The sequence below is a fragment of the Lagopus muta genome, chromosome 3 (genome assembly GCF_023343835.1).
Source record: "Lagopus muta isolate bLagMut1 chromosome 3, bLagMut1 primary, whole genome shotgun sequence".
NCBI classification, from domain to species: domain Eukaryota; kingdom Metazoa; phylum Chordata; class Aves; order Galliformes; family Phasianidae; genus Lagopus; species Lagopus muta.
In genome coordinates, this window is record NC_064435.1 from 31,901,876 (window position 1) to 31,973,964 (window position 72,089).

General features: G+C 37.6%; 1 protein-coding gene across 5 annotated transcripts; it reads left to right on the forward strand.

The window, feature by feature from the left end:
• Window positions 1-3,105: 3,105 nt before the first annotated feature.
• TRPA1 (transient receptor potential cation channel subfamily A member 1) lies at window positions 3,106-35,215 on the forward strand. 5 transcript variants are annotated; one of them, XR_007375932.1, is made up of 27 exons: window positions 3,106-3,293; window positions 5,514-5,676; window positions 6,984-7,159; window positions 7,866-7,973; window positions 8,880-8,988; window positions 9,347-9,492; window positions 10,906-11,042; window positions 12,773-12,821; window positions 17,005-17,104; window positions 18,239-18,339; window positions 19,589-19,758; window positions 19,838-20,002; window positions 21,986-22,100; window positions 22,842-23,008; window positions 24,087-24,180; window positions 24,863-24,922; window positions 26,251-26,349; window positions 26,965-27,035; window positions 27,482-27,629; window positions 29,041-29,130; window positions 29,352-29,521; window positions 30,751-30,880; window positions 31,010-31,192; window positions 31,869-31,937; window positions 33,038-33,381; window positions 33,633-33,730; window positions 34,186-34,197. XR_007375932.1 is itself a non-coding variant. In XM_048940140.1 (27 exons), the coding sequence occupies exons 1-27, from the start codon at window positions 3,174-3,176 to the stop codon at window positions 34,415-34,417; spliced, it is 3,381 nt and encodes a 1,126-aa protein (XP_048796097.1). In that variant the 5' UTR covers window positions 3,106-3,173; the 3' UTR covers window positions 34,418-35,215. The 5 variants fall into 5 exon arrangements, 2 of the variants coding, with proteins under 2 accessions (XP_048796097.1, XP_048796098.1); XR_007375934.1 differs by having other exon boundaries at window positions 33,327-33,381; XM_048940140.1 differs by having other exon boundaries at window positions 33,038-33,148; window positions 34,186-35,215.
• Window positions 35,216-72,089: the final 36,874 nt, after the last annotated feature.

Sequence of the window (72,089 nt, forward strand, 5' to 3'; positions counted from 1 at the left end):
ATTCTGTAGTCACCTTCAGTGAATTTTGCTTATGCTAATGGATCTGCTATTCAGCCATTAGCAAGATCATGTTTGAAATAAAATGGTATAAATGCATTTTAATCTACTCTTGGGAAAAAAACAGACTTAAGAAAGGTTACTCTCTGACTACTTAGGTGAATTAGTTCCTTATGTCAAATCATTATGTAGAAATAAAAGCTGTGGTCAGCCTACTTACAATTCCATTTGACTCCTCCTGGGAAAAGTGTTTCTATTAGTTTTCACAGTCTGAATGATCTTCTGAGCATTTACTAGAAGACTGAAAGCTAACAATAATTCTTGAAGAAGAGGACAGCATTCTCAGAAAATAAGTAAAAGATTGGTTGTTTGAGGATCATGACCTCTATTTTTTCACAGTGTTATTCTGACTGCAGTATAGGAGTTCATTAAGAAAAAATTGATGATAGATAAGAACTTAACAATGCTTACCGTATTTTCAGTGATCTCTCCTTTTATTTCCAATGATTCTTGCAGAAAATAGAATTTGTTTTCTTTATATGGTGTTTAGAATCTTACTTGTTGAGTTGAATTTTTCAAGACTTCAAGACGTCTGTGGGCAAGAGAAAACTCAAGTCTAGACAGGGAATTAAAGGGAGCTTCACCATGAAAAGGTGAGCAATCTCTCCAACTGAAGCTGCTGTTAATGGAAGTATCAGGAAAGGGGATAGATGTACAAAGGGCTTCTCTAGTGACTTAGTTTCAAGACATATGAAGGCAATAATGGACAACTTTCTTGAGTTTTGCCTGCTTACTATAGCACACATTATCCTATTTTGATCAGAGTTAATGGTGACGTAACAATAAAGATGTACCTTAAACATGCTAGTGTTGAATGCATGCAGTACAAAAATGTGGGGTGAATAAATCTTTTTTTTTTTCATTTTTAATGTTGCCTGTTGCCTGAAAATTAATATGATTGAGGCTCTACACCACAAGCTTTTAAAACAGCTGAGTTAGTTTTCGTACTGTATAACCTTATGATCCTAAGGCTATTTAGTTAATGTTGTGTGATTCAAAGCAACTTGCTGCACATTACTCTGGAGTTAGAGGCTGTAGGATCAAAGCAGTGAACTCAGCATTCATAGAGAGAAGCCTGGCATTAAATGCAGCTTTGGAATTATTTGAAGGCACTAGCAAGTGTAAAGGTACATATGACATCAATGGTAGGTGCATTTGAGAAAATTCTTCAGGACACCCCCTTATAATCTCTTAGCAAAGTCAAATTGTCACAGGACAAGAAGGATCTCCTGAATCCTATTGTAAAACATGGAATAGCAATACATGGACAGTGTTTACTAAGTAGCAAGGTTCCTTAGGACCCTATAAAGAGTGTAAAGACACTCTGGTGATCTGGAAGGTATTGTAGAATTTTTCAGAATGACCAAAAGATGAAGATAATTGTTGGGATTCCCACAAGATTTGGTGACACAGTAATGCAATAGCAGATAAAATTTAACACTGATAAATGCTAAGTGGGCACACAGGGGAAACATAACACTAAGTGCCCTTACACTACAATTAATGTTGTTTATACTACCATCACTCAGAAAAGGGTTTGTGGTGGAGTGGCAAAAATTCCCTGGAGTCTTAGCTCAGCGGCATTCCAAAAACCAAATATCATTGTGAACATTCAGAAGAATGAAGAAAAAAAAAATGAACAACTAACAAAAAGTATTGTGTGAATCTACTGTGACTTCTGTACCTAGGTCTTGTCATCCTATTTCAAAAGGAAGATAGGAATGATGCAGAGCAGCAGAATGAGGGTGTTAGTGATACAAAAAGGAAGGCTTCCCATAGGAATGAGCTGCTCAGGGAGACGGTGGAGTCACTGTCCCTGGAAGTGTTTAAGAAAAGAACAGATGTGGCATGGAGTGACAAGAGTTAGCAGGCATGGTATGGTGGTGATGGGTTGAGTGTTCGTCTTCATGATCTCAGTGTTTTTTTCCAATGTTAATGATTCTATGATTCCCTAAGATGCCTCATCAGCAAGTAGAGATGGAAAAAAGTTTTGAAATTATGAACACTATCAGGGCTAAAAATGGCAAACAATTCTATTTCTCAAAAAAAGAATGTGAAGAAATACTCAGTGAAATTAGTGATAAAACAAAGCTTCTTTTTTTCACAAATACATAATGAAATTATGGCACTTAGTGCCACAGGACATTGTGGAGCAAACAAAATAAAAAGGGCTGCCAAAAGGATTGAGTGAAGTAATGGAGAACTGCAAAGCGACGGCTGAGCTGGATACAACACCTGGTTCAGGAAGCTTGTAAGCTGCTGTATACTGTAAACACAGAACATTGCCAAAAAGCAATTCCACATGCTTCCTATTGTTTTCCAAGCATCTGCCCAGCCACTGCCTTGAGCTGGGACTGCAGGGCTGACCTTTGGCTTAGCTGTCCTTATCACAGTGAGTAAACCATCAGTTCCTCTGAGCTACAGTGATTCCATTAAATGCTCAGGATGACTCCGTTAACGTTTCTTTAGTAATTAACCCTTTGAAATATTTTGCAATGCTTCTCTTTACTCTTTTCACAAGCTGGCCTAGATTTACTGGTAAAAACAAACGCCTCTCAGGAGGACCAAGCAGAGGTTGAGACGTCAAGGCAGAAAGATGCGGCAGCTCAGGACAGCTCAGCCTGGTGGGACCGAGGGCTGCTGACCGATGGCCCTCCTTACCCAGCCCACGGTGAGGAGATTTTCTCCTCGTAAGATCGCACTATGTGCCCAGGAAGGCTCCCACTCGGCTGCTGAACTTTCTGGCGCCCCTTCTTTCTGCACATCGCCGCAGGTTTTGCATCGACAGCCACGCTGACACCCCAAGGCAGATCCCTAGGGCTGCCTCGCCGGCAGAAGTTGAGGCAGATGAAACAAAAAGCCGCGATCCCTCGGCCCCGTCCCGCACCAGCCCTAGCGGAGGCAGCACCTCCTCGCACAACTGCCCGCAGCCGCCTTCTCCTCCGCCCCGCCGGCAGCTGCCCGCCCCGCTGTGGGAGCGGCACTCCTCCCGGGGCAGCGGCCGGAGCTCCCGCCTGCTTTCCCCGCCTCCTCTACCGCTGCCTCCGAGCCGTCCCTCAGTCTGTCTCTCGCCTCGCAGGTATCCGGAGCGGGCGGGGCTGGCGCTGCTCGGAGCCATGAAGCGCTCTCTGTGGCGGCTGTGCCAGTCGCGGGAGAAGGCGGCCGCGTCCAGCGCCTACCAGGGCGTCGTCTGCGAGGCCGATGCCGCTTCCGTCGCCTCTCAGGATGTCTTCAAGGTGCGTGGGGACGGCGGTCCCTTGGGGAGGTGTGGAGACCGAGGGAGAAAAGCTGGCACCCAGGGCTGGGCTGTGTGTGCGGGACTCGGGCGAGATGGGCTGGCGGTGCTGGAGGGCTGTGAGGTGGTCAGGTGGGGCTCTGGGGCAGCTGTAGGGGGCTGCTGATGGTTACGTTCCTAACAAACGTTCCTCCAAGCGATCCTTTTCGTGGTCCTGTTGAGGGCTGTGCTCTCCCCTTGCTCATCTGAAGAGCTGTGCTGTGTTGACTGGAGGTTGATGTGGCAATAAGTACACTGTCTGTCTTGTAAAAGTGTCCCAGAAAGAAAGTTGAGATGAAGTCGTATAAAGGGAAAGGGAAACATCACAGCCTTCAAGCGTGAAATTGCTTCTGGGCAGGATGCAGTCAGTGCCCTCTTCCATAGAGAACAGAACCAGAAGTGATGTACTCCTGTGCTGTGATGGAGAGCTAGGCTGAGCATCTTTTAATAGTAGGAATAATTAAGTCAGTGAAGAGGTTGGTTATGATACAAATGATAACCCATTCATAAAAATCTCCAAAGTTCCCTAAGTATGTATGCCAAAGAGCATAGAAGGGTTTCGTGACCTCAAGAGATCGTTTCCAACTGTATTTTGTGTGCTGGCTGTTGTCTGGGGCAGCTGGACCACTACATGAGGTGGGATGGCGCTGCTCTGAGGGTCGTCTGTCCCTCTGGAGCTGGTCACAAGGAGCAGAAAGAGCTGCTGTTGGGTAAAAGCCTTGCTCTGCTTTTTTGTTTGGTTGTTTTTTTAACTACATGGCAAATCTAACTTTCTTCTTCCTTTCTTATTTTGTTCACGAAGCTCTGCAGTCTTATTTTTGGTATTAGAAATTCTCGATGTGCAGTATTTCAGCCCTATTTTGTCCTACATGCATAAGAAGTCCCAACTTAAAAAGCCATGAGATGTGATCTAAATTAGGGGAAAGATTTAAAATTCATTACAACTAAAATTGCATTATAAAATAAGGAGGATTACAAGATTGTTTCCTGGTTGCCTGTATATATGACTCTATAAAAAAGTTTTCTTAAATAGATTTTTAGAGTGTATAACGTGTAGATATTTGTGTATGCAATTGACCTCTGATTTTTATGACTGTTGAGTCATTCTAAACAATTCTTTCGTATTGGTATCACCTGCTTTCTATTAGCTTTTTCTAATTGCACTTTTGAAGCAAACGCTACCCCTGCATTTGGCCCCAATCTCCTATATCTTTAAATGAATTTGTAGCATCATTTGCATGACTAACTTTAATGAGGTCAATGGGACTATTAAGTTGAAGGAAGTTAAACATGCGCTAAAGTGTTTGAATGAGCAGTCCTATAAGGTATATTCAATCAAAGGCAGCAAAAAATTATTCAGTTGTTGTGGCTTGAGGGATCCTGTAGAAGTTCAGGAGGCAACAGTCATTCTTTATTTTCCTGGTTTGCTTGCTCACTCTTTTTGAGGAAGGTTACATTATTTTGGTATACATTTTTTTCTTTATTCTCCCATTTCTTAAAATTCCTTTTTAGTCTTTTTAATATCTTGTAATATTTTACTATCACTTTTCCTTATATACAAGTATAGTTTTTGAAACAATCTTAACTTTCTTGAGTGAGAATCAGTACGTTTTGCATAGCGGGCTTTGGGTGCAAAGTGTAGAACAAGCGTTGTGTAATGCTGCTAGACAGCTGATCTGTCAGAGGGTTTTTGTTGTAATCCAGTGTGAAGACACTGGATTGTTTCAGTCTGAGGAGCATCCCAATGGATGCTTTTAGGGTTGTGCTGTAAACTGAAGATTTTGTTGATTGCTCTGACATACAAAAAAACATAGAAACCCAAGGGCTAAGCTTGAAAGCCCAGCACATAAAGTCAGTCTTTGTAGAAACGTCCTGAAGAGAAGATTATTATTTTTAACTCTCTCTTAAATTCACTTATTTGGCCACAGCTGCAGAGAGGTGTAGGAGAAAGTGATGACTTTTTTTTTTGTTGTTAGTTTTCCTGTGGTAAAAGGATCATTTTCACTGCAGAAGATGAAATAAGGTATTCTAAATTACTTACATTTTCGTTTTTTGTTCTGTTTCTCATCTGGGTGTGATTTGCTATCAGTTAAGTCAATCTGAATTTTTCAGATTACTTGATCTGATCAGGATTTGTGTATTTCTTTATGAAAATAACAGAGAAAATTTGTGTCCAAAATAGGTGATTTCAGATGGAAGTGCCTGTAGGCTGCGAAGCTTCATTAAGAAGAACCGTTCCGGTCTCACCAAAGTGGATGAATTAAATGCAACCCCACTGCATCATGCTGCTGAAGGAGGCCAAATAGAATTAATGCAGTTGATTATAGAAGATTCTTCCTCTGAAGGTAATGCACATCTTACAAACTATTTTATTCAGCACAATTTAAAAATTCAAAGTGTTTGCTATCCAGCTAAAGCTGACTTGGTATTTGTTATGTTTCTACATTCAGAAAGAGTTCCAGCTATCATATTTCATGGTATATTGGGTATGATTTGGGTCACCCTTATTGTCTTGTTAGTATTTGATCTCTATTGCGGTGATTTGATGCATCTTACTTTGTTTGGGACTCAGATTTACAGTCTTCGGATATGGAAAAACTGTAATGCACCTACAGTAAGCCTGAGTATCTTCTTTATATGCATTATTTGTCTTTTTACATCTAAAACACTGGAAACTTCAAAGTAATTTTGTTTCTCATTCTTGTTGTTGAAGTTGTTAATACTTCCAAGTCAATTTAACACATAGTTGAATATTTTCTGATTGAATGGAAGTCATTTAGACCTGTTTTAGTGGAATTCTTATATCTTTTAATAAAACAGTCGTCTTAGATTGCAGTTACATTGGTTAAACTGCAGACACGTGGATGTTACTAGCCCTGAGGAAGCACAGATGCAGAAGTAAGGCTAAGTGCAGAGGTACCCTGAAGGAGGTGCTAGTTTGTTTCGTTGTTATAATTTCATTCTTGTTTACTTAACAGTGGGGAAAGAAAACCATTTAATGAGCTAGGTCATCTGAAGAAATGTGGGGAAGAAGTGAGAAGTGAAAGATCACAGGGCCTTCAACAGTGGGAAAAAAAAACACTTTCTGTGAAATGAAGTTGTTCAACAGTCATTAGTCAGCATTATGAAACTGCCTAGAACTTCCAGTGCTAGGCTGAGGGCTACTGAGCAAACCAAATGGTACAGAAAAGTTTTTTATTTTTCTCTAAATGATGACCAATATAATTTTAGATTATTTGGTCTGAAAAAATGTTCTTCTTTTCAGTATATAATTTTTTGCCACGGAGTATTTTTTTTGTAGTTTGTTTCCAAATGAAATCTATCTATATATAAAGACCAGTTTTGTAATTGACATGAACTGTTTTACATCTCAGTAGATACTTGAATCATCTCCTAAATTTGCAGGCAGTTTTTTATTATCTCATATTTTAATTATTTGTACTCACTTGTTCTGTGCAGCCTCTGAAGCAGTGGCTGCAACATCAAAGAAAACAGGAAAGAGGCAAGGGAAGAAGTAAACCAAGAACTCTGGGTGTAAAAAAGATGGCGTATAATACTGGGCAAGAAATAGATAGGTGTTTCCTTCTTCCCATCCTTCAGCTATTATGATGATTTTGCTATCTTTTGTTTTGTTTGCTCTCCTTTGATCTAGTATTAAATGTGATGGATGCTTCTGGAAATACCCCACTACACTGGGCTACAAGGAAAAACCAGGTTGAAAGTGTTAGTTTACTTCTCAGTAGAGGAGCCAACCCAAACATTCTCAACTCCAATATGATGGCACCTTTGCATATGGCTATACAGTCCCTGCATAATGAAATTGTCAAGGTAAGTTTAAAGTCCACATAAATATGCAGACTTGATAAGCAGCTCAGCAGCACCTGTGTGTAGAACACTAAGACCTTGTTTATATATGCTGTATCCTGGACGTAGCTCCTCATATGCTTTGTTAGGCAAACATATGTAACATACAGTGCTTGTAAAAAGGTTTGGGTATTCTCAGGACAGTGAATAAAAAAAATTTGCAGTGAATTAAAAAAATTTAAAAAAAATTCATAATACTGATATTTGTGTTACTGTAGTAGTTTCACAGAGAAGTCTTAAATTTTTCTGAACACAAGAACTCTTTCGAAAAAGGTTCTTTCAAACTTTTTTTGGTCATTTTACTATCTATAGTGAGAATGGTTTCATTCCATATGTGGTATTTGGATAAGAGCTTAGAATTTGTAAAGTTACTGAATTTACTAGATGAATACAGCTGTAAAACACACATAAAACTTTTAAGGCACTCTGGAGTTATTTGCAACATTTATCTTGGCTAGTCAGCTGTCTACCATAAACAATTTTGTTTTCAACAGCATTTTTCACCTGCGTATTTTCACATACATTCTCACTTTTGATTACCTCTGCTTTTGCATTTTTAGCTGTTTCCATGCAAAAAGAACAAGTCACAAGTAAACAACTCAAGTAATGGAATAGGCCTTTGTTGTTGGGTTTTGCTAATAGTTGATTTCATGTTTTCTTAAATGTCTAGATTTTGGTCCAGCATAGCAGTACAGATGTTAATTTGGAAGGTGAAGCAGGAAACACACCTATAATGGTAGCATGTCATAAGGACAATCCTGAAGCACTAATACTCCTGGTACGTATAATTATCACAGCTTTAGATGTGATTCAGTTTGTCTTGATACAGCGTCGCTCTAATCCGTTGTTCTTTGTATGATGGAGGGAAGGGTGATCATGGACTCAACACTCAGGTTACTTTGCATGCATATGTGTGCTTCTTTAATGGGATAGCCTCATGTCATTCTTATCCATTCAGTGAAGGCACTATCAGCTGGTAAAAAATTGGAATTCAGAATTCAAAAAGAATGTTTCTTTCTTTTTTTTTTTTTTTTTTTTTTTTTTCTGAGATGCCAAGTGTTTTATCTATCCCCGTGTCATTATTTTTTACAGTTTTCACTTATGTGCTTTTGGAGCATGAATAAAACTGTTCATGAAATACTTGAGAGCTCTTTGAAAGACGATGGGAGTAATTCTTAAGTATGTTCTGCAATCCCTGAGCTGTATATGCTTTGGAAAATATGAGATGTCATATTTTGCAGTTTAGAAAGCTAGAAAAAATGTTAGGCCTGCTTAACTTCCTTTACTTGTTTATATGTGAAATGTATAAATGTGTGGGACATATATGGAAAAAGCATTACCTGTTTTGTGGGGGGAAAAAAAAAGATGATGTTTATGATTCAAGTCGTTATTGGTAAGGCTACAAATGAACTTTAGTCTTTTTAGACCATACATAAGTGTATCTGAGTGTAAAACAGGAAAAAGATATCTCGAAGATAATAAAAAAGAAAACTAAACAAAAAGAAGCACATCCATGCTTACATGCATGGAGGTAAGATATAACATATGCCTATATATTAACTTCATAATGCGAATGCGGTGCAAAAAAGGAGACAGCTACTGCAAATGCTGCATCTGCAGCAATGTGTTCGTTATTGAGAATTTTCTTTATGTCATTAAACTGTATGTAGGTATTAATTTTCAGATTGAAAATGGAGGAAAAATATGTAAACCAAACAAAACGGGGTGCATGCCTATCCATGCTGCTGCATTTTCAGGAGCGAAAACATGTATGGAAATCCTTTTAAAAAAAGGTAAATACTTTTGTTCGAAAGTGGCCAGTATGATTCATTATTTAGACTAATTTTCTGCTTTACATTTCAAAGAACTGTGAACAAGAACTGAAAATGTGATTGAACTTAAAGCAACTTAATGCTGTTATTCCCATGGGCAGCACATGCTAGTAACTTTTGTAGAACTGTGGCTGTGTTCCTAAACGTGTGACCATCTGTTGTTTAATGAAAGGTTTGAAGGGGTACATGTTCTGAGTGGGAGAATGTATCACACTTAATTGTTAAGTTGCTTGTCATTAAAAAATAAATAAATAAATAAAAAATTGCTTCTGTTATTCCATCCTTGCTGTGAAAATTGAAATTTATTTTCATCTCTCAGGTGAAGAATTGGGTCACTCTGCTAAAACTCACATTAATTTTACCAATAATGGGAAGTGCAGTCCACTTCATTTGGCAGTTCAAAGTGGAGACTTGGAAATGATAAAAATGTGCATTGAATTTGGAGCCCAAATTGATCTTAAACAGGTAAACTTTGCAATAGAGTGGGATATACTTTTGATAGAAGTTAGATGTCTCTGAAACTCAGAATAGTATGATTTAAAGAATAACATAATCGTAGCCTGTTGTATTTTCCAATATAGTGCCTAGGGAGCAGCGAATGAGAAAAGGTCTCTAGTTCAAGGCAGATAAAATGGCTGGTTTCTTTACATAAGTTACATGGATAATGGGAAAACTTTACATGAATTCAAAATGCACTTGAACAAGTCCGCAGAAGAAAAGATCTGCTCGTAACTACTGAATGCATTCTCTCATCCTACATTCTGTCTGACTCAGGAAGTCCTTGAGTCATAAATAGATGGAATCTGGGAGAGCACTCTTGAGAACTGTCACAGTGGTACAGCCATCTTCACAAATTCTGTACCTTCTGTCATCCCTTGCCAGATACTGAGTCTCTGATTTGACCCATTCTCATCATTTTTTGTTTATTCTCAGCCTTGCCCTGGCCTTTATAGTTTTGTACTTGCATACTTAGACAAATCTGTAGTACTGCTGTTGTACTGTGATGCTGTTGGTGTAAAGACCTGCTCCAAGCTTCATGAGAGCAGAGGTACCACAGTATAACCTTTATGTATTTGTTTCTTTGAACACACAACTTTTGAGTGTTACGGTTCATGCTGACCGTTTTGCAATAGGTGAGAACCATTTTAAGAATGTTTATGGAGTTGTGAAAAAGCCCATTCCAATGTAGTGGCTGAAATTTCCAGTTCTCAAAAGAACAAAGACAAGATCTTCAGGCATGTATCAAAGCTAGTTGTCCTATTTAACTAAAAGAAATCATGTTTTGGCAAATCTCGTTCCAACCATTTACTTAACATTTAATAATTTTTATGGCTGTTCAGATTATAATAGTTTAATAGCTTACTAGCCCCAGTCATTTTTAATGAACCCTGCAGAAAATTGCATTTATGAAACTCTTCCAAAGAAGATAAGGAAGTCAAGACCATAAAGAACAATGCATTTTCTTTATTACACATTACAGAGTCGGTTTTGTTTGCTTATTCATTTGTACTGGTCTGCCTATTGTTTTTCTGTGGTTTTCCTTTGCTTCATCTCTTCCATTTAAGGATGCTGTGCTTGTTTCTTGATTAATCAGGTACAAAACACTGTTGAGGTTCAGGATCACGTATCCCAGAAGCTTGGTGTAGGATAGTAACAAGCTTTGTAGTAATCTTTAAACAATCTCTTTACTTTTTTTTTTTTTTTTTTTTTTTTTTTGGTCTTAAGTATCTTTAGAGTTTTGCTATTTTAGTTAAAGACTGAAGTTTTATCATGTGTCTCCTAAATTCCTGTGCATGAATCCTGGGCTAGATTGCTAGCATATTTAGTTGGTTGTACACTAAGCTGACTTGGGTTGTTACTTTATTTTCCTATTTACAGAATGAAAAATGCACTGCACTTCATTTTGCTGCCACTCAAGGAGCAACTGAAATTGTAAAGTTAATGATGTCATCCTATGCTGGTGATGAATCCATTATTGATGCTGTAGATGGGAATAAGGAAACATTGCTTCACAGGTAGGAGGCTGCTCTACTAGACTTCAGAGGCACAGTATTTTTGGTTAGTCTTCTACAGCATCCAATGACAATTTATAAAGTATACTTGGATACACCCTTCCACATGTATTGGAACTTCTCCATGGGATGGGAGATGATTATTGTACACTATGAAACTGTCTGCAATTTGATCAGAATGTTGAAGATTCTGGTTCTGATAGCAAAATTAAAACAAAAAGTCTGGCTACCGTGGAATCATGCCCAAGAATGGCCACTAACAGTTTGTACTGAAAATTCACTCCAGTAAAGAATAAGAAAGTGATAAATATATGGATTTGTTAACTGCTTCCAAAGTTGTGTAACAAATGTCCTCATTTAGTGAGGCTTGTGTTCTCCAGGAAGTAAGAGAAAAAGAACATAAACTGTTTAGAAAGAAAAAAACAAAAACTAAACTTACATTTTTTGGGAGAAAGAAAAAAATATTTTATACCTGTTCAGATACAAGTAGATAAACTTCTCTATGACTGCAAAGTTGGAGGTGGTGTTCCTGTATAGAATAACCCTCTAGACATCTGGTCTTCCTCAGTTCATTTGAAGTCAGAGCGTGAAATCATGGAGAAATATCCTCAGTTGCCTTCAGCAAGAAACTTCTTTAGATGTGCTGGCTACCAGCTATATGGAAGATACTATTTTTCTCCATTTACAAATTGATGTAGTTGCACTGTTTAAGTAAATCATCATAACTTTACAGTGTTTTTCTACAAGGAGTTTATTGACATTAAGGACGAGACATTTGGAAGCAGTAGAATCATAGAATTACAAAGCAGATAAAGGAAGCATATCTACTTATTTGGAATATTGAAAAAGCTTTTCAAATATGTCTTTTAATAATCAATTGTAACTGTAGTATGTTCTGTGTTACTACTTCCCTTAATACTAAAGGAACTGTTATCCTTGAGTTATACTACAGCATTGGAACTATCCTCTCTTACTCATTAAGTAGAAATACTTAATAGAGATCTGACTTTAGAATGTGTGAATTAACTGTGCTGCATTTCCTCCTTTAATCTTTCTTTTAAAAAAACGACAACACATAATTCAGTATCTTGTTGAAGAATAAAGCCTGAGATTGTTTTCATGCATACAATTAGCTTGAACTTTTTTTTTTGGTAAATTAATAAATGTCACCACCATTTACGTCAGGTGGTATATTACAATTTTTCTTAATTCTCAAGTAGGCTTGTCTGCTACAATCAGAATGGAGTTTTAGCTGAGTCTTTACTACTTTAACTCTTGTTCTCATATTCTTAAACTATCAATGAAATGGATACAGTGCTCAAGTTCTGGATGAAATGATTCAAGTCTGAAGTTTATGGAATTCTTTAGTGAATGTGTGTGGTACAGACAAAAATCTGACATACAAAATGTCTGGTTGGATTAAAAATCAGTGTATTGATTGAACTGAACTTAGTTTAAAAATAAAACTGATAAAAATAGAGATAACTTATTAAAATGAATTGTGCAGCACAGGTATTTCTCTGTCTCTTTTATATATATATATATATACGTATATATATATATATATAAAAAATATATATATATACGTATATATATATATATATATATAAAAAATATATATTTATATATATTTTTATATATATTAAATGCTACCAAATAGAGAAAAATTCTACCCTTTGGTTTGAAAATTTGTTGTCTAATATTACTGTAACTTTGCATTTTTTTCTTCACAGGACGGCCTTGTTTGATCATTATGAACTGGCAGACTACTTGATTTCAATGGTAAATATTTAATTAAGTGATATGTTTATACGGATTATTGGAATGTATTACTATAGGTCTGTATAGAGAAATTCATAAAGGAGAATGTTTTCTCAGGCATACATTATTTATTTGTATATATATTTCATAATACGTAAGTGACAGCTACAGTACAGCAATGTTAAGGCTCCATAATAGCGTCTGAAAGTTACAGAGGATGAAAGGTTGCATTTTTATTTCCATTTTACTCACTCAGAAAATTTTTGTAAACATTTCTTAGCAGATATGACAGACTGGTTCAGGCACCCTCACTTTCGTGGTTTTAAATATGAAATAAATCTGAATTTGTAGTGAATTTAATCTGCTTTCTCAAGAAACCCTTTGTCTAATGTACATACATATATTTGTTCTGGGATCACAAAATCATATAATGAAGTTTATGGATGATTCAGAAATATATCTTACTCTGTGTAGTGTGGTTATATTTCTGCACTAAGTAACTATGGGGGAGAAAAAGAAAAGAATTGGGATGCTTCTGGCCATGTTCCAAGTGTCCATTAACACCAATTAAACTAAGGCTCATGTAACCACTATAGGCATTGCTGTGTTTGTTGAGGAAACTTTCAGAAGTCAGCAGACTTTTCCATTTTAAGTCAGCTAATACTTTTTTTTTTTTTTTTTTTCTTAATTTCTTGAGAATTGCATTAAAAACAATTCTATGCAGAGTTTTGCACTTTCCAGGATTCTCCTGCAGGGATTTGGCTTAGTCAAAAATAGATGTGGTGCTTATTTTTATTCCAGATGTGAAATGGTGAGATTTGACTGCTTAAGCTTGGCTGACAAAACAACCTGTCTACAGAAGTTATTACTTGACAGCTTGTGCCTGTATTTCTTGTGCGTGTTGGTTTGTGTGACTAAGTACAAAAAGGGAATGTGTTTCCCATATAAGAACACATATTTTTTTCTTGAGAACAAAGTTAAATGCTTTGAGTGTCACTTTGACTATTTTGGCCTCTTTTCTTATAGTCCGTGATGAGGGCTTTGAGGCTTTAAGGCTGTTTTCATTTGCCCTGTATGGGAATGGATCAAAATATGTCAGTCAGTGTTAATGTGGTGCAGCACATGCAACTTGTGCTTCCTGGGCTCCTGGCAAGATAACTAGGTACCTCTTATGCTGTATATGTATGAGGGGAAAAAAAGAAAAGATAGTGATTTTTACTGCTCGGAAAGGATAGCAAAATGCAGCTCAGAATGGCTTTTGGCTTTGGCACAGAACACAGTGTATTGATTGACTTCATGTTATTTCTGGTACTTTTTATATTTTAAAATAAAAATCATTGTAAACATATACAGTGTTATGTGTAGCTCCTCTGGATAAAAAACCTAAGAGGAAGAAAATTGTTCAGGCATGCATTGTATGCTCTTTTCATACATCTTTTCTTTTAAATTACACCAATTCTATTTTGTAAGTTGTAGGTCAGTGTGCTGTACAAAAATCAGAGAATCCAACTGTATTTCTTGTGCAGACTTTCACTATTTTGCATTGGGCTTCAGCAAAGCATGGCAATAAGTAAATAGCCTTGTTTCACTGAGGTAGTTTGAGATAACTGAAGGCTAACTGAAGCCTTAAAGAAAGGAAAAGGCAGAAGCCTATGTTAGTATCCCTAACAGCTGAATATTACAAAACTTCATGACTTTCAGAAAAAAAAAAAAAGTGTATAGATTGATTTGCAGTGTAAGCATTTTAATCATGGTGGCTTCATTAGTACTGTCAAAATGGTCATTTTCACACATAACAACTAGTGTCTGGTTTGTGCATGCATATGCCATGGTTATAGTAGGAAGCTATTTACACAATTACAAAAAAAGAACCAAAACATGACAGTTGGAAAGTTCTCATCATTTATATCATTGAATGTTTTGCCTGCATCTGGGCTGCTGGGTGCTGGACGACTGAGTGCTGAGGTGCTTCCTGAGATTACTTCCTTTAAGGGGTTTTTCTTTGTAAACTACTGAAAACACCCTTAGTCAAAGTAATTAAGCAAAATAAGCAGTACTGTTAAAAATGTTGTACTTTAAGTTCTCTTCTTCCTTTTCTTTTGTTTTACTTTACTCCAATAAAACCCCTAAATATTAAATTGATAATAAATGCTGATAATTAGAATTCTTTTTGTAATACTTATATGTACTTTCATTTATGTTTAACTAGTAAGTGTTAATTTATACATGCAAAATTAAAAGGAATTCAGAAACTAAATTTACAAATTGTTGATTCAGCTGTATTGTAAACATTGTAAACGTGTGTGTCAACATGGGAGTTACTCCCTACTGTGTTACATAGTATGAATTCTGCTGAGGGAAGGTGTTAGGTGCAGGGACTGTGATAATAAGGTTATGTTATTAGCTGGAATTTGGTGCCACTGTATTCACTGAAATCAATGAGTCACTTGCATAAACAGATCTCTGTTTGTTCCTTTGATAAATAAGAATGTTTTTCAGTTTGTCTAACCTTGTAGTAAGGTGACTTGCAAAAAGGGTTTGAGGGTAACCGTGTGTTACCCTCAAACATTTCATCAGCATACATTGAAACCTTCCTGTTCACTGTTGGTTGGTTAAGCATTGTGCATTTATTACATGCTTCTTACTACTATATTACAGGTTTTATTATCCTAGAAAGTAAATATTGATTGTGATTATTATTAATTCCCTTTCAAATTAGGAATGGACCCAAAGATTATTTCAGTTAATATTAAAACTCCAATTGATTTTTTCAATGGGTAGCATCTGAAATAGAAATTTTTTTTGGTGTACTCAGTTCACCTCATTCAATTTGACTTGCAACTCAATATCTAGTATCTACCACATCATAAAATATATATCTCATTATTTCATTTACTTGCATCATCACGCTCCCTTGTTGACAGGATTTTTAAGATAGATTCTTTTATGCTCATAATATTTTATTGATGTGACCATAGTGATACTGTGACCATAGTGACCGCAATTTCCTGCCATTATGAGCTTCATGTAACAGTAGAAGAAAACCACAAAAACTGGGCTTTACTGCATTATCTCATTCCAGTCTTTCCATAGGAAAAAGATCAGATTTTACTGTGTCCAGTTCTGGGCTCCCCAGTTCAAGAAAAACAGGGATCTGCTAGAAGGAGTGCAGCAGAGAGCCACAAAGATGATGAAAGGTCTGAAGCATCTCCCTTATGAGGAAAGGCTGAGTAACTTGGATCTGTTCAGTCTGCGTAAAAGAAGACTGAGAGCAAATCTGATAAATGTTTATAAATATCTGAAGGGAGGTGGAAAGCAAATGGATGAGTCCAGGCTCTTCTCAGTGGTGCATAGCAGTAGGACAAGGAGTAATGGCCTAAAAGTTGAACACAGGAAGTTCCACACTAGCGTGCAGAACTTCTTCACAGTAAGGCTGACAGTGCACTGGAACAAATTGTGAGGTTGTGAGAGGTTGTGGAGTCTCGTTCTGTAGAAATATTCAAGACTCATCTGTACACCTATCTGTGAGACCTATTGTAGGGTACCTGCTTTAGCAGGGGGTTGAACTTTCCAACCCCTGCAATTCTGTCTTTCTGTGAAATCAAAAATCTTAATTTCAGGGAACAGAAATGTGTCTGCTGCTGATACGGATGATTAGGGTTCGAAATTAACTGGGTTTATATAATTTATGGTAAATAATAAAAAATAAAGATATACCAAGCTATGCGGATCAAAGTCTACGTGTCAAGATGCATTGTTTCTTGAAGAGAATTCATGTACCGTGGTTCAGAAGGGTTGTGTTCTGGTAATTGCTCAATACATAAGAAGATGTCATTCCAAAAGGCTGTAATTTTTGTATTTTCCCAGAGCTTTAATCCCAGTGTTTTTAAATTCAAGTCATATGTTTTTGAGTATTCAGGTGCATGAACAAATATTCTTATAAAAGATCGTGAGTTGTAAGTGCAGTATACCTAGAAGCAGGCTGCTCTTATTTTGGCATCTAAATATATATAGGCAGACAGAGTACTAGGCTGTGGCTGTTACTTTGAAAACACTGTTTTCATATAAAGATATAACATGTTTTTTGAATTTACTAATCTGGAGTTACTGGGAATGACCAATACTGTGATGATGTACAGGGCTGCACCATTTTTTAATTGTATTTATTCAATATTCACGATAATCTTGAAATTCTTTATTACAGGGAGCAAATATTGATAGTGTTGACACAGAAGGTCGATCTCCACTTCTGTTGGCCACTTCTTGTGCATCATGGAAAATTGTGAATTTACTGCTCTCAAAAGGTACAAGAGAATGTGCGCTTCTGATATACATCTTTTGAACAGGGTTTGTATGTGTCAAAAATCTACATCCAGAGTTTCTCTCAATTTTAATTCAGTACTTCAGCATACAGTCCAGGAATAACTGCATTTAACAACTGGCTGGAGATAAAGGAGGAATTAGGGAAGTGATTTCACCCTTTTTCATATAGAGCAAGCAGGTTGTAGAAAAGCATTCAAGCTATTTTTCATGTCTCTCAAGGTAGAAGTAGCACTGGCAGTCCATCATAGAATCATAGAATTGCTCAGGTTGGAAAAGACCTTCAAGATCATGAAGTCCAACCTCAACCTAACCGTATCCTTTCATTACTTAGCAGTTCACAAAGCAGAACTGTGGAACAAGTGCACGACTTACATGGGATCATGTTTCATACCAGAAATCAGTCTTTAAGTGTTAAAGCCCATATTTCAATTATTACTGTAATTTTAAATAATCACAATCAGATTTAAATTTTATCAGTTGCTATGCCTTTTGTGCAGGCTATTTACTGTTAGTATATTTCCTCTTGTAAACAGTAACATAATTGATTTTGTTAATAAATCTTGTAATAAAGGTTTTGAAGTTATAACAAGGTTAAAGTCTTTAATAAGGTTTTGTTTTGTTTTGTTTTTTGTTTTCAAAACTGGCAAAAAATCCCATTTCCTGACACTTGCTTTATATAATGTTTTTGTGGCTTACTCAAATAGTTTTGCCAGATAAAGTTATTGTGACTTTGGAAATAGTAAATCATCGTTGAGACTGTTTAATTACAGTGGGAGTTGACTGTAAGCTGAACGCTAGAAGTAATCATCATTAAAATGCCTCTTGATCTGCAGATTCTCAGTGTATCTGAATTTAAGTGCCCCACATAAATCTTACTGCTGCAATGAAATACAACATGCTTATGTACAATGGCATGTAAACATGAGTAGTTGGGTTGTGCTGAGATTTTTTTTTTTTTTGCAAGTGAAGTGATATATTAAGGTGTTAACTTGAAATAATGTTCATTATTTTATAGATTTATTTTCAACATTTGTTCCTTTGTCTTAAGCATCATCAGTTAGTGCCAGGAGCCAGCAGTTTTGAAGTTGCTGGTATTTATTTCCATATTTATCTAGGAGCAAATGTATCGTTAAAAGATCATCTTGGTCGGAATTTCTTGCACTTGACGGTATTACAGCCTGGAGGATTACAACATCTGAATGAGAAATTTCTGCAGGTACAGTAAGCATTGATTTATGTCTTTCAGTAACTTCACTAAGAAATGTAAAGAAGAAAACAGCTGCTTTTTTGTTTTCAAATGTTAGCTTCTGGTGTTTGTTAAGTTGCCAAGTGTCACAGAAGATAGTATGAGCAGGTACGTATCTCTCATGGAAAATATTTCAAAGCCAATAATACAGTTTTCTTATTGCCAGGCAGAGGAATAACATAATCCCATAAATTATTTTGCTGTTGGGGGATTGAATAGCTCAAGAGGTAGGCAATGAAATACAGAACTTTTCATTTCTGCTTTCCCAGTTTGCATGCAGTGAAACTAGGGGGCATACTCATATTCAGTCAAGTTCTAGGACTTAAACTGCTTACAGAACATTCTTCAGGAGTTTTCTGTGGACCACTGGACTGTAGTGAAGTCTTGGATTTAATTCTAAAGAGAATTTCAATTATAAATTTGGCTATATTGAAGTGAACTTGTATTGCTAGAACCCAAGCTTGCTTGAAAGAGTTACATTTGTTAACCTTCAGAGCTACAATCTTTTGTATGTGAATCATGACTAGCAGATCTTAGGACTTCTGTGGGACTTTGTAAACAACTCTGGTAGTGGAAGTAAATACAACTTCCCTTTCCAGCAGATGTAGAGAATCAGCCTTAAAATAGTGATAACTCTGGTTTGTCTACATTGAATTATTGAATTGAATTTTGGATCATAATAATAAATCAAAGAGCGGAGCAGACTGAGAGGAGATTCTTAGTTGCATTAAGAGGGAATATGTACAGGATAGTGTTAGGGTATGGAATAAAACAGGGAAATAAGAGAGAAATCAGAATGAAAAATTATATTGTGGAACAGTGAACTGATGATTCCAGACAGCCAGAAGTTTTGCTGCTGAATACAGACTGTGTATAGACTACCTTTGCTTCGGTACAAGCTGCCTGCTGACAGCAATGAGTATTCTGGTCGAATGGCAGCAAATAAAAATCTCCTGTATGATGTTTGTTCTGGGCCCAGTAAGGCACAGGTTGACAAGTTGCTGTGTTCTCTGAAGACTGATTCTGCTTAAAGATGATCGCCCACTAATCAACAGATATTAAATGTTAATTGTTACTACATTTATCTTTTCTATATTTGTTTCTTGATTTTTAGATACTGCTTTAAAAATATTAATGCTATTGTTAGAAACTGTTAAAAGCTGTGGAACATCAGTGATATGAGTCTGTGCTTTTGTGTTTTTTTTTCTGGGGGTGACAGATGGAGCATATTAAAAATCTCGTGGTGGATGAAGATAACGAAGGATGCACTCCACTGCATTATGCATGCAGACAAGGTGTGGCCCTCTCTGTAAATAATTTACTCAGCCTCAATGTTTCCATTTATTCGAAGAGCAGAGACAAGAAGTCACCATTACACTTTGCTGCCAGGTTAGTATTAGGCAATGGAATCAGCACCATTTACCATCAGTATTTCTGTGGCATTAACTTCTATGTTTGTCTTTCAAAGTTATGGCCGCATCAATACATGCCAACGACTTATAAGGGATATGAAAGACACAAGGCTTTTAAATGAAGGTGATAAGAAGGGAATGACTCCCCTTCATTTGGCAGCCCAGAATGGTCATGAGAAGGTCGTTCAGTTTCTTCTGAAAAGAGGGGCCCTTTTTCTCTGGTATGTGTTCAGGCTTCCATTCGTTAAGGTAAAAAAGAACTATTACCTTATATTTTTTTGTCCATTGGCTAGGAAACTAATACAATACAAATGAAAATACATATATATAAATAAATACTTTATGCATATGATAAATAATATTTACAGATATAAATATGCATATGTAAAAATACACTTAAATACAATAGTTGTAAAACTAAGGTGCTTGTACCTCCCCCTGTCTTACACTTAGAATCATAGCCAGCTGTTAGCCAGAGGTTTGAGTGCTGACAAAACAGGTTTCTCTAAATCCAGCTGAGGGGAGAATGTTGGAATTTTTAATGGAAAAAAAATTGTTTTGGAAATAATCGTGTCAGCTTCACTGTTGTTTCCTTCATGTTTGCTTAAGGGTTTGTGTAAGAATTTTCAGAACTGGTGGTTCACAGGCAATTTACCTTGCACTCGAGGTACTGATTTCAGGTCAGAGATCCTCAAGTCATTGGCAGCTCTCCATCCTGATAGGATTTCCAGTTTCCATGCCCAAATCTGTGAAGCCAGGATCAAAAGATACCAGAAGTTTGAAGTCCTGTTACCAGGATACATTCTAGAGTTGTAACTGTCATGTCCTCTTCTTCCAAATCCATGATAATTTGCACTGCAGCTGCACCTTGGAACTAGGGCTGTATATGTTCTGAAAAGATCCTATGGCAAGCAGGCCTGTCATACTGTCAGTATTTATGACTGTGGAGATTCCACTAATTGAACTGCTGCATACCTGGAGGCATTCAAGGCCAGGCTGGATGTGGCTCTGGGCAGCCTGTTCTAGTGCTTATTGACCCTGCACATAGCAGGGGGGATTGAAACTAGATGATCATTATGGTCCTTTTCAACCCAAGCCATTCTATGATTATATGACTTTATGATTTCCAGTGTCCTTAGCTGAACTAGTCCACCTAGCTAGAATAGAAAAGCTAGAATAGAGATGATGATTGTGCCTCCAGTACAAGAAAGAGGCGGAGCTGTTGGAGAAGGTCCAGAGGAGAGCCACGAAGATGATCAGGGGACTGGAGCACCTCCCCTGTGAAGACAGGCTGAGGGTGCTGGGCTTGTTCAGCCTGGAAAAAAGAAGGCTGCGGGTTGACCTCAGGCAGTCTTCCAGTACATAAAGGGAACCTTCAAACAGGAGGGGGATCAACTCTTTGAAAGGGTTGATAACTGCAGGACAAGGGGAAATGGTTTTAAGTTGAGGGAGGGAAAATTTAGGTTGGATGTCAGGGGGAAGTTCTTTACAGAGAGGAGTGGTGTGAGGTGCTGGAACAGGCTGCCCAGAGAGGTTGTGGATGCCCCGTCCCTGTACGTTTGCAAGGCCAGGTTGGATGGGGCCTTGAGCAGCCTGGTCTGGTATTAAATGCGGAGGTTGGTGGCCCTGCCTGTGGCAGGGAGGTTGGAGCTTCATGATCCTTGAGGTCCCTTCCAACCCTGGCCATTCTCTGATTCTGTGATTGCAAGTGTTTGTGTATACAACTTTGTATGTATATACATATATGCTTAATTTAGAATTAAAACTGACATATTTTGTTGAGATGGGCTGGTAAGTTCTGAGTGGTAAAAGGCTAAATGTATTATTTTATACTAAGCTGAGTTAATACTAATTGGAATAGATTTGTGTGCTTGCAATGTTTTGTATATTCACTGTCTTTAAAAGCAAGGTTGCACAGTATGGCCATGATATATGTCATGTCTGTTGCTGTGGTTGAATCATTTTCTAAGAAAAATAAAAAATAAAAAAAAGGGCACAATGCATGCATGTATATAAAAAGAGTCAGACCTGCATACTTTTATTGACTTGAACATTTTACAGCATGTTGATGCATTCATAGTCACAGAAGGCAGGCAGAAATGAGCAGTTGCTGTGAGTCAAAAGACAAGGCAATTAAATTTATTTGAAAAGAATGAAGGACTTTTGCATTTATTATGACTATTTTTATATCTTCTATATGTAAGTGACTATAAAGGCTGGACAGCCCTGCATCATGCTGCCTTTGGAGGATACACTCGCACAATGCAGATAATATTGGATACTAATGTGAAGTGTACTGACAGAGTGGATGAGGAAGGGGTATGTGTTCACATAATTTAATTTGTTTGTCATTTCCTGTTACTTCTCAAGCATGTGTTGGAGGTACACGATTGGTAGATTTTATTACATACACTATTACACATATTCTATTTAAAGTCCGTATATATTTCATCACTGTTTATCATTTAGAGTAGCTTATTATTAATGAAGCTATTATCTAGTTCTTATTTGTGAGAAACAATGAAAAGAAAGGTATAACTAGACTAACAGAATAGATAAAATGCCAAATACGTTGGACTTGTCCCTCTTGCTCCCTTTACAGTGCAGCAGTACTTTCATTATATAGTAAAAGCATTGGTAATTCAATTTAAAGAACTTATACAGATTAAAAGAAATCAAACATCAAATCAAACTCATTAACATACTGCTTGAAATTTACCTATACTGCACACTAATACTGAGTAGATGCCATCATGTTTATCTGTTCCTCACTGTTTGTTAGCTACAAAAATTAAAGGTATCACTGTATTGGCCTTTCCTACATGCAGCTAGGTTTCCTTTTTTAGTGTACTGCTGTTGTGACTGTAAACCTAGAATAAAGAACTTGTCTGTGTCAGAATCTCTATGACTATGTTCTGTTGTTTAGTTTTGTCATTAAAGATATTCAGGACTTGTAACAGAGAATATTATGTGGCTTTTCAGCGTGGGAAAGGACAGAAATATGTACATTTTTTAAAAATGTGCCTTCCTGTTGCATTGCTGTCCCACTTTTCTTCACAGAACACAGCTTTGCACCTAGCTGCAAAAGAAGGGCATGCAAAAGCAGTAAGGTTACTTCTTGACTATGGTGCAAAAATTCTGTTGAACAAAGCAGTAGCTTCTTTTTTCCACGAAGCAATACACAACAGAAGGAAAGATGTAGTGTCAGCTGTCATTTTGCATAAAAGGTAAGACACAGAGAAAATGCTTTTTGAATTTATTTTTCCTTTTTTATTGTTTTTGATTTTGTCTTAAGTGAGATTAAGTATTGAAGACCTGCTGTTTAATGAGTTCCTATTTTGAAATTTCAGGTATTGCCTTATACTCTAGTGAGAGTCACTAAATCTTGTTATATTAAGTTACTTGGGGTGTTCTTTACATATTAGATTGAGTATTCAGATTCTGGGGAAGGAAAACAACCAAATAAAAAAGCATACGTAGGCCCCATATGAATTAAGTAATCCTTCCCTTGTTTTCCCTCTTCATATGTGTATAATTTAGCCCTTTCATGTAATGTTCTATACCTGCAGACTTTTTAATCAAAAGCTTAATAAGCTTAATACCATTCAAGAGAATTAGTTCAAAGTTGTTGCTTCAAATGTGTTACAAATATTTAAAAATGTGGCAGTTCAACTACAGTTTAGAATATTTTATATTACAATATAATCAAGCTCTGTTTCAAGACCAAAACATTTCACTGTTGACTGATGAGGACATCTTTTGGTAAGTGCTGAGGGAACACTGCCAGTATTTTGTAGTACTTACTAGTATTCATCTCATCTTGCAATCCAAGATTCCAGCTTTATTTTGAAGTTCCCTATGGAGTGCAAAGAAGGACACCTATTCTTGAGAAGGTCTTAGCATAGTTGACACGTTTGTTTAATTGATAACAGAATTAAATATGAATCATTCTCAAAGAAGTATCTACAGTGTTACTCAGTTATAGCTGATTTTCCACTTGGTGGCGTGTAAACTTATTACGTACTGTGATTTGCAAGATAATATCTAAACTTATTTGGGATTATTTGAGTTTTATTTTACTGTTACCCAAGGAGGCTGTGGATGCCCCATCCCTGGAGGCATTCAAGGCCAGGCTGGATGTGGCTCTGGGCAGCCTGGTCTGGTGGTTGGCGGCCCTGCACATAGCAGGGGGGTTGAAACTCGATGATCATTGTGGTCCTTTTCAACCCAGGCCATTCTATGACAATTCTAATTTTAAAAAGAAGCAACTAATCCCTCTTCAAAAATTTCAACTTATTTTTGCAGATGGGAAGAAGCTGTTCTGACATTCTCTCACTATTCTAGTGCCAATAAATGTCCTTTACTGGAAATGATTGAGTATCTTCCTGATTCATTTAAAGTAAGTTTACTGCTCACTTAAAAGACAGAGCTGCACGAAAAAACTCAAATTTAGTTACATTGTATCAATCATCAATCTAATGCTCTCCTAAATAACATGGATTATTATAACAATTAAAAAAAAATCGTAAGTTAATTTAGCTGTGCTGTAGTGATAGTTTCAGGCCTTTCTGGTCTCTTGAATTTCTTTAGAAATAGATAAAGATCTTGGCTTCCTGAGCAAAATGAAGTGATGAAAGTAGCCTAGCTGTGTATTATGTATAGCGTATATATTTAAAAGGATTATAAGAATGATGGAAGTTAGAGGAGAATTGGTTTCAAGGGTATTTGAGGTAATTTCACCTTCTGAGTTAATTCTTAAATCAAGCTAGAGAAAAGTTTTGATTTTTTTTTTTTTTTTAATTAAAATTGCTTGTTATGTATATATTCAAGAATGTTTTTCATTTCATACCTTTAAACTAACATACAGCCTTGTGAACTGAATAATTTCGTTATTTAACTCCTACATGTAAATTCTGGAATTTTGTGTATGTGTAATATAAACCATAAAACCTGTCTGAATCATCTCTTCTGTTAAAGTACTGCTGTGTTTGAATGCCTTTTTCTTCATGCACAAACTTTGTGTTCTTATTGATGAATGTTATCTGTATCACTTTTGTTCACGTTTCTGTTCATCTTCAAAGCTTGTTTTGGACAACTGCATAATTGAGTCTTCAGAGGAAAAGACAAGTCGAGATTTCTATGTAAGTAGATGAAGAAATGTATAAAGTCAGTAGATTTTATGATCCTGAAGTCAAATATGTCACAATGTCCCTGGCAATGTATTAGCAACAGAACGTTATCTGGATAAGCATTAAGTTAGAGAACCATCAACCTCACTTTTAACTACTAGTACTAGATTTAAATTTAATACCTGTTCAGTATTTTCTGTAGCTGCACAAGCATCCTGGTATAAATTGAAATTGCTTTAACTTAAGTCATGAGGAATTCAATAGTTACTCTCCAGTAACTGAGCATTTAAAATATATTCACAAAAAAAAAAAAAAAAAAAAAAAAACCACAACACCAAACATCTCAGTTCTTGGAAGACCTTAAAGTCACTTCATCAGCTTCTAGCAGTCTTCAAACATTTGTCTGTGTTATTCTCTGTGAAGCCAGTGATTTAATTCTCTTTACTATTTGACATTGAAAGAAATACTTGAAAGTGTATACACTTGAAAGCTTGGAAAGAAAGCAGTATGTATATTTTAATGTTTGTAAACATGGTGTGACACGTTACTGACGTGGCATGTCTGTAGATAAATATCAAATGTTACCAGAAAAGACAAGTGACTGATCTTTGGGCTGCAAATGGCTTTGTTTTTGTAATCTTCATGCTTACACATTTTAGCAAGTATAACAACAAACCTGAGCAATCTGTCAACTTTAATCTTGTTGCGTTGTTTGTTGCAATCAAACAGAGTGTCGCAGATGGGCTGTGGTTATGCCAAAGTAATAGTGATAAATAATAGTGCATATAAAATACATGCTTGTCCTAAGAAGTACAATTGTTATAAATAATTCAGAGTTCAGTGTGGGGTTTTTTTGTAAATTCTTCTCCAAAATCATAAATAGAAGATTCTGAGGAAGCATGAATGTGTTACAGTTGCATTATCTTTAAAGCCGTAATCGAAATCACCTAATGAATTCCTACACTGGATTGTGTGTACATCATTAGCAGAAAACTTTCAAATTTTCTGTTAGTACACGTTTTATTTATATTGTATTATCAATGCCATATAAATTCTGAGTACAAGCTTTTCTTTGAAGTCAACATTAAAGCAAATTCTAGTTACATTAATGATATTTTTAGTATTTTAAGAAGATAGGTGTATTTTTTTTTTATTGCAATATAACATATTTAAACAATTATGTTACAACCACATTCTGTTTCAATGTCATGTTCACAGGCAGACTGACCAACAATTAGTAAACATCAGTTTTACAAACACTATGATATGATACACTGCTTTTTTTTCTCTCGGGATAAGCTTTTTAAAATTCAGCATATTATCTACTCTTTATTGTTCAGATTGAATACAACTTCAGATATCTTCAGTGTCCCCTGACACTTAACAAGAAATTAAAGGAAAGTGAAGACATTTTCTATGAACCGCTTGCCATTTTAAATGTAAGTATTTTATTTTACTCTGATGTAATTCCATGCTGCCTTGTTTGTGATAAAATCAAGGATTTGTTACATTTTATCATAACATCTCTTCTCCAAAGACTCTGCTGTTCTAAAACATTGCCAGTTTATTTTCACTTCTTTTTTTTTTTTTTTTTTTTTTTTTTTTTTTTTTTTTTTTTTCCTTCCCAGCATCATTACAGAGAGATCTTGCTGATTTGTTTGGTTTTTTGGGCTTACTGTTGGCAATTAGATTTGGTGTACTTTTTAATAGTAGAGAAATTACTTTCTAGTTAAATGTAGCTAGAAAATCATGGTCATTTCACATCTGTAGCTAGCAAAATGTTTACTCCTAAAAACTTAGATAATTAATCAGTCTTCCAGATTTGTCTGCCTCTCTAGCATGAGAGCTGCAGAAGAGAAAATGGAGGACTCAGTAGGCGGAGAAGACAGAATCATAGCTTTGAATGTAGAAAAGACCTTTGCAGTATCTTACACAGACACTGTAGTTTCCATTACACTAGTGATCAAGTTAAGAAGGTTGGCTAGCTTGTTTAGTAAGCATGTTACTCAGCTAGAAGAGACAGATTTGATCCTTGGTACTTTTTTGTTTTGTAGGCCATGGTACGGCACAATCGCATGGAGCTACTTAGTCATCCCGTGTGCAAAGAATATTTGCTAATGAAGTGGTACGTGTATTTTAATGTATACAAAAAGCAATATTACACATCAGGATGAAGATTATTGTATCTTAGAGTTGTTTAGTAGAACATGCATATTACTGTGGCATTAATGACACCAATGTCTTTTGTATACAACACTCATAAATGTACACAGAATATGCTAATGTTTATATAAAATGTAACTTAGAATTTAGTAATGATTCTTTGGTATGTATGGAAGAAGCAGCCACTGTCTTTCCTTCCACATATTTTCTAAAAAAATGTTTAATAGTATAAAGCTAAAAAAATGATGCTTTAGAATGTCTGCCACAGTTCACACAAAGCTTAGTGAACACTGGTCACAAAAAAATGTTTGGAATAATACTTACCATGAAAACATTTTGCCTATTAAATTTAAATGCATGCTCTTCTAAATTTATCAAATGTAACATGGAGTATTTTTTACTTTCAAGGATGGCTTATGGTTTTCGAGCGCATCTAATGAATTTAGGCATTTATTCTCTTGGTTTGATACCATTGACTCTTCTGGTCACCCACATACAGCCAGGAAGATCTTTGAATGGGACAGAAATCTATGAAGCTAGACCATTAGAATATGAGGTACTGAGTTTTCTTATTCTTCACAATACATTTAGACTGGTTGTGGAAGGAAGTTACGATTATTTTGAGCTGTTAATTATTTATCAACTCTACATAGAATTGAAGTGTTTATTTTTATCTATTCAGCAGTGACGTCTGATGATAAATTTTAATTATGATTTCTTGTTTTCAGTGTATTTTCTAAAAACTTAGCTGGTAAAAGACTATTTCAGTTTCTTCCATGAACTGAGTGTTCCTTTAACACTGAAGAAAAAGGAATAACATATGTCTAACAATAAAGAGAGAGCTAACGGTGAATTTTTCAACTTTTCATATATTTTTATTTTTCAGACAAACTAAACTGATGTTGCTTTTTTAAAATTTTGGCATATAAATAGTCGTCAACTGTTAAGTCTTTTTGCCTATTCAAATACAGCTTCATTTGCCTGTATTTTGTATTACATTGGGGGAGGCCTCCTTATGTCCTTCTAGTACTAAAAGGGAGCTTATAAACAGGAGGGAAACTACTTTTTACAAGACAATAATAACAATAGGACAAGGGGAAATGGTTTTAAATGTTAAAAAGGGAGATTTAGATAAGGAATTAGGAGGAAATCTTTACTCAGAGGATAATGAGGCACTGAAACCGTCTGCCCAGAGAAGCTGTGGAAGCCCCATCCTTGGAGGTGTTTAAGGCAAGGTTGGATAGGGCTCTGGACAGCCTGGTCTAGTTTGTGGCAGCTCTGCCTACAGCAAGTCGGGGAAGGTTGGAACTAGATGATCTTTAAGGTGCCTTTCAACCTAGGCCATTCTATGGCTCTTAATTCAGGTTAAAGATATACGCTGTAATGTGCCAGGTATATATTGCAGAAAACTCGCATGAGGGAGTTGGCTTTACAATTTATTTATTAAAAGTCAAAATTCACTGTTGTTTTCTGTGCCAATATAAAGCAGCTCGCTATAAAGTTCTTTGCCTATACTGATTGTAAATAAAGACGTCAAAGGGAACAGCCACGTAAGGGTGTCAGGACTCCAATTTGTGCACATTCTAAAGACTTCAGTTGTCATTCCTTATGCTGCAGTGTGATAGTTAAGTTATGGACTGCAGAATTTATATTCATGTAGAGGCAAAACATACTGAAAATGTTGCCTGCATACGGCAATTCCATTCACAACTGTGTAACTGGTTAACAGCAACTGTTTAGCATGGGAATACTCAAACTTTCGTATTCTGTTTGAATTACTTAACCACAATGTAATTGACATGAATTTAACAAAAGCATTAATAAGACAGAATTTTAGTCTGTTAGCTTGCTTCAAATAAACTTAGTACTACCTTAGCATAATGTGTAATATAAGGTAGGCAGAGCTAAAATAAACATTGTTCATTTAATAGTTTCTGATTTGCCTTGTGCTCTGTTTTATATTTCAGGACTCATACTTCACAAGAGTGTGTATGTGTTTAGTTTTAATTATGAGTTTACTGGGAATTTGCAAAGAAATATTTCAGCTCATTCAGCAGGTAAATATATACAGAAATAAATTCATAAAATTAATTACAGTGTACATGGCACTTTATATGATATTAAAATACATCTGACTTTTTTCTAATTACAAGGGAAATATGATTTATTCCTGCAAATAAGATTAAAAATGAGAAGAATACTTAAATAGATGTTATTTAATTCAGTCCCTTAATGATGAATGACTTGTAAATATGTGTCTGTCTCTCTTAAATCCTAGAAATTGAAATATTTGTTGGATTACTCCAATCTATTGGACTGGACAATTTATAGTACAAGCATAATTTTCGTGTCTTCTTTATTTATTAACACACCAGCTCATTTGCAGTGGGAATGTGGAGCAATTGCTGTATACTTGTCTTGGATGAACTTCTTGCTTTATCTTCAGCGGTAACAATTATTTAATTGCTTTGTGATAAATAATTTCAATATTTCCAGATAGTTTACATACCTGAGAACATAGTTGATTGTGTTAGTCCTATTATATATTTATTTAAGCTATGCAAGTGTCTAGATTAGGATCTAATGAAGAGTATTTCTTTTTACCTGATAAACTGTAATTTTTGGTGTTTTTTATGTAAAGAATCACAGTGTGTTACGATGAATAGAAAAGAAATAGCAAGAAGTATTTTGATGTTAATTAATTGTGTATTTCTTTTAAAGAATGTTTAGAATTTCACTTAAGAAAAAAAAAATCAAACAAAAGGTCGTTGACTTCCCCTTCCCCAAATAAATACTGCTACAAAAGGATGTAAATCACAGGTGGCAGAAGGAGAACAGACTATAGTTACATAACTTAAGTGAAGATAATTTCTCTTAGCAGTTGTCTATATCATAATGCTCTATAAAAGTATCACAACAGATGAAATCGTGTTGTGAGTTGACATTGACTCTATTTGTTGATTAATTTCTATAGCATTTCACTGTAGTTGAAACATTTTAAAGATAAGGTTTGTCAGTAAAAGCAGTGTCAAAGATATTATCTCCCTATGACATTGCATTTGTTGACAAACGTTGTACACGTGTCTGAGCTTAGATAACTAACGAATGGGCTTGTCCTCTGTCCTTTGCTGTGTTCTATGCACAAAATGATATTGAACATAAGCAGTAAAAATCAAATTCCTTGAGTGTTCAGCCTTTTTTCTTATGGTAGATTAAATGTTATCCTTCCCTGTGTATTATTCGTTTGTTTGTAGGCTGTACAGTTACTGTATGCTTAATTTTTCTGAGTCAGGCCATCTGTTCTCAAAGCACCGTTGGCTATTGATTACTGATTTCAGTAGAACTGTAGCAAATAAAAACAAATTTATTTATATTAAGATTAGGTTTGCTTTACTTTCAGCTTATATTTTAGGGGGGGAAACCTTGTGCTACTGTTTTAGCGTAACACAGTCATCTGGTCCCTGAGTCTGGCACAAAACATAAATAAGTTCAGGTTTGGGGGAAAAACTAGATTAGTCTGCTTTGTGACAATGTGTGTTCTGAGATTTGGATGCTGTGTAGGCCAGGAATGGGGTGAGCTTGTCAGAGGACAGGCTGTTGAAAACACAATGACTTTTAATAGTGCTCTAACTTCAGTATTTATTTTTTCTTATATTTTTGGTTCACTTATTGCCTAGATTTGAAAATTATGGCATTTACGTTGTGATGTTCTGGGAAATTCTGAGGACTTTGATTCGGATCGCGGTCGTTTTCTTTTTCCTGATATTGGCCTTTGGACTGAGTTTCTTTGTCCTTTTGGGTTCTCAGGTTAGTTGAGTACCATTGTGATTTCTTTATCATTTTGGATGTTGCCTTTGAATAAAGAATTTCCAAAATTACTTACAAATTTCATAGTTTTGTGGGTTTTTATTAATTTCTCCATTTCTTCTTTTTCAGCAAACATACAGCACGCCACTGCTTTCTGTAATGAAAACATTTGCAATGATGCTGGGAGACATAAATTATCACGATGCATTCCTTGATCCATTACTGAGCAATGAATTGCCATATCCGTTCCTGAGTTACACAGTTCTGATCATATTTACTTTGCTTATTCCAATCCTTCTTATGAACTTGCTAGTAAGTAAACTGCCTCTTGATATACAGAAGTGGTTAAGTGTGTGTGTGTGTGTGTGTGTGTGTGTATACACACTTGTACACAGTTTTGACATATAGAATTACTTCAGTAATCATGTGTAACATTCATTCATGGTGTAACAAATAAATATTTTTAGTGACATCAAGTTGCCTTTCACTTAATTGTTGCAGGGTTGTCCTGTATATTTTCAGATATGTACAACTAAGTAACTGATGAAATTTGCTGAGCTGCAAGAAGGTCTTCTCTATTTCTTGTGTTTGGCTCTAGAATAGGCAGGAGCATGGCCTTCTCTCTCTGTAAGGAGTTAAAAAAAAAAAAAAAAAAAAAAAAAAGCTTCTGCATATGTGAAGAGTGCATAAATATCAGAAGAAACTGTTTTTCTTCTTTGCTGAGGCATAGTCCCTCTGGTCTCTGCTACACTCTGACTTTACACTGACATTGGAAGAAATGTAAGAGCTAGCGATTAGGGATATAGTATGCACAAAAGAGTTATGTTTCCAGATTCAAGTGCAACAAGTTGAACTTTAAATTGTGTTTAAATGTAACAATTACAATTGAAAGCACAGATCAGATTATTTAAAAAAAAAAAAAAAAAAAAAAAAACCCACCCACAATAAAAATGTTTCTTGTATCTTTGATCCTGTGCTGTATTTTTAGATTGGTTTGGCTGTTGGGGACATAGCTGAAGTGCAAAAATATGCTGCCCTCAAAAGGATTGCAATGCAGGTAAGTAGAAACACATGGAAACACAACTGTAGGAATTATCACTGCTAGAAAACCATCCAAATAATTAGCTAATTTATCACCCTCATCATTAACTAACAACTTAGCATCTCTGTAAAGCAAAGTTGAATATGGGCATTCTATCCTAAGCCTTATTTTCAGTTGTCTGCATTTGTGCACCAAGAAGATGCTTTGCAATGCCAGGTATAACTAAGGAACTTAGTAATATTTATAAATGTATTTAGATACCTTAATATATATAAAGACTTAGCAGAAGTGAAGTAGAAGTATAAGGGCAGTTCTTATGACAATTAATGCTTTCCACTTGTTGAGGTATTTTGTTGCCAAGAGGGAAGAAGAGGAAAAAGTGATATCTTGCAACTTCAGATCTTTACTGAGTGTGTAACCTTTTGTGTGTTTTTTTTCTGTAACAGTCTGCAGTAGGTTTATACTGGATATCCTTTTTTTTTTTAATGTCTATGTTCAGTATTTCTGTAGCATTTTTAATAGACATACATGCTTAGTATTTCTGTAGCAATGTGAGAATAAATGGAAAGTTAGCATCTCCTGAGAAGACACTCATATAACACACTTGCACTGCTCGCAGGAGTATTTTCCTTACAGTGATTCCTCTGGCTTCTTAATCTGTACTTGCTCTGTCATAACCTAGGAAAAGGGTATAGGACAGTTAAAGGGAAAGATCACCCTCATTATTGTTTAGTCTCAAAATCTTTGGCTATGAAGTATTTAGGCTTTGAACCTTTCTGTAATCTATACTGCAACCCACAGAGTAATGAAATGTTCCAGTCACAGTAAACTCAGTTACACAAGAGTTTACTCAGATCTAAAGCTATTTCAGTTTTAAGAGTGCATAGCTGTGTGGAATAATCAACTCTACAAAAAACTATATACTGCTTTGACTACATGGTATCTAGTGTCTGGACTACGTGGATCAAATATTATACCATGGAGTGCTGTGTACATATCCTCTGAGACGTGATGCTTGGTGATTCGAATATACTAACATAATGGTTATTTTCATGATATAATGTGTCCCTATCTTAAGAGAATATATCTTATTCTAAATGCAAAATAATGTTTAGGTTAATCTTCACACAAACTTAGAGAAGAAGCTGCCATTTTGGTTCCTAAGTCGAGTGGACCAGGAATCAATCACAGTCTATCCTAACAGACCACGATACTGTGGATTTATGGTAAGGTTGTGAATAGTTGACTCTAGATTTTGTACTAAAATGTGGTATGATTAACTTAGATCATTAATTGGATCGTTAATTGATATCAATGATAGCATGACTATCTGATGTTAAAGTGGCAGATCAGTTTGAGTGCAGCCTAATTTATTCAGCTATAATTAGTGCTTTGAATTCTCAGTGATAGGTGATGTTATTGGTCAAGAGAAGTTACAGAAGTTATTCAGACTGAAAATGTAAGTACTCACTTCTGTTTTCTTTATATCTATTTGTCTACTTTTAATTCCATCTGCTGTTGGTAGACTGAATTTTCTGATTAAGCATATTTGGCAATGGGAATGTTTAGTATTCTAAAACTAACTTTATACCCGAAACTACTTTTAGCATTAAGAACGTATTGGGGCTGGTACTGTTTACCCATTTAGGGTTATTTATCTGTTTTCAGATTACAGTACTTTATTTCATTTTGATACCATGTTTTATTTAGAGTGTATTCCAGTATTGCTTTGGGTGTGAGGACTCTACCACAGATGCACAGAGCACTGATACAACATTAGAATTGGAAGTTCTGAAGCAGAAATACAGGTATACGTTGTCTTATTACTGTAGCAGTCAGTAGAGCCCTGTATCACAAAGGTATTGCCGTTTTAAAATAGCATTCTAAAACTCAATGCTTAATCCGCAAAGTAAAATTTAATGTATCAGTTGTCCTTAAATAAAGTTCACTGGTATGGTAACTTAATTTGTATTCTGTAATGTATTTAATTTAGTAAATACTTTAGAAAGTGCTGAAGAAATATTCTTCTCCTATGGCAGAAAGAGGATGGGCTTGTTTTCCCCTTGGAGTGAACCATATTAATAAGGAAAAGGCACACTCATTTCCAAATTAGAGGTTTGTGTATGGAAGTTTTCCAGAGTTATTCTAAACTCACAATTACTGTAATTCCAATTGGTTTGCAGATACACACAATCCTTTGAAACCAAATGACGAAGCTTATTCTATTTTCAAATTGTTTCTTTTTCTTTTTTCTTCCTCTTAGGCTCAAAGATATATCGACGCTGTTGGAAAAGCAACACGACCTCATTAAACTGATTATACAAAAAATGGAGATAGTGTCAGAGGCTGAGGATGAAGACAGCAATGATTTATTTCAGCACAAGTTTAGGAAAAGGCAGTTAGAACATAGGAATAGTAAATGGGATACAGTGTTAAAAGCTGTTAAATCAAATGTGCCTAACCCAAGCGCAGAAAAGAACAGCACCTTCTTGTAGACTTCTTGTGATACCGTGTTATATTAACATTTTGTTTTTCTTTAGGGTCAATTCTCTATGCCTGTGCATAATATCAGTGTGATACAGTATTTATTCAAGTAAGAAAACAAGGCCAGATCCAAAAGAGAATGTAGGTGCTCAAAGCAGTATTTAAGGAGATTTAAGATGCCTACATCTAAAACTGTGATCCTAAAAGAGGCTGACCAATCAGGAAAGTGCCTAACTCACCAGATGCCAACCTTGCTGTCCTTACAGTTCTTGAGGCTTCTATCTAGGTCAGTTCCTGGATTTGGCCCTGATGCTCTTAGTCAATTGTTACAGTTATTTTTTAGAACTTTTACAAGTTCAAACTGCAATTCATCAGATGTTTTGAGAGATCCAATGGGCTTTATGTAGGCTACAGCAGGGGTAAAAGACTAACTTGACTGATCCTTCGGAAACTTTGCTGAGTAAGAACTGCAGGATCAGACCTGAAAGATAAAAAAAAATAAGATTACGAAGATGCAGCGTAGGATAAGAATAATTTCCTTTTCTGGATACCTACATGCAATTCTCAGAGGGATCAGTTGAACTTGCATGCATATAGCAGTGGTAGAACGACATGCTGTATACTAGTAATTTGCCACTTACTGTCCTTATATCATAAGAACTGACTTTGTTTCTTTAATCTGCACTCTGGTTTTGTTGTTTGTTTGCTGGATGTTCAGTGCATTATGTAATATACAGTAACAGACCAAATGTGGAAATAAACATGAATTAAACTCTGTTCAAGTATCTGAATATATTTGTTTCAAAAACAGTGGTAATAAACTGGTTATGTCTGTATATGGTAACAGTGTTCTGTGATTTGCTTTTGAATTCAGACAACTTCTTTAACAGTTTTAATATATATTCTCCATTTAAGGAACAGTTATGATTCTAGTTTATTTTAAAGCAAGGCAGCTACCAGAAATTGGTTCACAGCGTACAAAAGTTCCTTAAGAACGACAGGAAGACGTGCTGCTGATTAGTAAAACTTGAGCCTTAAAATTTCTATGGATGATACTCTTTTCAGTAGGAAAAATTATTTCTCATCCAACTGCCTTATGCCATCTTTAAGACTTTGTATTCTTACATGGTAAAACAGTGATAGAGAGAGATTATGACTGTTTTTGCCTGTTATTCTGCTGTTACTAAGGTGAGCTATAGCGCATCTGCAGCTTCTTCTGACAGTTGCAGAGCTGCTGGAACAAGTCCAGAGGAGGGCCACAAAGATAACCGGAGAGCTGGAGAGCACCCCTCCAATGAAGAAAGGTTGAGGGAACTGGGCTTGTTTAGCTTGGAGAAAAGAAAGCTTCCGGGAGACCTCACTGTGACCTTCCAATACTTGAAGGGAGCATGGAAACAGGAGGGGGAATGGCTGTTTATGAGGGTGGATAGTGATAGGTGAAGGGGGAATGGCTTTAAACTGAGGCAGGGGAGGGTTTAGATATTAGGATGAAGTTTTTCACACAAGGTGGTGACACACTGGAACAGGTTGCCCAAGGACGTTGTGGATGCCCCATCCCTGGAGGCATTCAAGGCCAGGCTGGATGTGGCTCTGGGCAGCCTGGTCTGCACATAGCAGGGGGTTGAAACTCGATGATCATTGTGGTCCTCTTCAATCCAGGCCGTTCTAAGATTGTATGAAATGTCCAGGTCCTCAGGATAAAGCTCAACTAGGAAAATGTTAAGCTAACACTAGATGGCAGTGAGTGATAAGATTTTTGAATAAGTAAATTGAGCCTAAGTACTTAGTTTTAAGTTAAAAGAGTCAACAGTGTGGTTACAAAAGAAGCAAAATAGTCATCATTCATAGTTTTGAGGCTTGAGCCTTTCAAGCCTCTAAGCAGAACTCTGATGTGTTTATACACAACAGACTCTCAGGGCAGGGTTTTAATCTGTTCTATCTTTCAGCTTACAATTTGAGAAATGGTTTTGTTTTTAATTTAACAGGCTTTGCTACTTTCATTCATTTAGCAGCTCTTACAGTGGAAAATATGGATAACCATATCCATCTTTCCCATGTGCATGTCCAAAGCTGACCCTGAAAATACTGCATAGTTTGTCTGTATAGAGGACGATTTGATGTTGGAAGTTAAGGTTCTGTATCTCTGAGTGATTTTAGTTTATTTACTGTGACTTAGCCATAGCAGGCTTGCCTCCTGTTGAATAGGTATTGGGATCTATTGATGTATTATTTTAGATGTTTCTCTTGGTTTTAGTATGCACTGTCAGACTGACATGGCCATCAGAATAGTGTGGCAGAGGAATAATCTTTTCCATTGTGGTGATAGAGGACTAAGCAAACCCAGGGCGGTACAAAATCTCACAGTGGTTGGGATCCATACAGCACCTGTTAATTCAGCCATCCTTGGGTTCCTGGAGAGCAGGGCTCTCTTTGTCCTGCAGAGAAACAAAATTAGCTCAAAATTAGCATCAGAATTTAAAAAAGGTATTTGCTAGAGATGCAGATTTATGGCCTGGCTTCATGTTTCATGAAGGAGCAGTTCACAGCAGATACAACAGAGGATAGAAAACAGTTTAATCACCAGTATGTTAACAAATGTGTAAACAATTTTTTTTTATTAAAAAAAAAAAAAAAATACAACAATTTTGACCAGTAGATTTTATATGCAGAAGTGAATGTGTCTGAAGACTGTGACTGGTGTTGATGTGTCTCTGATCTTTATCACCCGCTTCCATTTAACGAATATGAATAATGCTTGATGCTAACAGATCTGCAGCATGTACTTGAACGTATGTAACTCATCTTTTACTTCACTGATTTCTTTCAAATTATTTTTCATTTTCACCACTTCAGAATCCTAGCAGTCTTTCTTAAAATATCCAAACACCAGAAGGGTTTCCATGATTGCACTGTGGCTAATTGAAGAGGAAGTTAAACCAGGCAATGTGCAATCAGTGTTGGAATTGTTAATCCACACAGAAAAGCTGCCTGCTGTTCATGCCCATTACAGAGGGCTCTGGAGGCATACGTAGGTACCATTTCTCTCTCTCATGGCTGTATATCAAGTGTTTCTGATAGTGAGGGTAAACAGTGCAGTTCATTTCCCACTGCTCAGCAGCACTGGCAGTGTATTCTCCTCAAAGAGAATGACAACACGGGTCAGACAATGGCACCATCTGCTTCCACCAAAACCAGTCTGGGGCATATTTTAAGGAGTTCTTCCTGGGAGGATAGGTTTGTGCCAAAGGTCACCAATTGGGACAAGAAATCCTTGCCATTAATGTATGATTTTGCAGTCTGAAACGAATTGGCAGTCCCATGCAATATCAGTGGCAGAAACCAGAAGTCCAGGGCCCTGGTTTTATCATGAAAGCATCAGGCCCACCCGACACCATATGTGAATAAAATCTGTTGGAGCAATGAAATCCCTCCTTACAAGGGAACCTGAGAATTCTCTGACAAGAGGATTTAAAATGGATTAGAGAGAGACTGTTTTAGGACAGGAAAACCCAGTAGGTAGGAAACAACCTCCTTCAAACTGTTCAGAGAGCATACTCATGGCCTTTGTGTGATCTACTGCTACTGGGACAAAGACAGACCACCATCATTTGGGGTTAGCCTGTGCAGGGCCATAAAGATGCTGACATCTTTCTGGTTTAGAAAGGAAAGAGCTTGGAAATGCAGCCAAGGCAAAGCCACGATGATCAAGAGAGAAAATGCTGTGGACACTTAAACAAGTAGCTCAGAAGGGGAGTTATATTGTGATGGTAATGCTTGGTTTAATCATCAAGATGAAAGAGGGAAACAATAGAAGTGAATGAGAAGTAATGCATTTTGTATGAAAACTGAGAATTCTGCTTTAGAAAGCAGAACAAAACTTAAAGCCATTCATTTCAGAAATTAATAATAATATTGTTAGTATTTATTTACCCGTAAAGGTGACTGCAGTATGAAAAGGAAACTGGGGACTGACAAGAGGGCCAGAAATAAAGGAGAGAAAGTGGGAGCAGCATGGACCTTGGTAATCTAAGAACTGAGTGCTCCAAGAGGCTGCGTGCCCAGACTGAGCACAATAGCAGTGCTCAAGGAACATCAAAATCAGCTTCACTCCACCGTGTGAGATCGAGGACAGGTAGAGTTAAGATCACTTAAAGTTTTAAACCATGAAGCACGCTTCTCAGTTCAGCCCTAATGACAATGCCAAGAGCTGGCACTGCCTGCTGGTGTGATATAGAAAGGAAGCAAGGAAGCAATGCTGTGATAAATGGGCATCATGGACTGTGGGGTGATTTCTTCTTGCTTGAGCCAACTTATTTCCTGCCAATTCAGCTTTTAATGTTTCTTGGCATGTTATCCCCATACCCATGATAATTACAGTTGTATTAAATGGCTGTAAGTAATCATGGTAAAAATTACCACTGTAGCTGTTGCTGTGTCATGGAGAAAAGAGCCTGTATTATGAAGTGTTTGATCCAGCTCTTTTCAGACAGAAGGCAGCATCCATGCATGTGCATGAAGAACTGGTGGATTTGCCTCAGTGAAGTGAAGGGATTCTCAGTGCGAAGGGTAGCTGCTCTCTCCTAGACTGAAACAGTTTGTGAAAAAAAGGTATTGGGCATTTAAGAATGCAAAGAAATTAATTTCCATTAGCACTGATCAGCCTAGTTTTTGACACTAGGGTAGTGCTCCCTCAGAAACATTCCTTGCTCTGACCCCAGTGCCATATATTGAGCCTCTTTCCCCACTGCACTCATGGCCGGAATGCTGCCTCCAACCATCCTCAGTGCCCATCTCAGTGCTAAGCTGTGAGAGCAAAGGTGGTAAACAAGATTGGGTAGGGCTTTTAAGCATCCCCAAGATTCCAAGAAGTCATCAAAACAATCAAATTCCAAAATCAGAAAAAATAGGCAGAGCTAGATTAATGTTTCCATGTTGGATAGAGTTCTCAGTGAAGGCACTGCTAGCCTTACCCTGAAAGCAAGGTATCTGCAGGCAACAGTTTAATATGTATTATATTTTGGGTAAGAGTTGGGAAGCTGAGAGATCTTACCGTCCAGAACTTCAGTTTACTCCAATAGGATCTTGCTCTCATGTGCCTGTGGTGATGACAGAAACACAGTATTTCAGCTCTTTAGTATGACGACTCCACTGCAGTAACAGGAATGGATGAGAAGCAGCTTTGGTTCTGCAGAATGTCTGAGTTCCCTCTGGTCTATTCCACTACAGAATCACTGCACCAGGGTGTTACACATAGAATCTAAATAGAAGATTCCCTCTGCAAAACAAACAAATAAAAGATAAATTAAGAGTTTGCAGGCTTAAGACAGGTATTGCTGGGAGCATTATGAAGAGGAACAAAGAAGAAATATTTGTTCTAGTCGAACGCATTATTGTTATCCATCAGCACAAGCTCATTTCTCACATTTATTATGACACATATGGGATGGAAACTACTTAGAGAAGAAGATAGATATGTAGATACTGTTCCTTCATCCTAAAAGATAAGAATAAAATCATTGCCTTCTAAATGTTCAATCAGCTCAGAGATGTTTGGTTACCATTGTGATCAGCCTCTACCAAAAGGCAAGTACTAACAAACTGCAGCCATTACTCTCCAGTAAATGAACTTGTAAATATCGTTACTAATTGTTGATAGGGAATGTAACTTTTAGTGTAGAAAGAGAAATGTACCATGGTTTGAGTGCTCTGACCAGTCTTCAAGGGCTCGTTAGGCTCTTTTTTTACAGGTTGGCCTCACTTCACTTTGTTTACAGTCAAGTTAAGGACTGGTCTAGTAGTTCTGCCTGTTGTCTGTTCAGAAGGTAGTTTTGTCTGTCCTTCAGCACAAGACCTTGGTTTTTCCAAAGCAAGGAAAGGCTAATTACTGACAATTAGAGAAAAGTTAAAACAGACAATTGGAGTAAGTAAATGGAATATGTGAAGTAAGCCCATGACCAACAGTCCATGTCAAATGAAATGCTCTTTAACAAAATGTGTACATGGAAGAAGATATGTCCTCAGGACAATACTGTTATATTCAGCAGAAGAGACATCTTGGCCTGATAGAGTTGCCTAAGGGTTGGATCCTTGCTCTGGCACTGTGCAAGAATAAAGCTCTCTATGAGATGCCTCTGTTTCATTCAGTCAAAAAGCAAACTAGCTCACTGCTGGAGGAAACAGAGGAGACTTCTTCAAGCTAAGCAAAAGGATTTGTTACTGTAAGCATATCTGAACTTCTGATGGTAGTAACACCTTGCACACATAATGAAATAATGTCAATTTTTTAATTACATGCATTACATATAATATATCCTTAATTTATCTATCATATATGGGTGAGAGTATGAATGTCAGCCCTCTCCATCAAATGTTCATAGGAAATGCTCTGGGCAGGTGTACCTTGTTTGGTTTTGAGAGGAGTCTGACATTTCAAATCCATATTTCTTGGAAATCTGATCTAAGTTAGGGCACTGACTTTCTCTTCCTTGAGAAAGCCTGTTGATATTCCTATAAAACGTGCACTACTTTGTGAAGAATTTTCACAAAGGAAAAAATAGGGAGTTGTGCATTACCTCAGCCTTTAGCTTCAACACAAGAAGCTCTGCTAATTAATAGAGATGGGCTGATTTCATTTCATGGCAGACTGTTCCCTAGCTAGATATTGTAAGTCCACCTAAAAAAAATCTCCATTATTTCATGTTTCTTAATTAATATATTAAACTAGCCAAAGGATTTCAGCCACTTTTCATTCCTTCTTATGAAAGAAATAAATGATATTTTGTTTTGAAATATTCTCTGTTATTCTTTAAACTAGAAATACTTTCCTATTTTCTTTTAAACTAAAAAGGAAATAAATATTGGGGGTGTAAAAATACATGCTACAGTTGTGACAGATGAAAAAAAAAGAAATGACCACAATCGGAGAGAGGCTGCAACCCAACCTCCTGCCCTCCAGGTAGGATAGGTCTTGGGGTGGGAGGGCTGAAGGCATTTTGAAGGCTGGGCTGTGATAAGTGGTTGGAGAATGGAAGAAAGTGTTTCCCACAGAGAGCAGTTACAGGAAGGTGAAGAGGGAGTTTGTGTTTCTAAATGCTGTAAGAGGATCTCAGAAAGCGCAGGTGACTGATAGCTGTGGCCTGAAGTTGGGAAGTCTCTCCAAAGCTCCTGGTGTCCATTTGTACCTTATTCCAAACCCAAATGTTTCTTTCCTACAGATCTTATCTGCCTCCACAGCAGCTGTGAGGTGGATTTGGGATGTCTTCTTCACCTGAGAGCAGTCATGGTACCAACAACACCACAGGGAACAGTAAGGCATAGGCTGGCACAGGGGCTTCCTTGTGGGTATGTAAAATGGGTTTCTACAGATAGCATAGGCGAGTGAACACGCACTGTTAAATCTACTATTTTCTCAACTGTGTGGCCTACAGATGCATCAAGATCAACATGGTGTTAGTGAACATTAAATCAAGGAAAAGGAGGTGCTGAATAGCAAAGGGTCCAATGCAAACATAAAGGTTAATTGACCTACCCTAGCACTGTGGCAGCTATCTTAGAGGGCACTCATCACATCTGGGCTTGGGCAGCAAAATTTTCAGTGCCACAAAACTCCTTCGGTTTGGCTGGTGAAAGTGAAGGCAAGGGGTACTAGAGAATTTAGGATGGAGCACAACAGTCCACAAGTAAGAACTGTGAGTCACCAAGGAGCTTTGTTTGTTTTGCAGCAGAGCCATAAAAGCATCGTCCACTTATCTTGAATAAACACAACAATGCACAATTTTTTCCCGAGGAACTCATAAAACATGCATTAATGATTCCAGAGATAAACAATTGAATTCTATCTCCAGCATGCACGTTTTTTGATTTAAGAGCCTGCTTTTTAATTTTCTGCCTATGATCACAATATAGCCTTAAAATAAAGACCAAATGATTGGCAAAGGGCTTGCTCTTGAGTTAGGAAGTCAAGTAATAATGCATTCCTGGCCTTGAGGATTTCTTTCCTCTTTGGCTTTAGAAAGTTAAAGTGTCCAGCTAGGGAGGAATAAGAGGTTGAAAGAAAAATAAAAATAAACATCACTTGAACTTGGATATTTGGTTTATTTTATGATGTATCTAAATAGTTAGGGTCATAAAAGGCAAAATTCTTCAGTGAGAAAATATAAAGAAAATGTAAAGTGTGGTTGGTCACTTTTAGATTCAGAAACCTTGATAATTTTGTGCCATCACAGCTCCTGGTCTGTCCTAGTGTACGTATTTGAATTGTACTGCATTGGACAACAGCCATTTCAAAATGGGGAATGAATGTTCCTTGTTATTCTGGCCCCTATGGTAATCCACTATTGATTTTCATAATTCAGGTGATTATTCCTTTGAGAATCTTGCCTGCAGATGGTAGTTCTTGTACAGCTGCACGTTATGTCCCTGTGATGGGTTTCCTGTGCCCTGAACCAGACCAGGTAACCTACTCTGAGTCCTCTCCCCTGTCCTTGCCCAGAGGTTCAACTGTATCTCCACCAAGGGGCACATATTGCTGTTCTGATGTTTTATTTGAATGGAATGAGATAGCCTTGGGAAAATTTATTTCAAATAGTTCACTTCTGGGTTATTAGGGCTGTTTTTACAGTTAATCTTCTGTAATTGTCTGTTACATTCACCCTTCACGTTGTCTATGAGTTTAGAAAATGCCTGTAGTGCCTACAGACTGCAGGTGGCAATCCTAGTCCCTGGCTGCTGTCATGCATGTTCCTAGCCTGAAAAAATTTTGGGAATAGCTGAAAAATTCACACAATCCAAAGTTATGCCACTTTTTAGAACATGTGGGGTGTTTGAGAATATCCATTGGAGAATCACCAGCAACATTTTGCTCCATTTGACAGAGCTCAACACCGTGTTAGATGAAGGAGGAGTGAACTGTCATACCTGACTGTGCATGAACAGAAAGAGGGATCTCTTCACTATTCAAAATACAATTTGGGTTGTTTTCTTTTTATGGAGTTGTTTGGGTTTTTTGTTTGTTTGGTTGGTTGGTTGTTTTTTTTTGTTTTTGTTTTTTGCTACATTGGCCATTGCCAGAACCTCTGCTCCTCTAAAGATGGCCCCAGGACTTCACTGACCCTGCTGGAGGGGTGCAGCGGCCAGGAGCACAAAGCAGAAGGTGCTACAACAGGGGGCTCTTATTCCAGGATAAAAACAACCTCCCAGAACAGTGTTTGTCCATGTGCTTGCACCAGTCTGCTGGGAAACTTCCAGCTTGTTGCACAAACTGGGCTTCTGTCAACACTGACATTTGCTGGTTGAGTGGCACGTGTTCTTCCAGCAACACAACCTCAGTATGCTTATAAGGAGAAGTATATGTCTTACTGTGTTGGTGTTACCAAAATAGGAGGGTTTTCAAGATCACCTTCTACACTAGAACCAGCAGTGCAGTGACTGGCAAGAAATGTGTAACAGGTGGCACAGCACTAGAGTGTGTGTGGTCTTTCACAAATTGAAGCCAGATGAGGTTTCCTGACAGGCTGGAGTTGCAGAGCCCCACAGATGCCCTGTCTGTAAGGTCTCCTGCTAGCACTTTGCAACATTAGCAGCACAGCTCACAGTCCTGGGATGGAAGGGTGGTGTGACTGCCCTCAGAGCCACTGGTGTTCATCCCCACCTCATATTTTGCTGTTAGTCTGATTAATGACTGCATAGAAACCACAGCAACATAGCCACCATGGGTGCAAGGCTCACAGCTTGTTAAGAGCAAAGATTCATTTTACTTCAGAGAGCTTGAGCTTAGCTTCCAAGCATGGCTTGACAGATGCAACACCTTGAAGATGATTCAGGCATAGTCAACATGATGTATAGACTAAAGCAAAGTCACTCCTGATCAAGAAGAAAGGATGGAAAACAGTAGCTGCTCTTCACAACTCGTAAATTAATTCAGATGTTAGTACTGACAGCTTTGATTTCTTCCTCTACTATTCTGACCCTTTTAATTGGCCTCCTCTGTGCTGGCTGCTGCTCCTCTCCTCTCCTCTCCTCTCCTCTCCTCTCCTCTCCTCTCCTCTCCTCTCCTCTCCCTTTTCTCTTCCTCTTCTTTCCTTTTCCTTTCTTTTTTCCCTTTTTCTTTTCTCCTCTCCTTCTCCTCTCTCCTTCTCCTTTGTTTTTTTCCCACCCAGGAAACTAAGGGACTAAGGGGCTTCATGAACACTTTATGGCATCTTCATGTGGTGACTGCTTTTAAAAACTTGACACAAGCAAGAAAAGATTAGCACATACTTGTTGTATTGTTTAAAAATGTTTTCTACAAAACGTTTTTTCACCTGAAAACACTGCCTCATAAAAATATTGAGCACACACAAGAAAATAAACGTTTCAAAAAAAGATAAATTTTGAAAGCATCTTATTTTTGATATTTTTTCAGTCAGAAGATGTTGCTAATTTTACTGATCTTACTTTTGACAATTGAGTTTACCGTATACATAAAAAGAAAAATATTGAAAATATACCACAATGACTGGAAGTAGGGATCAGACTTCATTACAGCATTGTTTTATTTTCTTTAAAATTAGCCATCAGATTTCTGGATTTTTTTTTTGTTTGTTTGTTTGTTTGAGATTTTTAATTTGCTGTCTTTATTTGGCCTGAGAAATCTTGTTCTTAAACCTGCAGAGTGTCATAATGAGTAAATCAGCTTTAACTGGAGAACTTTTCTGGGTGCTGCCCATCAGGTTGATGGCCTCATCTAGGACACAAATATTTGAAAACCCTGATATTACTGCCCATCACTAGCAGCCTCTCTGGGCAGCCTGGGGAAGGTGGAGAAACACAGTTTGTAGTCTCCTGTTCAAACAAATGCAAGAAGATCTGAAGACAGGGCACAAGCCCAACTTTCTGGAGATCTGTCTCAAGCCTTTTTGCCTCCAGCAAATGTTTTAGCATAATGGTATCAGGGAAATTAGAGAGTAAACTTTTTATTCCTCCTGCCAGCTCTCAGTTAACTTCCAAGCCCTCTGGATTAGGAATACAGTGGATATGTATGCTTTGTACGTTGTTTGCTGACTTCTAAGATGCTCTATAATGCAGCTTTCTGGGAAAGCGAGGACTGACTTTCGGGGAATTGTAATTTGAGGGATGTGGGAGATTTTCATGTTTGGAAAAAAAAAATGTTCCAATTTTCTTGTGATTGCTTTTTTGTACACTTGCCCAGATATGTGGCTGTGGGCCCACTTGTAGCTGACTAGTAAATACATTTAAGGCTTTGGGTGTTTTTAAGACAAATTTAACCTATCATTCACTACATAGATAGTGGTGATGGTCACACAATGGATCAGTGGTCACACACATTTGTAGCAATGGCAATATATAAGAGATGCACCATTACTTACTCTTCACCTTGTCCAAGCTCTGCTCTGCCACTGATTTTTGACATAGAGGCAAAAGCTGGTGTTAGCAAAAATCAGGCAAAAATAAAAATAAAAAACAAAACAAAAAACAAACAAACAAAGCTGCCCAGAGAAGCTCTGGATGTGCCGTCCCTGGAGGCATTCAAGGCCAGTTTGGATGGTGCTCTGGGCAACCTGGTCTGGTGGGCAGCAACCTTGCCTGCAGCAGGGAGCTGAAATAAGATTATATTTAAGGTCACTTCCAACCCAGGCCATACTGCAATTCTGTGATTCAAACCCATCATTAGAAGCTCATTGGTCGTTCTGCTTTTCATATACTCCTCTCTTTCCTTTGGATGCCCTCCTTCCCGCTTCACTTGATGCTTTCTCACATCTGCACAACAACGGGCACCACATCTCTGATTGGAGCAAGGTTACTCTTTCCCCTTCCTCCCACTCTGGAGGCAGCCACCCCGAAGTGTGACACCCTACCCTTAGAGAGCCCAGGGAGCTATTAAAACACAGCTATAAATCATGGTTATTAGCCAGCTGACTCATCTTACAGCACCAAGAAGGAATCTCAGATCTCCTGAGTGCGCCGTGTCTCACACAGAGAGTGCTGGGGTGTTGATGAATCGTTGTGGAGTCCTTATCTTGCATTTCTAACAGCAAAACTCAACCCGTGTTTCACTCGTGCTGTTTATATATCTAATCAAAGTGGGCCAGGAAATGCAGAAGACAGCACCAGGGCTGCCTGAGAAACATAATATTTGTCAGAGACCGTTAACTCAGCCGCTCTCTTTCAAGAAGTGATAGATGAAGTGTGCCTGAAACTCTGTTTAGATTATGTGAAGTAATGCACTGGTGGTTACATTCATCCTAAGCAAATCATTTTCACTCACATGAGCTGCCTTACAGAATTTTCCAATAACACTCTAGGCAGCCTAAAACAAAATGAAGTCTTCACAGGTCCTTCACGTGGGAGTTCCCTTCAGAGCTCGCTTCTACAAAGACAAACAGATTAAGGAGGCTCTGCACATAAAATAGAGGTGGGCGCTAGGCCAAAGTTTAGATCAGCATTGGGATCAAGGTTTGGGAGGTGCCAGGGTGAAAGTCCATGTCCTCTGCAGAGTATTCATGCTGCTTCAGCTTGAATAGACACAAAAAGAACCCAAGTAAACCTTTGTGAAATGGTAGGTTGACCTCTGACAGAGGAGTCCAGAATCATCTGTGTTCTGCAGCCACTTGCTTTGTGCTGGGGACTCTTCCTCACCCTACGGGAATCACCTCCAAGAAATTGTCAGTATGGATACATCCCTTGGGTCCCTCACCTTGAGGGACAGAGTTGATATGTAGATGAGAGGCCAGCTCCTCAAGGCCTTGAGAAAGAAACAAGCTTTTAAGCTGAGTCTTTTCTTTCCCAGATGAATGCAGCACACAAGCAGTACAGTGAGCCTGTGTCAGGCCACACACCAACAAAATGGGCTCTGGGCTGACCCAAGCCAGAGCCTTGTTTCTTCCCAAGCTGTAAATGAGTTACTCTGACAGAGAAGATTTTAACTTAACTACATCTCTATTGAAGTCCAGAGAATCAACTAGGCACAACTATGTGTTGCTCAATTTCATAATTAGGTAGGGATATGTTTCGTCTACATGAAGTGCCAATTCTAAGCTTAATATCTTACAGGGAAGAGTGCTAAAATTTTCAGAGAAGGAATGCGATTAGATGAAGCCCAACAATGTTTTTGCTAGCCAGTATATTTTTACAGAGCTTTGTCTTTATTTTTTTCAAAGAACTTCTGTTGACATCAGATCCTGATTCCATATGTAGTGTGTCTGTAGCAATTAGGAATTCTGGGGATTAAGTAATAAGTCCCATTTTAAGCTTTTCATAAAATACTTTGAACAAGAAGGGAAAACTCTTAAGTCAGCTGCTTCTGTGCATGTCTTTTTGTGCTATGAAATATGACTTCAAAGAAAACCCTTCTGTTTCCATTTCAAGGTCTTTTTGTAAGGAAAGAAAGATAGGCAACCAGCACAGGAATGCTGCCTTCAAGAGATTTATTGGAAGTCTTGAAGGGCTCAGTAAGCTGGGAAGGTAATTTTTGTATCCTACTGCACTCAAGACTGATTTAATTTTGTGTCAGTTCTGGAACTGCAACCAGAATATGAGCTGTGAGTTTATAAATTGCTCCTCCGAGTGCCTGACCTTGCAGGGTAGGGGAAACTAGAAGGACTTAGAAGATAAAGAGATCTTGCACAGCCGATCAGATACACTGCAGTGTGGTGAGGGCCTCTCACTCATTACTCATTTCGCCCTGAATTGATCCAGCTTTGACAGGATGCTAACCTTCTTGTCAGTGGTCATACCACACAGGTGCCATTGTCCACCAGGATGTGATTGAAATTTGGATCAGATTCTTCTGAATGGAGGACACAGCTACTGCAATGATACCTGCATCACCAACAAAGGGACTAGAATGTAAATTGGATTGGATGATCTTGTAGATCTTCTCCAACCTTGGTGATTCTATGAAATTAAGAAAAGTCAAATGGCTTTTTAAAATGCTATGCATACCAATACATCATATTTATTAATAGTAATATTTTTCATTTCTATACGATATTACATATAAATGTTGAAATGAAAGTTAAGAGAAAATATTTATTGGAAGCAAATGCAATTCAAATAGAAGAGAAAATATATTAATCAGTTGATTAGATTTGGGAATATTCACCGAAGGGGCATGCCAGAAGTTGTATCATATGAGTCACTTAAAAATACATTAGACGAAGCTCTTGGGAAAGCATTTCAAAAAGTAGTTTGATTTTGGCAAAAAATAGAGAAATTGAGCTAATAACACTGTAGGATTTGTCATTGCTCAGTTCCAACTTAAAAAAATCCACGATTCAAGTTCTGAAATGTGTGTAATCTATGAAGTCCCATTAGAACCTAAGTTTCATTTCTAAAGAAAATTTGATTAGAATAAATTGCACTTTTTTGACATTAAATCATTCCAGTACGTAAGATATGAAGTATAAGGTGACTGCCTTTAAAAAACATTTCAATTACCTGAGATTAATATAAACATTATGCTGTTGTTGCAATTTTTTTTTTTCCAGTAGATTTCAGTAAGAAACACAGAGTAATTTAAATAACACCACACATATCAAAATGACTGGCAAATTATCTGACTGTGGACATCACAATGCAGCAGATTCTCCATGTAGTGGATAGTACAGGGTAGGAACTGTCAAATGGCAGCCCTGACCTGCAGTGGGCTTGCTGGCCACACACTGCTGAATCCTATCCTTTTTTCCATCTGATATTTCTGCTAAAAGAAAGCTATATTATTCCACAAATGTTGCCCCAATATCAGTTTACCCTGTAAGCACTCATTGCTGCACCAGGAATGCTGTGCAATCAGTAGTGGAAAGGGAAGTGATCCATGAAATATGCTGGTAAGACAGAAAACCTGAAATCCCCCGGTTACATATCAAACCAAAAGAGTCTTACTATATTATATACAGTTCATTAATAAATGTCATGCATGATTAGCACTGGTAGAGCTGTTAGGGGAAATGCAGTTTCCACCTTCATACGTGCCGTATCATCCATTTTGGTGATTGGTTTGTAGCTTTATCTTTGAAGGAGATATCTCAAGACCAAATGGGACAGATACCAGTGTTACCGTCTGGTTCACCCATTTCTTGTTCATCTGCACTGTGTGCCAGAGCCATGGAAGCACCATGACAGAGTATGTGACAGAAATGTTTCTAACATTGGGATATTTCATTGAAAGGGGATTTATCTTAGAGAATCAACAGAAAATACAATATTCCACATCTTTTGGAGATCATAAAGTACTATACATCTTTAGCTACAGAAATAGCTAGTGTTGTCTTTTCCAATCTCCCTTTTGTATGATTTTCACTGTCCCTTATTTTTTCCTCACCTTTGGTGTGAGCACTCTGAAATGCACTCAGTGTGAAAATCCCATGTGAGATAGTCTACCAGATACCACTTTTTATATTTATTCCCAGCAGCACTGGGGAATCCACTTTTCAGTGTGTATCTTGACATGTCCTGTAAAAAAAATTCTCAGAAATAGTGCTTGGCTAATACAGCTGTAACTAGCAGTGGAAATCTCCAAAGGAAATTCCACATTATTAAACCTTAGATGAGGTTGGGTGCTTTGTCTTTGCTCATGTTAATTCTGTGATTGTACTCAGCACCTGATATGGTGACTTTGTCTTTCTTATACTCAGTAATCTACAGAAAACAGTAGAAATAAGCAGATTGACAGTTGATCCAGTGAAATTTAAGGCTTTAAGTGGGAAACTGATCACTCAAATGCTCAATAAGACTAATCAGTACCCTGAGTGAAAATAGCAAATATTCCTAGCCAGAAGACAGAAGAAAAGTTTTCATTTTCATTGAATCTTAGAATCATTAAGGTTGGAAAAGATCACAAAGGCCATCTAGTCCAACCATCAAACCATCACTGCAGTGCCCACTAAACCATGCTATTTTGTACATGTCTCTGTGTTTGCTGTGCTATCCTGTCCGGGAATTGCACAGATAGAGGCTACTGCGAACTCTGAAAGAATCACTCTGAAGAAGATGACACAGAAACTAAAGCTGTATCGTTACTATTGAATTACTAAACTTAGCTCAGCTAGCTTTCTTCATGATACACAAACTAAAGAGAGCTGGTCATGCATCCATGGAGAACTGGTCCCACCTAGGATACAGGTCTCTGTTTTCGTGACAAATACTTAATTCCAGGTGAGGACCTCCTTGAGTGTCTTTTCATTTGAGAAGATTGAGATACAAAGCTGTAAACTGAGAAATAAAATGCCAGAGGAAATATCAGAAAAATACACAAGCCATCGCTGAGCACAGATTCAACATTTCACCTCCTTTTCCAACCCATTTCATAACACCCAAAAGGGATTAAGAGATGGAAGCAGCTCTGAAAGTCCATATCTGTCCAGGCAAAGGGAATACCTCCATTTATGCACTTCAGAAAAAAGTCACCTTCAGAGGACATCATGGGATCATACCTGGAGCAAATTTGAGGGCAGGGGGTGACATCTCCAGTCTTCAGCTGCTGATAGTATCTTTTACGATATATCCCAAACTCAAAGCACACTGTTTCTCCTTTGCAAGAAAACTGAGGGGTGGAGAGGGAAGAGAAATACTGCCAAGTTCACACTCCCCCACAAAGGTTTTATCAAGACATGAGAAAATTGCCAACTGGACTTTGAAGTCATTGCATTGCAGCAGCTGCTTTAAGAACCTTTCTGTTGACTCTGTGTGTTGGGATATTTCCTCTTGGCCCAATTATTAATGACATGACCTAAATGAATGTGTCAGGCATAACTTTAGCTTAAAAAAATGTTGTCTTTTCTAGATACCTGAAATATTGCAGAAAAGTCTCTCCATACATCAGCCAAATAGGTTGTCTCTGTGATGGCAGCCAGTACATTACACTAACTACTCCCCTGCTCCCCTCTGTTGCCCATACAACTGATTTATTCCACAATTCATTTCCACTGTCCGCCCACAGTGTCAGCAACTGCTGCTGTTGTGGCTGCCTCACAGTCAGCTCTGAAAATACTTGTCACTAGTGAATGGCTAGTGAAATGGCTATTGCATCTACATTAGTGGGGCTAACCATATTAAAGCTAAAAATAAAGGAGCTTCAGATATGTTCACTGAAACTATCATTGTGTCACTGCATTCTTGTTGCTAATATGGAATAACTTTTGTGTTTGAAAAGGTGACTCGAAGACAAAACAGATCAGGTGTTAGTTTTAACAAATATAGTTTAAGTCTCAACGTTTTATTTAATGCATCCATTAATATTTAGACCAGTTATGCTCCAGAGAACATGCTGAGCTGGCACATTTTTTATATATTAAGATTGAAACTGATGGTGCTTTAACAGAGATATAGCTTGATACTAAGTAGCCATCTCTTATCTCACTTCTCTGTTTGAATAGAAATTCAGTAGACCTTTACCACCAGTGGCTCTGATGGTTATCGTTAGGCACTGGCTGACACAGTTTTACTCACCTTGCGTATGTACTTTTTAATTTCTGATAGATTTGCAGATGTGTGTATCTTAGAGGATGGCAAATCCTCTGCACTGGAGAATGAGTTATGTGCTGAAAGGTCTTTGAGGCTTATGCAGAGATAAATAGATTTAAAAAGAAAAAAGAAAAAAAAAACACTTTGGGGGCATAGTCTGGAAGATATTTTTCATTTTTAATCTTTACTTTTCTCAGTGTGATTCATGCATTGTTTTGACTGCATGAGTAGCTTGCAGCGTGTAGTTCTGCACACAAAGCAAGAGACCTGTCTCACTGCTTTTTATGAAAGGACTATGCGTTGTTACCAGTTCTCCCAATTCATCAGGTACTCAGACAGCATTTCCCTTCTGCCTCTCGGTGTAGTTTCTCAGGTGTAACCTGGCATGTCCTACAGTAAAAGTTTGGTCTGACAAAAAAAGTACACTCTGTGAGCTCCTCAAAAAATCTTTCATTTGGCTCTGAGGCAGTAATGTTTCTGTATTAACATATACATTCTTCATCCCCAAATGAGCAAAAGTATTAAGTGACATTCTGGTTGTTTTTCCTTCCTTGGCAACTCTGTTCATTATAAAGAACTTTCCCAAGTGGTTTTGATCAGTAGTAAGTATTTTTGTTAAAATGAATCATGTCAGCTACCTAAAGCACAAAAATCAAACCTAAATAAACATTTGGGTGAAGGAAAAAAAAACCTTTGAAGATTCTCTGTATATTTTCTTGAGACTTTATCTTTTATGACTTGTCTGCTAAGAAGCTGAAAGAACTATCAGCTTTCCTGACTGGATCCTGGTTTTTTTTTAGCACTCTTCTCTGCTGTTTGTTCAAAAATATAGGGGATCCTTGGATGATTTGCTATGTATTTTTCAGTCAGAGGATGAAAAGTCCAAGAATCCCACGGGATTACTGTAACAGTATAATTAGCTTGCAGACAGCTCTGTTCTCAACAGCTTTCAAAGCTCTTCTATCCATCTCAGTTCCCCAAGTAATTAATTAAACACAGCTGCAGACTAGAACAACTGCTGCAAAAAAAAAAAGAAAGTGTCGCCGTTTGCTTTTCCTGTTTGCTTCTAGCCAGTAGGAGAAGATGAAGTCACGTAGAAGCTGTTACGATGGCTAAGGACTGCCTGCTTCCCCCAGTGTCCTGTTGAGTAGGAGAGGGGCCCAAAGGATCTGTGCAGCACGGTGCTTATTGAAGCCTATTCATGCCTGCAGGATGAGTGAATCTTTTAAAGTCATTGCTGGTCTCACGTGACTATGTCCTGGAAATGACCTAAGGAGGAAAAGCCCCAAGGATCCTTGCCAAAAGGCCTGTGTCATGTCTTTTTTACACGGTGTTAGAAATAAAGTACATAAGTGGGAAAAATGGAACAACTGAAGCAGTCTGAGTTTGGAAGGGAACTGGCAGAGAACTGGAGCAGGTGACTTGAACACTTTCAAATGTTCCTGGAAGCAAATAGTGCTGAAAAAAACTACTGGAAATGGTGCCATCCTCTCAACTGCTAGATGTGGCAGGCTCAAAGGTGCTGAGGACTTGCAGTAAGTTCATTTGGGAAAATTAGAAGGAAAGCAAACTGCTAGGTGAAAACACTCAAAACATTCATGGATATCATGATATATGGAAGAAAATGGTTTTGGAAATACGTTTTCTTTCCAAGAAGCCAACTATCAGGCCAGAAAATCCAGAATTGTGTGGCAGTTATATAATGAAGGTACCATTACATGAACAGTTAAGGCACGGACAAGCTGAGCAATGCTGGGCAGCCATGTTATTCTTTCCTTTTAATGGCCTGTGCCAGCCAAGCATAGCAAAGACTGCAGAAAGAAAGTAACCACACCACTCACCATAGCCAGTGCTGCTCTGGGCCTTAGAAGCGTGAAGTAGCTACAAAGGTAGAAAGCTGAAGAGTGAATCTTTAGTGTCTTTCCACATATCAGCCAATTTCCCAGCAGGAAATGCAGAGAATCACAAGAAGCAATGTTTAGTCTTTTCCGAGAGTGCCTGGAGATACACGTGTGCTGCCACGGTCTTCCCTGCTTCACAGTTACAAATGGCCTGCTACAGCACAGCGTATTTTATGACCTGTGTGATTACTTTTCCACTGAATGCCAACACTGCCAAGGAGGGCCTCTACCCATGGTTTAGGTGTTCTTTTGCATTACGTTCAATGGCAGGGATTCTGGTTTGAAAAGTGTGGATTTTGATCTTGAAGGGGAAACCATTTTTCCTCACCAGGCACAGGATGTGCAGTGAATGAAATGTTATTGCCCATGTCCCACGCAGCTCTCTTCACGTTCTACATGATGATGGTCTTGCCTGCCGTCTCACATGAGTCAAGGACCATAATGAGGTTTCCAGAGCTAGCTTGAACCTACAGCTCTTTCCAGACACTTCCAAAGATATTTTAAGTGCAACCTGGACATACACACTTGTCAAGAGCTTGCAAACCTGAAGCTAAAAGATACCACTATAGATTTTAGTATAGGAAAGCAGATATATAGAGTGTAAATCAGTACTTGAAAGCTGTTAGCACTTTCTTGTGTATGTGAGGTGATGTAGGCTGAAGATTCACATCTTGCCTCCTGACTGGCAAACGGGAGTATGAGAAAGCATGGCCATATCCCCTGGTAAACAAAGAAGATACTGTAAATACTGTAAATGAGATGTTTGGGATGTAGTGCTTGAAACAAGTCGCTCCACTGTAACAACTACTCTAACTGCCAGTAGATTGCATACATTGTCTGTTACTAATGATATTGAGATATTGAGATGTTTTGTCTTACGGGGAACACCAACAGAAAACAGAATTAGCCAATAACGAGAAGCATGAAATGTAAAAGAGGCCAAAAAATAAGTGATAGGCCCTAGCATGAATCTTCAGGAAAGAAGGCACCCTTTCAGAAATCTGAATATCAGTAGGTAGCTAGTATTCAAATTATCACCTCATATTTCTTTTGAGATTCTGTAGTAGTATAGCTAGCGAGATCACAGTGTTTTTCTCCTCCATGGGATGCTATGAGATCTGGCAAAAAACAATGGTAGAGCAGTTTCTCTGTTTTCCAGAGCATGTATCCTATTTTATTCCTTCTTGATTTAAGCTATATCTAATCTTTGGTGATGTCCTCTGTTACAATGTCATTTATGAGCTTTCTGTGCATTTTAATGTGCATAGCAACTTCTTTGCAGGTTATGGTAATAGAATTCAGCTATCACATTCTCCTCTTTGTCTTACCTGGACTTTCCTACCTTTCTCTTCCTTTTTTTTTTCTTCCAGGTTTCTTGCTCTGAGGATGGGAGATGGACAGTGTTAGTTTTAGTCTCACTAAGCTGCTGCTCTTGTCTGCCCCTGATTCCAGTATTGTGTGACTGTGCGTGAGACGACTTGCATTTCTTTACACAGTTCCATACTCAAATCTGAGAGATTCCAAGGCATAGCCTACCAGGCCTGTCTGCATATCTGGAGTGTCATTAAATCTTATCTGAACAACAATATATTTAGATGTAAATGTAAGGAAATCCTTTTCAAGACTCCAAATATTTTACACAAATGTGATAGACATTTGTGTTTTAAATATTAGGTTGTGGCTATAGGAAGATCTTCTATAGCAAAAACTTGTAATTTTTTTTTTCTAAAATACTTCTCTAAAACTTTCCAAAGAGAAAGGAAAAGGAAGAGAAAATAAAGATGAAAAGGAAAAGTAAAAAGTAAAAATAAAAAGATAAAAAGATAAGAAGAAAAGGGACAAAGAAAAAAGATTGCATTCACTTAAATATCCCCTTAATATATGTTTTTTGTACCAGTATACGTAGGATTTGATTTTCTTTGCAGCAGGGTTTTGAGGTTTCAGCTGGTAGCATTGAATACAAATACAAACAAATACAAATATAGATACAAATACAAATACAAATATTTGCTGAGAGACTAACCCTGGCATTTTTGTATAACAAGAAGAAATAGAAAAGAAAAATAGAAAAGAAGGAAAAACAAGAAGCGTAATATTCAGTAATATGAAGATGTGGAACAGAAGTCCACGGACATCAGACACCTGTCCAGCATCACCCAGGAAGTGTGGCAGTCAGAAATTAAATCCAGATCTTCTCTATTCAGATCCTGAAGTGTGTAAGCAGGCTGACCACCATGGCATATGCCACAGAATACAAGATTTTGTTGGGATGGTCTCTGCTAACACTGAATATTGAGTACGTTTTCCAGATAACACTTTATGGAAGGTGTACTTACTTGCTTAAAGGAGAAATTTTGCATCTTTTCTCCATATATTCTGTAAGAAATCAATTAACTGGACTGTATTTCAACCACAAGCTTGCTGCTGTTCACGAAACAGCTTAGGCTGTCCTCTCGTAGTTTATGATGTCAACAGGGCCCATGATTGAAATACAGCTTCAAAATCCACCTCTTTCTTCCAGACTCCAGCATATATTATTCTTGTAGTTTTTTAAAGACAGCTGTGTGAATTAATGAACTGATCTGAGAATCGAGGTTGGCCAAGAATGCCATTTAAAAGTCATGTAGATGACCTCATAAAAACTGCAAAGAATGCTCACAGCTTGCTTGTAAAACAAATCTATTCCTTAATAACTCAAAATGCCCACATAATTCAGTACACATTTTAACCCAAGTGATTGTTTCATAAGAGAAGATGAAAATTTCCCATGAAAAAGACATTTAACTGGTACAGGCAACTATAAACTTTAATTGATATTTCACAGTATGTACAAGTTTGCTCTCCAGGGAGTGTAGAATATCATTTTTGCACCTGCACTCTAACTGCAGTCTTATAGTATTTCAGCCATTAAACATTTTTCATTAAAGCACTTCATATAGAATTAGTATAATCTGATTTTAACAAAAGCATTCTATATATAGGTTTTTCACACCATATTAATGCAGAACTGTTAGAACTGGAGAAGCAGTATTATGCAGCCAAACCCCATATTTCGACTCACTGGCCGTAATAGGGGTGGTCTGTACTCAGAGCACTGTATTTGCAAAACATATTTATGGTAATGCACTCAACTGTATCCAAGAAGAAAGGTATTCCTAATAAATTATTTTTTTTCCACTTAAATTGCTTTTTTGCACTAGATTTCCCCCAAGAAACTGGGGAATCTGGTGAAATAGCAGTTTATGATACAGCACAATGGTATCACATTCTTTACAACTTCCATCCTCCGCAGTCATAAAACCTAACAGTAGAAAGGGTGTTTGCATATTGAGCAGCAGAGGGAATATTGTTGGATGGCTATAACTTACCAAATCTGCAGAAATATTTGTCTTATGGTTTGTATTTTATAGCTGTTATCTAGCTGGCAATCAGAGGTGAACAGCTGTGCCATTTAAAGATGTATGATTTTAAAACAATGAACTGCAGGCCTTGCTAAATGTTTCAAATTAGCTGTGGGTAGCAGCACACATCACAGGACTTTTCACCTTGTGTTTGGGACAGAGATTGTAGTTGAAAGTGCTCTACAAACACAGTGAAGGCAGCACCTCCTTAGTCATTTCTAAGAGACCCTTGAGAATATATGCAGCATGGAACTAAGGCTTCCTTGAAAAAGATTTTCTGAGATGTTGTAATAGCATTATATGCTTAGTATTTCCCTCAAAAAGGTCTTGCAGTCCCTCAACCTAAAAAAATCTTTCTACTTAAGAGCCGAACATCGCGGGCATTATTTTCCATATATCTGACAATGGTTTTAGTTATTGAGCAAGGTGGTGTGTAGACAGGTTAGCTGAAAAAAAAGAAAATCGGGTATGTTGAAATGTGAAAGGATATACAGGTCTGTTTCACAAAACATTTCCAACACACGCAGTGTGTTTCTATAACCAGGGAAAGGGGAGTACTTATGATGAAAATATGAGATGCAGTTTGTGTTTATTAGAGGAACAGGAAGATAAGATTGTTTTGTATTAAAATAGCTTTTTTCATACCCCACAGACTTACAGAGGCAGTGCGTGAAGGTGTGACTGATTGACTTTGTGATAACCTACCTCAGACCACACATGGGAATGGCTTTAGGCAAGGGATTTTTGCCCATACGGCAAATAGAAAATATAGTTTAGAATTCATAACAGTCCAGCAAACAGCATGCAAGCAGTACAGCAAAAACGGAGCACGATTTCCCATCTGAACATTTCATACAATCACGGGATCACAAAATCACAGAATCACGGAATGGCCAGGGTTGGAAGGGACCTCAAGGATCATGAATCTCCAACCCCCCTGCCACATGCATTTCCGCCATCGCTTTCTTTTGAGACCACTTGGCTCCTAATGGGAAACAGGTCAGATCCATGCTTCCAGCACTAAACATAGGCTAGTAATTAAGGTATTCTTCCTTCCATTGTCCTGAAAAGGAAGGTTTTTATTTTCTCAGCTACAGGACACTGAGATTTCTCTCATTTTGCTCTGGATTTAGAGCCAGATAAACCACATAAACTTTACAACTTCCAGGAGATCTTCCAAAATACATTGAGCCAAAGATATCTAGTGCAGGGGAAAAATGTGCAGAAGAAGCCTATGTTGCATGATTGAGCATCAGTTGTGCTTTCACTGTCAGCATTTGTTCTTGGGCTTGTCCTAGGCGTGAAACCTGAGCAGTCCTTGGCCTCCTTCTTCCATACAAGTCTCTTCTTAACACTTGTCTGAACATTTATCTTTCAGGAACACTTTTCCCAAGTCACCTGCACATGAACAGAAGAACTAGACAATTCTGCTGCCTTGCTCCTGTTACCACTTTACCCTCCATCTGCCTTTCCATGCAGCTAGGATGATCTCTTGCTATGGGTTTGTAAGGTAGAGCACAGAGAGGTTTGGATTTCTGCTGGCACATTTCAACACTGCTGCCATGTAAATTCCTGCTAGTAATGCCCTATATGGAAGCTCTTCTGGAAAATCTTAATTCCCAGAAGTCAACGGCTGGTGGCTAAACTCCCCTTGACTTTGGCAAAGTTGGAGTTTTTTTAATTCTGAACTTTAGGGAAACAGTTCCTTTTTTTAACATATGATGATTTTTACATCATGCTCCAAACAAGGTATTATACTAGTCATGCAAGTTACGCAAGTCATACTAGCTCCTACTGGTGGCATGTATGCTACAGACAACCCTATTATTGACCTGATGTTATTGTAAAAAGAAAAAAGAGCAGACTCCTCTCATTGTGTCAGTTCACATACTGTCTTGAACTTCATTTGCTGGGGTTGATATTTACTAGAGAAGTGATAGTGCATCCCTAAAATAGTCTGGTATGTCTGATGGTGGAAGAAAAAAAAAAAAAAGAAAATAATGTATTCAGAACAATCATTTTCTTATCAACTTGAGATAAACTTTTAATTGCACTTCACACATCTAGAACAACTTCATTATTATGCTTGAAACTGGATTTATTCTGTACTTATTCCCATATTTCAGATGTAAATTTTTCTTGATTATGTGTGAAATTAGTTTATCTATGGGGTAATCAATCAGTTCTGTCCGTTTGTACAGTTCACATCTGTGATGGTAGCCACTTTCATAATAAGACACAGTAAATTCCATAATCTGTGAAATAATTTTAGTCCAAATGAGCATTCTGTGCCCTTCTTTCATGGAGATTGTTTAAAACAAGGCACACATGTTTCTGTCGTAACTGTACTCTTACAGAGTGAGAGAAGTTTTGCATACTATCTTAAATCAATCATTCTTGCATATTTGAATAGGACCGGGTGCAAAGAGCTAAGTAGACAATTGAAGGCCAGTTCTTTCTTTTCTCAGGACTGGGAACTTACATTTTCCCCTTTACCTGACTGGCCTTTTTTTTTTTTTTTTTTTTTTTTTGCTTTTGACATCCTGTAGCATTCCTTACAGAAATGCAGCTGCTATCTATTGAAATACAAGTCATTGTTCATGGATAACATTTATAATCAACCCTACTGGTGAGATGCATAATTTTATTTGCCATATGTGAAAGCTACTATGATACTTTGTACAGAAGAAATGCCCTCAGTTGTTTGCTTGGCTCACTAAGCCTGACTGTGTTTGTTTATTAAGGAACAAAGCTGAATTTTCTTAAAGGTAGCTGTTGATTCCTGCTTATGTGTGAATGCTGAACATTTTAGATGTGTATACAAGCAATTGGGCTTTTGCCATCCTGGTCTTTTTACTACCGTCATTTTTTTAGACATCAAATTGGTGACTTTCACCTATTAGTTCTACTGATTCAACAGAAGATACACTGATTTACTTCAGAGACAGATCTGGACTGTAATACTCAGGTTACATTTTTTCTTTTTTTTTTTCCTGCCTTTGCCTAGGTATTACATATATCATTCTTAAAAATGGGTTTCTCCTTCCTGATGGAATTTCAGTGAAAGTGAGCTCTGATCTTGATTTCTCGTGGAATTTCTTAATCTGTAGATTTATTCATAAGCTTTCCTATAAATAGGTACATAACTTTAAACTATTAGAAGAAAAATTAAAAAGATCTCTTCCTCTGTTAACAGAAATATTTTGCTGCAGTCCTATTCAAAAATTTCTGGAACCATACATGTAACACTTGTCCTATTTGGTATAAGAGGGAGAGGTTTGGCCCAATAGTATTCCCTATTTTCTGAAAGCAGATATTCCATAATAACATTTCTGGGGATCTTTTTCTCAGTGCTGTGTAAATCACCTCAATCTTTTTAGTAGCATTTTGGTCACATAACTTAATACCAAAGAGCAGCTCTCTCTTAAATGTGAGTAGGTCAAGGCTTTACATTTTAATATGTTTTTTATGCTTATTCTGCTTTTCTGCTGTAATGATTCAGGCCATTAATATATCATGTTGCCACCTCACCAAGTATATGAGAATGGCTTTTTGGGGACTAATGTTTTGAATCAATCTGAAGGAGCTTGCACAGACACTGCCAAGATCCCCTGTGGTGACTTGGATTCAGCCTCTTGGACTGACTCTCAACCTGAAGAGTGTTAAGGAGATTAGAAATTCATTGGGAGTCCGTGATCCACCCAAACTTGTCAAAATGAAGTTTTTCACCCACTGCTAGCAGAGCTGTTTGTTTGTTACGGTAGTGAGAGGATTCAGGTTTCCATTGAGTATCTCTTCAGTTTTCTATTCAGATTAAACAGTAGTGGTATGGAACACTTCCCTACTTCAGGCAAAATATTGCAAGAAGAAAATACTACTTAGTTACCCTGCTATATTTTAGATACATTTTTATGTACAACTAAGTATAAAAAATTATATAGGTTTTTATAGCATAAAAATTAAATAGGTTTCAAAATTATTGTGTATACTTCTATGACAAGTAACTTACTAACTTACTAAAACTTACTTAAAACTAACTTACTAAAACTGGGCATTCTGATCTCCTACCAATTCTTTAAGCAAGAATACACACAGCTGCAGAGAAGCTGGCTTTCATTACCAGTGTCCTCCTGCAGGGTAAATGTGCCCTACAGCTTCTAAATTTAAGAGCCAAGAAATTTTCAGAGACTGTCTTCAGAGAAGCGTGCTCTGCAGAGCAAGCAAACTGCAGCTCCCTAACTGTGTCTCATTGGGTCACCCAAGCAGGAAGACAGTGAGGAGAGTGAAAGATGATTTTCCATAACACAAAAGATTTTTGTTAGCTAAGTGACGCTGAATCGTCATTTCATTACAACCATTTTCACCTCTGTACAGTTTCCCTGGCAAATTACATATGCACCTGCAAGGGCAATGTGCAAAGCTGACTTCTTAAGGCAGAGAAGTAGCTTTTCATTTTTTTCCCAACAACTCACATCTGTCAGAGATCACTGAAAGCATCAGAGTATTACAAATCTCACTGCTCTGAGGCATAGCACTTAATTTTCCCTTGGGTAAACAAAGCCAATAATGGATAAATACTGTAGGATCAAATGTCTTCAAACTATCAGAGTTGTGACTGCAGACTTTAATCCACATCAGAAGTGAAAAAGAAAGCAGAGCTAAAAATTGTGGCAAGAGATTTTTAATTGCTGGGGGGGTTGGTTGGCAGTGATCTATTAACAGCACCACTAGTACAGCATCTTAGAAGGACTTTTGAAGTAGGAAAACTAAAACTAAAGAACCAGGCTTAAGTATTCCAAGTCAGAGTTATTCAAGTAATTTTTAAGTCTCTGTCATTTTATAACCAAAGTCTGTATATCACTGAACTTGTGACACTACTGTCATTTTGGTGAGCGGCTGCTGCTGCTGTGTCTGCAGAGCAAATTCCTTGGGGAAACTAACAGCCTTAGTTTATCTTTAAAGTTAGGGTCTTGGGTTCTCTGGAGATGGATATTCTAAATTAAGGTTGAAGAGACCACATGCCTGTTTGCGTAACAGTAAATGATTTTTAAAAGGAAATACTTGAAAACACAACCAACAAACTTCTCTAAAATTGGAGAGTTTAAACAGAAAAAAAAAATCCAAAATGTTCAGAAATCTATTTTAAATAATGATATGCATCCATTACAAAGTCAAGTTTGTTATTTTTAGATGTTATTTTTAGTGAGGGCGGAAAAAATTATGGGGAGCATGGACCTGTGGAACAGTCTGTTCAATATGTCTGCAGTCTTCAACATCTCCATCTTCAAAACATAGAGAAAAGGAAAAAAAAAAAGCCCACACCAAAATGCAAATGAAATATTTAATGAGCTTTTTCAGCCTGAAAATGAATCTTTTTTTTTTTAATGTTGAAAGGAAGATGCTCCTTCTTTTTTAAGCATGAAAAATGTTATTTTAAAATCAATACCTGTCTTTAGAAGTTGTTGTTTTTGTAATGGAATGGCTTGAATGGCTTTAATGCTGGAAATTCCGTTTTGGCCACAGATAACTCAAAGTAAGGAATGTGTGAGTCCCATGAAAAAGACACAATGAGCCAGGCAGCACTGAAAAGCCTGACTCTTCCACATTTTTGGCCTTTATGTGGAGCTTTTACTCTCACATCCTCACATCTGCTAAGTTCCAGACAAAACCTAACCCAAAGCTGTGAGCACTAAATGTTGTCTTCTTATTTATTCTTCGTGAAAAGATGGTTGACCAAATGCAGATTCATCACAGCTCTACCAGATGCCAACCCCACTGTTAGTAGGACACTGTCTTATAACATTTTTCTCTAGTTAGCCAATTTTCTGAATCATCACATTGCTCAGCTGTGTGTGACATTCGGATTGAGCCTCAGATCAAAGTGAAGGCATGGTATGAGAGATTTCTGCTGTTCCTCTTCCATAATGCCAACCTGCTTCACATCAACCAGCCAGAGGTCATGGAAGCTTTAAGCAGAAAGAAATATGCTTTTTGTAAAAGGTTAATCTGCCTTATTAAAGGCAAGAGGACCCCCTAAGTGGCTATTAAACATCTCCTTCAAGGACCAAATGAGATAAATCACTGTGTCTCCTGTGAATGAATCTGAAGGTAAGTCAGAACTGTGTTGCTTCATCAGGACAGCTGTATATATGTCCTTGGTCTAGGCTCTTGCCAGAGTACAAAGGAAATAAAGTTGAACATTACTGTATGTTTTACTGTATGCAGTTCTTTCTTACTTTGAGTTCTACTTTCACAGAATCACAAAATCGAAGGGGTTGGAAGGGATCTCTGGAGATCATCAAATCCAACCCCTCTACTAAAGCAGGTTCACACAGTAGGGCACACAGGAAAGCTTCCAAATGGGTCATGATTATCTCCAGAGGAGGAGACTCCACACCTCTCTGCACAGATCTCAAGGTAAAGGAGTTTTTTCTCATGTTTGTACTTTATCTCAATTTCTTTTCCTTAATTATTATTTTTGGTTATTATTTCAGGCACATCTTAGAAGTTTGACTATATTTTCCAGTTTTCTTAAAGTAAAAAAATGACTGAAATAACTCAGAATGCTATTTAGAAAACAAAATCCAGAATGTTATTTTTAATCAGTATATTACACTGTCTTTAAACATGTTTCCTTACAGTCTAACGTTCACTTGACCAAAAGAAGGCTGAGCTGCATTCCCAGGACTGGCCATCACAGCCATTTCCCCAAGTTTCAGAAGAGGTTCTCTGGTGCTTTTCTTCATGCTTATCTGAAAGAGTGGGGAATTTGTATCTGCAAAGATTGTCTTCTTCTGTTACAAGAAATATGTGATGAGTGGAAAATTGAGTCCTTCTTCCCTGCGTAATATGGGTTGCTGATACTCTAGACAACCTGCAGGGAATCTTTTGTTGGAAAGAAAAACACTGGTGATGTCAATGAAGCAAATAAAACTGGACTTTCAGATTGGCCATGCTCTGATAGATCTTCTGCTTCTTTGAAATGAAAGGGATTTTTACCGCTGACCTCAGTAAGGGCCTGGATACTTTTAAAAATGCTCCTTTTTCACATGGCCTCATTTGCTCCATCTACAACTGCAAAAGTGCTGAACTGCATGGAGTCCCTTGCCTATTAGAAATGTAAAGATGTTTTCTTTGGCTAAGAAATTCTTGTTTTTACTTCTGTGCTTTCATATACTTTCAAAGTTAGTTGGGTCTGGCTTGTCTGAGCTTATAAGAAGTGTTTGATTAATTAGCAGAACCTCATTTCAAGATCTGCTAGTAATTGGTAAGGGTAGGTGGAATCTTTTTAAAGGAAAAATCATTGCTCAGCTAAAAATAGAGAAACATTTACCTTAGTTCACTGCAAGATAAATCTAGACACATAAACAAAGCGAAGGAACAGTGCTCATTTATTTTACACTACTAATCTAAAAGATCAAAGAACTTACAAATGATTAAAAAAATCTCTGCAGTGCTTTGGTTTTATCTGATGTTTCCATTATTTCAGTATTTCAACCACTGTGAAATATTACAGAAATCATAATTATAATGCCAATTAATTTCTGATAAGAAACAGGTACACTGCTAAAACTTCCTGTACTGTGGAGGAATTTTGATTTGATTGTTCAGATCTATTTCCCACACTAGCTTAAAATCTTATGCTGATGCAGCTGTAGCTTCCCAAGCTCTTACACTCACTCCAACTTAAAAGGATCCTAGAATTTGTTTCTGAAACACAGAAACACCTAACTCCTTCATAAGAAAAAAAATCATAAAAATTAACTGTCAGGCTTTTGGTCCCAATCCTCCTCAGCCTTGTTGAAATCTATATGTTTTTAAGACATTTATTTTCTGAGATGCTATAAAACACAACAGCAGTTCTGTAAGCTTGATAGCTTTGGTATGCACAAGACAAATAATGATTGCATTGAAAATGTTGGCATTCTGAAAGAAACTTGTTTACCATTTCTTCCTCTGCCATTGATGTCAGGAGCTCTATGTAATTATGAGTATGAAGAATTGTTAATAGGCATACTGGAAATAATACAACATCTACAGATTGTTTCTCAGCGTTGGAGTGTGGAGGCAACCTGCAAGCAAAACATCTATGAATCCCTGGGACTAATGAGCTATTGTGCTCTAACAGCATTCTTGGAAATACTGCTATCCAGGCAGGGTGTTGCTGGCACTTCCAGGCTGGGAAGATGAAGACTGGGAGGAATTAGATCCCAGAAACATCTGCCTGTTCAGCAGTAGGAAACTGATCCTGTGGGATATACATTTGTGATCCCATGTGACAGCTACCGGACTGTGTAAGTCTCACACTCCCTCTCCTTGCAGCTTAGGGCAGCTTTCTCAACCTGACCTATGCCATCATGCCATGTGGTCCTGGTGGCCCCAACTGAATTGTCCAGCCTTGCCCATATCAAGCAGCAATTTTTTTCGAGTGTGGTGCTATTCATTATGAGCAAAATTTTTAGGATCCTACTCTCTATCCTGTGAGAATTATGGTTGTATAGCACCAAAGAACCAGCACTTCCAGTCCTGCAGCTTATTTCAAGCTGTTCTTCTGGGAATTATCAGTAAAGCAACATGACACAAAGATATCCAAGATATGCAGTTTATGGGGAAACAGCAATTTTATTAGTATTACCATTAATATTAATATTCATGTCTCAAGATATTCCCTTATAAGAATGGTATTTCTGAAAGCTAGTTTAGCTTACCCACACAGAGTCCACATGCAATACTTCATTTTAGAGCATTTATCCTGGCTGTGCATATGCTTCTTAAGATAGAAATCTGTGTTCACCTAAGGTCTTAGACCCACTGCACAGAATTTGCTGCACAAATTGGCTCCAGCAGAAAGCCATTTCCCTACCATGCTTCTTTTTCCTTTTACAGGATGTGATTTATTTTATAGTTGCAGGACGAATTTAGCTGAGATGAACAGAACGATTTGCACAATAATTCATATCCTATAACACATCTATTTTGTTTATATCTATAGCATATGGGGACTTTTTCTTTTATATGAAGTCCCAGTAGTACTGTAGAAATGGGCTATTCCCTGGTTACTATCATCAAAAAACAGAGAGAATACACAATATATTGAGAAGTACTAAAGAGGTAATAATATTGTTCGTTTACTTTCTCTCTCTCATATTATTTGTCCACTCCTTTGGGTACCATGAATTCCTCGACAAATATTCCAAAAATCTGCTTCCAGAAAGCACCTTATCAATCTTGCCAACACTATACTTTCCTCACAACTCTCAAGCCCAGCTTCATTTCTGTTTTGGTTACCAGTCATTTTCTTACAGCATTCTTACAGTTCTTCAAGGCATGCATGTGCAATGAACAAATAGATACAGATTTTGCAGAACTTCCCTACAGCACATCCATCATAGCAATGAAACTATGATGAGAATACAGTATTATATATTCCTCTGCTGCTTGGGAAAGCTCTATGCCAACTGACAGCTGTACCTGTCCTTACAATGGGCAGTATTTCAGTCTTTACAGGAGGGAATGGTTGGTCTGCAGTTTCAGTGCTGCCTTCCTCAGCTCCAGGCCTAGAGATCCATGCTGAAGGAAATGTACCCAGGTTTGTCTTCTTGATGTCTTTCAAGACTTTTCTGAAAAGATGAACTGCTAAAGATACAATAGCATCTTTCCACAGAATCCAAGGGCCCCTAATCTCCCTGTGTTTGACTTTTGTCATTTGCTGGTCTCCATCTTGAGAATCACTTTTCTCACTCTATTAGCCCCACTGATTGAAGGAGACTAGTGCAAGTTTTGCTCAGCACAGGAAAAGTCTCTGTCCACATGTAGCAGTATCATTTCAGTTCTCAATACTTTCCAGTGGCAGCAGTTGTATCTATCAGCTTTTGCTATCTTTCTGAATGCCTGTGTCCATCTCCAGCTCCAGTGCACTGGGAAATGTCTGGTTAACAATGCTAATGATCTGCACTTGTGACTTTTGACTACATAAACACAATCACTTTTGCTTAGCAGCATTTTGGGTTGCTCATTCCTGTGTGTTTCATTAAGACAATGTGCATCATTTCTCAATACAAATTTAAATTTATATATATAAATATAAATACAAATTGTGTTTTTTATGACAGTCACCTGAGATGAAATTTTGCCAGTTTACAAACACATACACCAAGATGTACCCAGGCATATCATTTGCTTGCACATAAAGACTACAAATAGTTTGTAAAAGCACAGAAATGACTGCAGTTATGTGTGTCACTTATTGTGAAGCAGCAAGTAGGCAAACTAAGAGAGGACCACATGCAGGCATGAAATCTGTCCCTGCTGTGATTTTCCCATTAAATAAAATATATGCTGAGTTCCATAAATCACTTGCAGGTTCTTTGTCTTACAAGTGGTGTATTTTACGAATGAACAACACCATGGTGAAATTAACAATTAACTCTAGAGCCAGCCTTTAAAAAGGGCTTCTTTTGCATCTGCATAGTCGTAGTCAGACCAGCAGGTAAAGAAATGCATTAATACACTGACGTTGATGAAAGAATGGAAAGTATGTGATTTTGTTTAAATCCACAAAAGCTAAGGAAAGCAAGACTTAAGTCAAGTGAGTAGATCTGGCTGCAAAACTGGAAACCCAATCTTCATCTGAACTGTCTCAGGTTGAGAGGAGTTTGGCACTCAGACGATTTTGATTTGATAACTGTCCTGGACTGAAATTCTCTGTCCCATTTAGACACATACTATGTTTTACCTAATATTCTGTTAAGAATTTTCAGTTATAAATTATTATCAGTGCCCTTTATGTCCTGCTGCCTCTATCAGGTTGGTTTTTGGGATTATATCCTGGCAACATATGAATATATTATCTTCTACTGGTATCCCAAATCCAATTTAATCCAAATGGAGATACCTTATGTGGTTTTTCTTCCCTTCCTGGAGATTCACAATCAACTTTTGGATTCCATCTTCCAACAGTCATTCACAATAATTTGTGTATTCTTGAACTATCTTCTATCATGTGGATCCAATAAAGACATGATAGTGTAGAGGGCTGCCAAGAACAGTTATCAAGAAAAAATGTAAACTTTCTACTGACAGATCTGCAATTTGATGTTTGCCAATGCCTATGAAAGTTTGTGTATATGAGTGCAAATTGTTCCATATTCTCAAATTTAACACTATTTTATAGCTTTAACTACAGCATCATTTTATAGTATAATATACTAATGGAAACTCCAAGAAATGGTGCCGACTAGAGTTCAGAGTCTATAAATGTGTTGTGGATCGTTTCTCAAATGACTGTTTCAGTGGTCCCTCCACAGTGTATTTCTAACGAGGTTGGAGGGAGAATCATAAAACATTACTTATTTCACTGGTATGCAGTAATGAACCAGAAAACAGTTGAAATATTTAAATGATTCTGTACTCTCTAATTGAAATTATATGTATAAGAGAAGGAATCAAACGATGTTCTCAGACCCAGGTTGGTATCAGATTCACCGACATGTACAACCAACCTAATGGAAGGTGATCCTGAGAGTTTGGAGTTAGACAATCTTTAAGATCCTTTCTGATCCAAACCATTCTGTGATTTTATGAAAGTCGGTCCTCTACTGCCTTGTAAGTTTAATTAAAACTCATTAAGTCACTTGCAGTTTCAACCAAATTCAAATTTCAAAGAAACCAAAGTTTCACTCTAGGCTCATGCTCTTGTGGGCTAAGGGCTGAGAATCAGCCCACTTTTAATTTTAATGAACATTTCATTTTAATCAACATTTCTGGTTGTGTTGTGATATTTGGTTGTTTTCTTGTTTTCTAAAGAAAGCCATTCAGTGACCGAAAGAAAAGAAAAAGGGAAATCATTATTCACTTCAGAAATGCCTTCTGGAAATCCATAACCTACTGATATGACCAAGTCTCTGAAAGAAAGCATATAACCCCTCAAAACGTTACAGAGGCACCCAAGTACTGCTCACTTAAGCTACTTGTTAATTATTCCTTTTGCTGTTGTGGAGTTGGAGGGTGCTCTAATTGAATGGGGTAGAGCCAAAGGTTACATTAGGCTGGTGTGAGTAGACATGGAGCTCTCAGATAGGGTTGCAGGGAGCAGACAGCACTGAAAGGAGCACCTGGCCTGGACTCCCAGCAGTGCATTAGTTAGAAACAGGAGAGAGAAAAAATTGCATCACTAATGAGCCCCAGGAGAAAAGACTATTTAGCTAAATGTGGGTCTTTCTTTCTTCTTCTTCTTTTTTTTTTTTAATGTGAATGTTTTGATTGATGAGCTAAATTGTTTGAAATTCCTAATTGTCCATTACAGTAAAACAGCTCTCAACTTCCTTTTCTTTAAAACGAAGGTTGTTCACTCCTAAAAGTACATATAACATAATGATAAAGGAAAATAAAATTCCAGACACATACTGGGAGCCACTTGGTGAGATAAAGCTCTGTATCATATCCTGTGTTTGCTGAGTGTTTATGAGTCAGAGCAGTGCAATGGGATTCCCTTAAGCTAAAAATGACTTATTAAGCATTTACAATACAAATTTTCATATAATTGCTTCTTTTGAGAGTTTGGACTGCCCTGCTCCTCTCAACCAAGTCTTTTTTAAATGCATCATTGAAAAAGTGCTATTGACTGCTACAATTACGTATGTGTTGATGTGAATAGGTTTACTCTGCCAGACTATCAGTCTGATACATACGCATAGAGTGAGCTTCTAGATAAAGCAATGGCTGTTTTCCTTTCATATTGTATTATTTTTGCATAGAATGGATGAGGCTTAGAAGGGACTTCTGGATTCATCTGATCCAGCCCTTACAAAAACAGGGGTACCTGGAACAGGTGGACCAGGACCAGTTTATTGATGGTTAATTTTACATATTTATATTTTAATATTGGTAGCCATTAAGAAAGACAAAACAATAATTACTACAGCAAAAGAGATTGTAAGAATGGGATTGTAAGAATGGGTTTTCACATCAAAAAATGAGAAAAATATCATTGTGCCCCCTCCTTTTTCAGTGTCATGTAGCTCCTAACCATTGAGAAGATCCATATTCACACTGCATGATTAGCACTGTGGCCACAAAGTGGAGGCTATTCAGTGCGAGACTGTAGTTAGCACGTTGTCACTACTTGGTTGCTCAGTGCCTTTTCGATAGGGAGATTTACAGGAACTGCATCTAACTTCATATCTCGGCCAATATCTGTTTGATAGGATGTGAGTGGTTCTAAAATAATGGCAGAATTCACACCTGAACAGTGACAATGCAGTGACAACCAACATGAAGTGTTCCACGAGGAAAAAATCTGTGGAGCCCACTGCTGCTGGTGTGAATGCAGAAATGGAAATTAAATCGCTTAAAATCAGAAATGAAAGCTGCATGAGACTGTGCAGATAGAAACAAAATGTTAGAGAATGTCCCTTGTGAAAACTCTCCTCTGTGAGATTCTGTTTCTTTAACCGAGCACCAGATCTAATCAATGTGAATATGCTCGGGGAAATCCACTTTGTGTTCAGTGAGGATAATTCATCATGATTCTTATAATACACTGTATTCATTACTAGTGGTATGAAAGCAGACTACAAAATTTTTAGCTAGAAACATCAGGAAATGCACCTGCTGATAAGCCCATCATTTTTAATCTGCTAGGGAGCTTAAATGCGCAAAAACAGTGCTATGACCCATCTCTATACCCAGCAACTTTCTGGGCTTCCCCACAGGAGAACAGTGACCATACCAAGCTTTAATGGCTTGATTATGCTCTGCCTAAACCAAAAACTGAGCTGCTAAACAGCTGTAAGAGATCAAATTCTACTTTTTTTTCCTTGACATTGAATTTGAAGGGTGAATCCAAAGGCCTCACAGACCCATTCCATTGCCAATATTTCTTTGCCAGCTGATAGAAATATGCTTTGGATCTTAAAAAATTTCTCATTACCATTATGTTAGCCAGCCAGAATGTAATCTGCTCAGCAGCAGAACTGTCACACACTTGTTCCATTGCTGCACCATATGGATGGGTTCACAATAAATTCTCATCTTGGTCCCTGGACTGGAAATCTCACATAAGAATTGACTTTTTTAAAGGTTTTGTTTTATGAGGTACTTCATCCCAGTGTGTTTCTATTTCTATCTCAGCTGGAACAGCATTGCTTGAATGTTCTTCCTCTATCCATGCAAAATACCAGCTTGTTTTCCCCTACCAGGATTAGGCTATAAGCCTATACCTTTTTGGCTCTTTATTTTCATAGAATCATAGAATCATAGAATCACCCGGGTTGGAAGGGACCCCAAGGATCATGTAGTTCCAACCCCCCTGCCTAGCAGGGCCACCAAACATCCACATTCAGATCAGGTTGCCCAGGACCCCGTCCAACCTGGCCTTAAACACGTCCAAGGACGGGGCATCCACAACCTCCCTGGGCAGCCCGTTCCAGGGCCTAACCACTCTCCTAGTAAAGAACTTCCCCCTAACATCTAACCTAAATCTTCCCTCCTTCAACTTAAAACCATTTCCCCTAGTCCTGCTGTTGTCAGCCCTTTTGAAGAGTTTACTCCCCTCCTGGGTGTAGGTTCCCTTCAGGTATTGATAGGCTGCAATGAGGTCACCCCGCAGCCTTCTCTTCTCCAGGCTGAACAAGCCCAACTCCCTCAGCCTGTCCTCATAGGGGAGGTGCTCCAGCCCCCTGATCATCTTAGTCGCCCTCCTCTGGACCCTTTCCAAAATCTCTATGTCTTTCTTGTACTGAGGGCTCCACACCTGGACACAGTACTCCAGGTGGGAATTAGGTGGGTTAGATTTTCATCTAACCATTTCAGACATAATTTGATTTTTCACAAGAAGGCTTGTCTTTACTCACATCCAGATCCAACTTTTGTTTATACATCCCAGCTTTTATTGTTTAAATCTTCAGCTTTGACTACACTTC

Bases quoted from the DNA above. Each gene is read 5' to 3' on its own strand.
- TRPA1 (XM_048940140.1), top strand. From the start codon at position 3,174: ATGAAGCGCTCTCTGTGGCGGCTGTGCCAGTCGCGGGAGAAGGCGGCC. The intron at 22,101-22,841 runs GTATGTGTTCAC...TTTTCTTCACAG, and splicing joins ACAGAGTGGATGAGGAAGGG to AACACAGCTTTGCACCTAGC. The intron at 29,131-29,351 runs GTAAATATATAC...CTTAAATCCTAG, and splicing joins TATTTCAGCTCATTCAGCAG to AAATTGAAATATTTGTTGGA.